Consider the following 72,089-nt stretch of genomic DNA (forward strand, 5'->3'; position numbering starts at 1 on the left):
TTGAATTAATTCTATTTAAAATTGAAATTCATTTTTGAGTTTTAGAAATTCATGATTTTAAATAAATTTAAGAAAGTGGGATTTTTTCACTTTTCCCATTATCTTAAACACCTTATTTTCTCACTCATTTGAGTTTGTTTTGATGTCATTCGGTGCTTAATCTTATACATGATTTCTTCTATAAATGGAAAAAATTTTAAATTGAAAAGGGTTCATGCAATTTGGATTTTGAAGAGAAGAGTTCTCTTTAAAATCCCTCACACCAAAAGTCACATTTCCTCAAATTTCCCTTCAATTCTTTACAATTTGGATCCTACAATTCATTTTAAGACTAGAGAATAGCGGGGAAGACTCTAGCGGTAATCCACGAAGTGTATGTGATCAAAATTCCTCAAGGAAATGATCAATTTGAAATTCTATAAAGGTTGTACATTCTAAAACCCTAATATTTATGGTATGAATATGCATGCTAATTCCTCAAAATTAATGAAATTAGTGTTGGATTTTATGTCTTAAAACTCGTAGTTTGTAAATTAATAAACATATTCTGTTTTTTTTTTTCGATAAAATTGTTATTGAAATTGTAATCTTGAATCCAATAAACTAAAGTCCTAAGGCTATTTAATGTAGTTTGAACTTTATGTAGTGACATAAATGTGGATCAAGTTCAATATATAACCAAAATAGTCTATAGTATATGAATGAGGTTGGGCACCTTACTCTGGGGACACTATGGATGCGGCCCATTTTGTAGTTAGTACAAACGATGTGATCCTAAATCGTTCATGTGGAGACATGAAAGTGGGGGCATCCTATGTAAAGAGTTTACATAAGACTGAACCATGAAATAGTCACTTTTTACATTCTAAATACCATTTTACCCCCAAGACTACATCTTATTCCTTAAGTTCTACTGATCCTCTAATGAACAATTGGGTTAAGGTCCAACCTATAAACCGAACCCCTCGGGCCAAGGAGAGGGTGGGGCACCTTGTTCAAGATTGGATTCAATACTAAAGGGAACAACCTATCTACTATCCCTATAACGGGTAGGAGTGAATTCCGTCTTGCACCCTATGTTCCCAGCTATCCACCTGATCTTACCCTGAAATGGGAGGCTTATTGGGTCAGCGATAATGAGTTGCCCTCACTTATGCAGATCTAAGGATAATTCCGAGTGAACAGAAGTTCATAGTTAGCTCAGGATTAAGATTAAGTTACCTAGGTCATCAATTAACGAAATAGTCAGTTTTATACATAAAATAGTATTTAGAACGTAAAAAGTGACTATTTCATGGTTTAGTCTTATGTAAACTCTTTACATAGGATGCCCCCACTTTCATGTCTCCACATGAACAATTTAGGATCACATCGTTTGTACTAACTACAAAATGGGCCGCATCCATAGTGTCCCCAGAATAAGGCGTCCAACCTCATTCATATACTATAGACCATTTTGGCTATATATTTGAACTTGATTCACATTTATGTCACTACATAAAGTTCAAACTACATTAAATAGCCTTAGGATCTTAGTTTATTAGATTCAAGATTACAACTTCAATAACAAATTTATCGAAAAAACAAAACAGAATATGTTTATTAATTTACAAACTACGAGTTTTAGGACATAAAATCCAAGAAACTCCCACTTTGACTAAAACTTCTAGTGGAGTATCACAATATTGAATTTAAGTGAGAAACATATGAGTACAATAAACATATGAATAAAATAAACTAGGGCATATACCAAAAAATTCTCCCACTTGTCCTAGTTTACAAACTTCGTAGACCTAGACTCTGTAGGTGACCTTCAAACACTTTAGCCGTGAAGGCCTTTGTAAAAGGATCAACAATGTTTTGCTCATAAGATATCTAGGTTACTGCAACGTCTCCACGATGTACAATCTCCCGGATTAGATGGTATTTGCGCTCAATATGCTTGCCGCGCTTGTGGCTTCTTGGTTTTCTTGAATTTGCAACTGCACCACTTTTATCACAATATAGGGTGATAGGCAGATTCATATTTGGAACGACTTCCAAATCTGTCAATAATTTCCTCAACCATACTACTTCCTTTGCTACTTCACATGCAGCTACGTATTCAGCTTCCATTGTGGAGTCCGCAATACAGTTTTGCTTAATACTTCTCTACACTACTGCTCCTTCATTCAGAATAAACACTGATCCCAATGTAGATTTTATTGGATCTTTATCGGTTTGAAAATCAGAGTCAGTGTATCCAGTAAGGATCAAATCCTTAGTACCATACACAAGCATGTAGTTCCTCATTCTCCTAAGATACTTGAGGATATTCTTAACGTCAGTCTAATGATCATATCCAGGATTGGAATAATACCTACTGACTATCCCTACTACGTAGCATATGTCAGGTTTTGTACATAACATTGCATACATCAGGCTCCCTACTGCGGAAGCATAAGGAATGCGTCTCATATCCTCAACCTCTTGAGGTGTCTTAGGACATTGATCCTTTGACACATGAATTCCATATCTATAAGGTAATAGACCTCTTTTGGAATTCTGCATCTTATACCTAGACAACATTTTGTCTATATAAGTTGCTTGAGACATGGCTAGTGTTCTGTTCTTATGGTTCCGAATAATCTGAATCCCGAGAACATACTGCGCATTTCCCAAATCTTTCATTTGGATCTACGTTGCTAGCCATTTCTTGATGTCAGTTAGGTAACCTACTTTATTCCCAATGAGTAGAATATCATCAACATATAAAACTAAGAACGTTATAGTAGAATTAATGATCTTCTTGTAAACACAAGGCTTGTCAACATTCTATTCAAAGCCATAAGATTTGATCGCAGTATTAAATATTATATTCCAAGATCTAGAAGCTTGTTTCAACCCATAAATGGATTAGTTGAGGCATATAGATACTCTCTTCAAGATCGTCGTTTAGAAAGGCTATCTTGACATCCATCGGCCAAATTTCATAGTCATAAAAGGTAGCAATGGATAAGAGTATTCTAATTGACTTAAACATTGCAACGGGAGAGGAAGTTTCTTCATAGTCCACTCCTTCTCTCTGAGTAACCCTTTGCCACAAGTCGAACCTTAAAAGTCTGTACTTTACCGGCTTAGTCTCGTTTTTTCTTGTAGATCCACTTATAACCAATTGGTTTTACATCATTTGATTGATATACAAGTTTCCAGATAGAATTGAAGTACATAGACTCTATTTCAAGGTCCATGGCTTTGACCCACTAATCACAGTCCATATCTTTTATTGCCTGTTTATAAGTCGATGGATTCTCTATGTCGTCATCAGTATGACGACTTGTGTTTCTGTTAAACCTAAGTAACGATCAGGCTGATTAACAGCCCTCCCACTACGTCGAGGAATTCTCAACTCTTGAGAAGGATGTGACTGACCAGATATACTAGTTTTATCTACTACTTTGGTAGATAAACTAGCTCGATCTGTAGAGTCTTTGGACATTTCATTCAATACTAGTCTACTACATGGTTAATGACTTCTTATGTGGTCTTCCTTTAAGAATGTGGCATTTGTCGATACAAATACCTTATTCTCTTGAGGATCGTAAAATAGACCACCTTTTGTTTCTTTTGGATAACCTACAAATTGGCATAGTTTTGAACGACGTTCCAATTTTTTAAGATTTTGCACCAACACGTATGTCGGGCATCCCCAAATCCTAATGTGACGTAAACTGCCTTTACGCCCTTTCCATAGCTCATAAGATGTTTTAGAAACACTTTTAAAGGGAACGTTATTCAAAATATAGACAGTAGTCTCTAATGCATGTCCCCAAAAGGAATCAGGTAACTTAGCAAAGCTCATCATTGAGCGAACCATGTACAACAAGGTTTTATTTCTTCTTTCAGATACACCGTTTTGCTGATGCATACTAGGTGTAGAGAATTGTGACTTGATTTCGTGTTCTATCATATAGTCTTGGAATCTTAAGTCCATGTACTTCCCACCTCGATCTGATCGTAATGTCTTAATTGTTTTACCTAACTGGTTCTCAACCTCAGCCTTATATTCTTTGAACTTTTCAAAAGAATCAGCTTGTGATGCATTAGGTAAATATGACCATACCTTGAATAATCATCAATAAAACTGATGAAATATTCATACCCACCTCGAGCTTTGGCATTCATCGGTCCACAGAGGTCCGAATGTACGAGCTCTAAGGGTATTGTGGCTCTGAGACATTTTCCAGTAAAAGATCTCTTAGTCATTTTTCCCTCAAGACAAGACTCACATGGAAGTAAAGAATTGTCTTCTAACTGATTTAGGAGTCCATTCTTAATCAATCTCTCAATCCTTTTAAGATTTATGTAGTCAAGTCTTAAGTGCCATAGATAGGCATTGAAAGAAACTTTTTGTCTTTTATTCTGAGTTTCGGCTGTTCTAAACATCTCAGTATTTAAGACAAATTTTGCTTTAGTTGGTCTTAACTTATATAAGTTGTTTTCAAGTATAGCAGAAAAAATTTGAATACCTTTTCTGAAAATGAACGTTTCATTAACTTCAAAAGATATTTTATATATTTGTCCACTATACATGTGATAGATATTAAATTCTGTCTCATTTTAGGAGCATACAAAAAATCTTTAAGTATGATATATCTATTGTTGAAAAACAACTTCAAGTCTCCCACTGCTTCGGCCGAGAGGGTGATCTCGCCTTCTTCAAGCTTTTTCCAGGAACTAGTTTCCTGAAAAAAAAAAAAAAAAGCAAATATGATTAGTGGCTCCTAAATCCAATATCCAAGTTGAGGTATCATACTCCACTAAACATGTTTCAGTAACTAGTAAATCATATTTACCTTGTGTTTCTTTCGAGGCAGGGGCCTGAGGACATTCCTCAGTTAAGACAAATCCTAGGTCATCTATTACTAGTGTTGAATTCAGATTTGTTTTCCATGTTGAGTAGTTGTCGCCGTTAAGTTTTTCAGAGGCTAATAGTTAAACTAAAGAGCTAGTCATGCTGAAAGGAAAAACATATCCCAACATTAATCTTTTAAATCCAATCAAGTTTAGCAAAAAAACTAATAATGTACCCTTCATTATTATATTTTAAAACGATATTTCAATGGTTTAGAATAACCTTCACCGAAGGGTGATCGACTATTTCTCCATTGAACCAAGACTATCTTGACTAGATACTATCACCAGAATAACTCTTATTCCTATAGCAGCTCAGTTATCGCTACTTTGGTCAATAATTTACTAACACTTAGTAATTCTCGTAAGTGTGACCCTCCATTTTCAGACTTCAAAGATCGGAATCATTATGCTCCCGAAGTTGGAAAGACAAGAATGAAAACTAACCTGAGAAACCTTATCAATTTCTAGAGTTCACAGAGTTCCGAATCCTATAATAAAACCCTCCGATTGGTAAGGTCACTCCAGGCAGACATGTAGGCACATTATAGAAATCTCACGGTGCGACCTAATGGAAGAGACCATAGGATGTGTTGACACACTTCCTTCTCCCACCTATATGAACAACTTTCCTTATTCACCTTGGTATTGACTCATGCAAATACTCTTCGAATGGAGTCCGCTCCCAGGGCGACCCAAAACCAAGCATGAATCTCACGGTGTGAACTCTTAGGGACGCTAGAGCTAAAAGTACATTACTTCTCTCCAGCTGAAGTGTTCTAGACGGTTAGGGTATAAAATACTTAGCGATACATTTCGGCTAACTAAACATATCCTAAGTCTAGGTGATTCATCCGAGTATAACTTGTATATTGGATTTTTAACCTACGATGTCTAGGTGATAAACAAATTTTATTACCTCACACCACTCACGCATGCTCATAAAATCGGTTTAACCTAACTCAGACACCGGCTCGATCTCCAGGTAGTAGGTATTCCGTGAACCGTCAACTTAAAAACCTTCAACCTTAGTCATCTTATATGACTTTTTGCCAAGATCTGCCAGGTGAGTTTTCTTGTAACTTCAGTTTTACAAGATATCGACCTATTTTCTATGAAAATTGGGATTGCTCGATGGTTAACCCTAAATAAGCATGCATCTTATCTTTGTTATAGATTTTAGAAGTCTAGGTTATTTTATAACAATTATAAAATAAATTATAACAATTATATCCCTAGAGCATTCATATATAACATTCTTCCTTCAAATAAATATGCTTTAATATAACACTTATATTAAAACAAAGCATGCATAGTATATATTTTATAACACTTATAAGATATAACAAATGCATGTCACATGCTTTTCCTATGGTGGGGTTTTAAAACTATATGGCATACTATATGCACACATAATCAAACAACATTATACATCACATGCATAATAGGTAAGAACACTAAAGTTGACCGATTTTGGCATTAAAAACAAATAAATAACTATTTATTACAAAAAATAGCAACCAGCTTCTTGGAACCGGCTTCAAACACTTTGAACCATCTGGAACTGCTCAAAAACCACTCGAACCGGCCCAAAAACACCAAAAACTAAGTTGAACCTATCAAATCGACCGGTCCAGACCGACTGGTCAACGTGCACTGGCACAGTCAACGGAAGCGCGGGTGGGTCAAGCGAACGAAAATCATGGGTCGTGGAGCACAGAAGCGCGAGCAGGTGAGCAATTACACATTAATGACTCAAAAAATTTATAGACCCTTTTTTCACACATTAATGCTCATAAACATGTGAGCAATTACAAATTTCCACAAGAAATTTAAAGAAAAACAGTGCCAAAATCATAATAAATCCACTTTAGTCCATATTTCATTCAACCTTTGAATAGAAAGGAAAAAAACACCCACCAAAGGCAATTGAGCGTAATTAAAGCATGCTCTAATACCACATAATGGAACACGAGACATATGTAGCAGAAAAAGGACATAATTACACTCTAATTGCTTTTAATTAAAAGGAAAATAGCGTGCACATTAAAACTAGGGTTATTTTAAACCTTACCTTTGAAGCTCCCGAAACTCATTTTTCCTCGTTGAATCTCGATCCGAACTCTTCTGGACCACCACTGGAGCTGACCTACTATCCTCTGGACTCAGAACCGGGTCCCATGACCCGATGGATGAAGAAACCCGAGAGAGAGAATGAGATGGAAAAGAAATGGAATTTCTTTTGGTTTAGGCTTTCTTTTTTTTAACAGCCCAATTTTGAAAACTAATTTGGCAAAAAAGGGCAAAAGTTTTTAATCCAAACAAAAGCTCATATTTATAGAAAAGGGCTATGCAAAATTGCATGAAACAATTTCATAAAAACCCAACACCTAGAATCCACTAAGTGGGCTGAATGTCTCCACTATAAGCCAACATCTAGCCCACTATTTTGTTAGTAGAATTATCCAACAAAAGTTTGAATTTTCCCACTAACTTTAATCAAAGGGCAAAAGAGTCATTTTGTCAAAGTCAAACTTTGACCAAAAAGTCAACATTTTGACTTTTTATGATTTTTTCGGTGTTGTCTAATTTTGACTTCCCGAGCATGAATCCGAATTCATTTTCTCGAAATTCAAATCACATTTGAATATAAGGTCGGTCAAAGTTTGACTTTTCAAAGTCAAAAGTCAACTCTTTGACTTTTTACATCTTTGACCATGTCCATTATTTCTGAGCTTCCGAATATGAACATATTCATATTCTTGATATTTAAATCACATTTAAATATTAAAGCTGTATCTCTAAACTGAAAAACCTACCATTATATCACATATACTTGTCGATTTCTCTCTCTTCACCTAATTTGAACAATTCAAATAATTCTATCATACTGTTCTAAGTTTATTCCATATGAGCTAGTAAGGGAACCTAATTGACTTATAGATCATGGGCTCCAACAATCTAAGATTAGCTGGCTAAAACTCTTTTAGACGGAGCTAATCAATATTCGTTAACTAACGGGTCATTTCACTATAGTCCCGTAGTTGCACTCCCCTCACTTAGATATATTTGTGTCCATATGATATAACCATGATTAGTAAAATCCTTCACAGGTTGTTCGTAATCTCGGCTGGGTCATGATACCAAACTTTTGGGTATATGCCCTAGTTTATTGTATTCATATGTTTATTGTACTCATATGTTTCTCACTTAAATTTAACATTGTGATACTCCACTAGGAGTTTTAGTCCAAGTGGGAATTTGTTGGATTTTATGTCCTAAAACTCGTAGTTTGTAAATTAATAAACATATTCTGTTTTGTTTTTTCGATAAAATTGTTATTGAAATTGTAATCTTGAATCCAATAAACTAAGGTCCTAAGGCTATTTAATGTAGTTTGAACTTTATGTAGTGATATAAATGTAGATCAAGTTCAAATATATAGTCAAAATGGTCTATAGTATATGAATAAGGTTAGGCGCCTTATTCTGGGGACACTATGGATGCGGCCCATTTTGTAGTTAGTACAAACGATGTGATCCTAAATCGTTCATGTGGAGACAGGAAATTGGAGGCATCCTATGTAAAGAGTTTACATAAGACTGAACACGAGACATACGCAGCGGAAAAATGACCTAATTACACTCTAATTGCTTTTAATTAAAAGGAAATTAGCATGCAATTGAAGGAAAAACAGTAAATTAAAAATTATCTTTGAAGCTCCCAAAACGCTTTTATTCGTTGAATCTCGACCCGAACTCTTTTGGACCACCACTAGAGCTGACCTACTATCCTCTGGACTCAGAACTGGGTTGTGGGACCCGATGGATGAAGAATCCGAGAGAGATAAAGAGATGGAAAAGCAGATGGAAATTTGGGTTAGGTTTGGGTTTTGAATTTTTCTCAAAATAATGTTTTTTTTTTCAGCCCAAATTTGAAAACAATTTTGGCAAAAAATGGCAAAAGTTTTTAAATCCAAATTCAAAAGCCCATATTTATAGAAAAGGGCCATGTAAAATTGCATGAAACTACTTCATCAAAACCCAACACCTAGAATCCACTATCTAAGTGGGCTTAATGTCTCCACTATAAGTCAACACCTAGCTCACTATTTTGTTAGTGGAATTATCCAACAAAATTTTGGATTTTCCCACTAACTTTAGTCAAAAGGCAAAATAGTCATTTTGTCAAAGTCAAAATGTTGACCAAGTCAACATTTTTATTTTGTATCATTTTTTTCGTGTTGATTAATTTTGACCTCCCGAGCATGAATCCACATTCATCTCGAAATTCAAATCACATTTGAATGTAAGTTCGGTTAGAGTTTGACTTTTCAAAGTCAAAAGTCAACTCTTTGACTTTTTACATCTTTGACCATTTCCATTATTTCCGAGCTTTCGAATATGAACATATTCATATTCTTGATATTTAAATCACATTTAAATATCAAAGTTGTATCTCTAAACTAAAAAACTGACCATTATATCACATATACTTGTCGGTTTTTCTCTCTTCACCTAATTTGAACAATTCGAATAATTCTATCAAACTGTTCTAAGTTTATTCCATTTCTTTTCCATCTCATTCTCTCTCTCAGGTTTCTTCATCCATCGGGTTCCACAACCCGGTTCTGAGTTTAGAGGATAGTAGGTTAGCTTTAGTGGTGGTCCGGAAGAGTTCGAGTCGAGATTCAGCGAGGAAAAGCGAGTTTCAGGAGCTTCAAAGGTAAGGTTTCAAATAACCCTAGTTTTAATGTGCATGTTATTTCCCTTTTAATTAAAAGCAATTAGAGTGTAATTAGATCATTTTTTCACTGCGTATGTCTCGTGTTCCATCAATTAGAGTGTTTAAAATCCAAATTGCTTCTGCTTATATGTAGTTAATTCTTACAAATACCAATTGTGGGAACTAAAATCTTATATATTTAAAATTACCCATGTATTTAAAAAAAAATCTTTAAAAACTCAAGAGTTGATGTGATAGATTAATTAGTTCACAATTGTATAAGTCTTATAAACTAATCCAATTAATTGAACTAATCCAGTTAATTGAACTAATAAATTGAACACAACAGTATGTATGACAACAACGGAAGAGGATTAACATAAGAGATTTTATACATGGAAAAACTCCACAATCTAAAGAAAAAACCACGAGGCTACGCCCAGAGAAAAAAATAATTCACTTGAAAATCAGTCACAAAGTTACAAACTTATGAAATCAAATACCAAACGAAAAAAAAAAAGAAAGAAAGAAAAACTCCCTTTTATTGATTTATAGTTATTTGTTGATGATGTTGATCTTCAAGATGAATCAACTACAAGCTCCTCTTGTAGACTTAGGTTCAAGAAACTCCCTTTCTTGGTTGAGATATCAACCAGTGTTTACTTATTACGAATAGGTTGATACACAAATCAAATGGAATAAGAAACCAAACTCACACACATAAAAATGATCAAATACTTGATAGACGATAGAGGGAATAAAATCTCAAATAAGACTTGCTCTAAGGAAGGTGTGTATGACCTAACTAACTTCTCACTCTTAAATAGACGAACCTTATGCCAAAACAAAACTCCACACAAGGTAAGCTCATCCTAGAATATAAATCTCACACAAAGAGCAACGAAAAAGGAAGCTAAAAAATTATTCCAACATAAAAAAGAACAGCCAACCCTTTCTAAGAGAAATAAGATTGATTTACCAAAAATAAGAAGAAAAAAATTATCAACTTACCTTTTTTTTTTTGGAGGAGAGAAGAGAGAAATGTATTTTAGGAAGAAAGGATTCTTTTTTCATTAATGAAAAAAAAAAACCCCACCATTTCTTTGAAGGATAGAGAGAGAGAAATCTTGAAAAACAATATTTCTAAAAAAAAATAAACAACTTTTTACATCAGAAAAGTAATGAAGGCAAGAATATAAATTTTGAAATTTGTCTTAATATATATTAAAGGTCTGAGCCTAATGAATTCACATTGTCTCCTTAAGACAAATTTACTTACCCTAGTGCCTGAGTTTAGAGAATAATTGCTCCACAGGATAGAACAAATCACATTTCTTATGGAAGTAGCATCCCAACCACAAAATCAACGAACTAAACTTTTGTGGATATACCGAACTTGCAAAAATTTATAAAAAGGGAGGAAAGTTTTATGAGAGGAAAAATGCTTATGGAAAAAGTTAAGAAAACAAATTGAAGAAATGATATACTTATAGACTAATTTGTGGCCATTCGAATAGTTGTGTCCTTTATTCAAATTGGTTTTTTTATGAAAGAATGCTACCATTTATCAAAGAATACAACTCATGGAATTGAAAAGATGTAACCCTACATGAAGAGTTACAAACCATTTATTCTAACAATCCCCCTATAAATGGTAAGTTGATAATTTAGGATAGAAGGTACAACAAAATGTTTGGTATTTTCCAACGAAGAACCTACATTGAGATAAGTAGTAAACACTTTGAACTTTCACTAGTGAACATCAATCGAGTTTACTTAGCTAATCAGTGGACTTGATACCTTGAACTGTCAGCTGTTCTAGAGTAAGCTAAGATAATTGAAGTCTCACAGTTTCTCACTATAACAAAGTTTGTTCTCATCCTTTTATTCATTTTGGCCTTGAACATCGCTTGGTCTCATGAGTGTTTTAGAGAATTCACCTTAAAATTCTCATAGAAGTGGCCCCTTCACACTCACATAGGTGATTCCTATAAAAAAAACACCGTATATGCTCTTTTTATAAATAATTATTCAACAACTTATAGAAATCATTAAAAGCACAATGCTTACCCTAAAACCACGATTGCACTGTCTCATTATCCTTAGAATAGGTAAGAAAAAAATCAACATAGTGCTCACTAAGTTATCCAGAAGTCGGTTTGTCCGTTGAACCTAGATCTTGGGATCTCCAATCAACTAGGTCGGGTTGCCTCTCTAGTTAAACTTTTAAAATTAAAGGCTTTAATCTCATTCTCCTTGCAAACTCTTTAGTTAGGCCTTTTACAAGTGGATCCACAATATTACCTTTTTTCCTTACAAAAGTCAATTGTGATAATTTCACTAGAAAGTAATTTTCTAATTGTATTATAGCTTCGTCACATCTGTCGAGACATATTATTATTTACTAAAGAGGTTTAGGTTGTATTCACACTTTACGAATACCAAACAAAAATTTTGTAGCCAACTCAAACATATCCGAACCTCTTTTTAAATTGTTATAGGATATTCTTAACCTTCGATTATCAATTGGAAAATAGTCACTTTTCCCAAATACCCCACAATAACATAAGACTTTAAGAAGGCTATGCATTGGTAAAACACAAACATTATATTTGTATAGTATTCCTACAATGAATACAACATGTACCTCTTTAGTAAATAATAATAAGTCTTTACATATATGATGAAGCCTTAATGCAAGTAGACAACTACTTTCTAGTGCAATTATCACACTTCACTTTGTAAGGTCAAAAAATAATGTTACGGATCCACTTGTAAAATACTTAACTAGAGAGTTAGTTGAAAGTTCATCAAGGAGAATGAGAATTAAAGCCTTTAATTTTAATAAGTTAACCAGAGAGGCAACTCGACCTAGTTGATTGGAGATCCCAAGATCTAGGTTCAACGGGAAAACCGACCTCTAGATAACTTAGAGAGTACTGTGTTAAATTTCTTTTTCTTACCTATTCTAAGGATGATGAGACAGTGCAAGTTTGGTTTTAGGGTAAGCATTGTGTTTTTAATGATTTCTATAAGTTGTTGAATAAATATTTATGAAAAGAGCATATCAATGTTCTTTATAGGAATCACCCATGTGAATGTGAAGGGGTCGCTTTTATGATAATTTTAAAGCGAATTCTCTAAAATGCTCATGAGACCAGGTGGTGTTCAAGGCCAAAATTGTCACACCCCACCCCGAGCCTGCACTCCTGAGTCCGAGGAGAGGCATGAGGGATCACAGATACCACCCTTTTGTGATACCTAAAATCCATCTGAACCTCTTTACTCTCGGTAAACTTTAAGTCAAGGAGATAAACAACAACTAAATAAGTAGGCCAATTTTAATTCACAACAATGTAACGTTTATACAACTCCAAGACTTAACTACAAAATTTACAACAACAACTGTAAAACCCCCCAGAAGTGAACTGTGGCTTGTGCCAGACCTTGACCTTAGCAGTACCCTAGAACTTCTCACCTTTTGCTACTTGGGAAGAAAAACATGAAAGAAAAAAATGAGCTTCACAAAGCTCAGTGAGTGGTAAGCAACTTCTAAAGTTTATTTCAACTCATAAATAACAAGCATATCATAAATACGAGGTTACATTCAAACCTCAGCTTCGAATGGGTATGTTCTCAACTCTATCTATACGCACGGTAGATAGCTAAACTGATAACTACTTAGAATGAGTTTGTTACCTACCTACACACACACGGTAGATAGTTAACTGTTACTAAACATAAACGCTTACTCTTTTGCGTTCCCTTTTATTCCCAATGTCTCCTATGTGCATATAGCTCCCCGCTCATGAGCTCAAAAGCTAGGCCTATTGGCCCTCTGACCATCTCATACGAGGATCCTCCCACAGGCACAGGAACTAGACCTCTCGGTCCCCTGACCATCCCGTGAGGTTTTTCTTTCGGGCTCAGGAACTAGGTCTATTGACCCCCTGACCATCCCGATCACATAATCTCATTCTCATGCTAGGTACTCATTCATAACATAAACATAAAAAATTTACTTTAAAACATATGCTTAAGACTTAAAGGAAAGTACTATTCACCTTGGTAAGGATATGAATCTTTCTCTTAGAAGTTTTTGATCTTCCCGGGCTCCTCTTTTGAACCCTAATTTCAAGATTCAATTTAAAGCTCAGATTACTCATCGTTATAGGCTTTATCTAGAGTTACTTCCTTCTACAAATATGCTTTAATATGTCCCAGGAAGCTTACTCCAAAATCTTAACTCAGAATTCCTCGTGGTTTGGCCGAAATCTTCAAAGCATCAAGACTGGCCCAGCTTACCCGACAGCTCGACCCTTTTATTTATTCCTCATTCTCCGCTCGATTCCTTGAAGCTTCTTCTCCAGTAGCCCTACCCGAAAAACTAGACTCTTTTAGCTTTCAGATGACTTTAAAATCACTCCAAACACACGAGTATTTTGGGAGAACTCCTCGTCCCAAATTGATGCTACTTCCAGACCTTCCTATCCAACAGCATCTCCTCCTCTTGGAACTTCATGACCGACGCATGGTGTTTGCTACCAACGCATGCGTTCTTCCATAATTGCATAGTCTCCTCCCAATTAGTCCTCATACGCTATTTCTAATGTCCTTTGAAGGGAATTTGACTTCTCATCTGAAGTCCATATCCCTATTTATAGGCGTGTCGAATCTCTCCAAGGCCGACATCTCCTACTTGGCCGCATGTCCAAGTGTCTTTTCCTCACACTATTTCCGCAATCTTTACTTCATCGCAACTCAAGGTGTCTTCCTCTTCCTTTAGCCAACACATAGCCCTCACAATATAAATGAGAATGAAAAATTCGAATGACTGAGTAAATATGATTTACTAGTCATTGAAACATCCTTAGTGGAAAGTGATAAAAAGATCTGGATAATAGATTCAGGTGCTACTAATCATATCTGTATTTTCTCTCAAGAAACTAGTACTTGGAGACAACTTACAGAAGGCGAAGCGACCTTTAAGGTAGGGACCGGGGAGGTTGTTTCAGCTAAAGCAGTGGGAGATATGAAGTTATTTATAGAAGATAGGTACATTTTACTTGAAAATGTTTATTATATTCCTTCTATGAAAATGAATTTAATATCCGTCTTATGTTTGTTAGAATGATATTACAAAGTTTATTTTGAAGATAATGAAGTGTTCATTACTTCAAAAGATATTAATATTTATTTTTCAAAATTAGAAAATAACTTGTACATGTTAAAACTGACTGAGGTAAAAGACGTTTTGAACATAGAAATGTTTAAAACAACTAAGACTCAAAATAAGAAAAGGAAAGTTTCTCTAAATGCATATCTTTAACACTTGAGACTTGGTTACATAAATCTCAACAGGATTGAGAGATTGGTGAAGTACGTTCATCTAAATCAGTTAGAAGACAGTTCACTACTGTCATGTGAATCTTGCCTTGCGGGTAAAATGAATAAAAGATCTTTTTCTGGAAAAGGTCTTAAAGCCAAAGAACCCTTGAAGCTAGTACATTCAGACCTTTGTGGTCCAATGAATGTTGAAGTTAGAGGAGGGTATAAATATTTCATCGATCATTATTCAAGGTATGGCTACATTTACCTAATGCATCATAAGTCCAAAACACTTGAAAAGTTCAAGGAATATAAGGCTGGGGTTGAGAACCAATTAGGTAAAAGGCTTAAAACACTTAGATTAGATTGAAATGCTGAGTATATAGACTTGAAATTTCAGGACTATTTGATAGAATACGGAATCTAGTCACAACTCACAATACCTAGCATACCACAACAAAATGGTGTGGTAGAAAGGTGAAATAGAACCTTGTTAGACATGGTTCATTCTATGATAAGTTATACCCAGTTATCAAGTTCTTTTTGGGGTTATGCAGTTCAGACTATAGTATTTTGAACATGGTTCCCTCGAAAAGTGTTTCTAAACCACCTTGCGAGCTATGGAGAGGATGTAAAGGTGGTTTACGTCACATCAGAATCTGGGGATGCCCAACACATATGTTGGTGCAAAATCCTAAAAAGTTGGAACATCGTTCAAAGGTATGTCTATTTTTAGGTCACCCTAAAGAGACAAAAGGTGGTTTCTTTTATGATCCTTAGGAAGATAAAGTATTTGTAATGACAAATGCAACTTTCCTAGAGGAAGACCACATCAAGAATCACTAACCTCGCATTAGGCTAGTAATAGATGAAATAACTAGAGAAACGACAAGGGCATCAACAAGAGTTGTAGATCGCGAAAATCCATCAACAAGAGTTGTTGATGAAACTGGTACTCCATGTCATTCTCAAGAGTTGAGAGTGCCTCGACGTAGTAGGAGGGTTGTGCAACAACCTGATCGATACATGGGTTTAATTAAAACTCAAGTCATTATACCCGATGATGGTTTAGAGGATCAATTAACTTTCAAACAAGCAATAGAAGATGTGGATAAAGAACAGTGGGTTAAAGCCATGGATCTTAAAATGGAGTTTATGTACTTCAATTCAGTCTGGGATCTTGTAGATCCACTAGAATGGGTAAAACCCATCGGTTGTAAGTGGATTTACAAAAGAAAATGAGACCAAGCTGGAAAGGTATAAACCTACAAATTTAGGCTTGTGGTAAAATGGTTTATCCAAAGAGAGGGGGTGGACTATGAAGAAACCTTGTGGACTATGAAGAAACCTTCTCTCCAGTTGCCATGATAAATATATTAGAATACTCATGTCCATATCTACATTTTATGATTATGAAATCTAGCAAATGGATGTCAAGACAGCCTTCCTAAATGGCTATCTTGAGGAGAGTATCTATATGTCTCAACTAGAAGGATTTATTAAACGGGGTCAAGAGCAAAAGGTTTGCATACTTAATCGGTCCATTTATGGATTGAAATAAGCGTTTCGATCCTGGAATATAAGATTTTACACTGCGATCATATCTTATGGCTTTAACCAAAATGTTGACTAGCCTTGTGTTTACAAGAAAATCTTAACAAAACTGTTGCTTTTCTGGTTCTGTATGTTGATGATATTCTACTCGTAGAAATGAAGTAGAATTTCTAGCTGACGTCAAGAGATGGCTTGCTACGCAATTCCAAATGAGAGATTTGGGTGAAGTGCAATATGTTCTTAGGATCCAAATAATTTGAAACCGAAAAAACAGAACTTTAGCATTATCTTAGGCATCTTATATAGACAAGATATTGTCTAGATATAAAATGAAAAATTCCAAGAAAAGAATGTTGCCTTTCACACATGGAATTCATCTGTCTAAGGAACAAAGTCCTAAGACACCTCAAGATGTTGAGGTTATGAAACGAATTCCATGTGCATGAGCAGTAGGGAGCTTATTGTATGCCATGTTGTGTACTCATCCTGACATATGCTATGCAGTCAAAATAGTCAGCAGATTTCAATCCAATCCAGGATATGATCTTAAACTGCCATTAAGAACATCCTCAAGTATCTTCGGAGAACGAGAAATTATATGCTCGTGTATGGTGCTAAGGATTTAATCCTTACTAGATACACTGATTCTGACTTCAAAGCCGATATTGATTCAAGGAATTCAACTTCCGGGTTAGTATTCACTTTAAATGGAGGAGCAATAGTATGAAAGAGTACCAAGCAAAGTTGTATTGTTGACTCCATAATGGAAGCTGAGTATGTAGCTGCAAGTGAAGCAGCAAAAGAAGCAGTATCGCTCAGAAAGTTCCTAACTAACTTGGAATTGGTTCCAAATATGCACCTACCTGTCACTTTATATTGTGATAACAGTGGAGCAGTTGCAAACTCAAAGGAACCTAGAAGCTATAAACGTGGAAAGCACATCGAACGAAAGTACCATCTTATTAGGGAGATTATATATAGAGGAAACGTGATTGTCACGCAAATAGCCTCACAAAGATAAATTAGCTGATCCATTTACAAAGGCCCTCTTGGCTAAATTGTTCGAGGGTCACCAAGTGAGACTAGGACTACGAGATACTTTCTACTAAGGTAACTGGAAGAAATAATGGGTATCTGATGCCCTAGTTTATTGTATTTATTCTTTTTGTTTTCTCTAATTGAACTCAACATTGTATATATTAATGAAGGAACTCTAGTGAGGAGATCGTTGAGCGGAAGCGGATCGTCCAAATTTCATTAATTATTGAAAACTAAAACTTATAGTAAACATACAAGAAGATATGCATTTACATTTAACTACAACATGCTTTTTACACAAAAAGGGTTCCAAGATACATTACCTTTAAATACCTTTCTTCTTCACATAACCTCTCTCGAACATTCACGAACCAATAACTTCTTAAAGACCTTCTTCAAGATTTTCTTGAACAGTAACCCAGACACTACCACAAAGAGACCTTGATATTCTCAGGATGAGAACCCAGGAGTGGTGGACTCTGACTATTTTGGTTAGGAGGAATAGTTTGGGTGGAGGAAGAAGAAGATTGAGAAAGCTCTCAAGAAATCGAGAACACAGAAGCTTTCTCAATCGTTCAATAATTGCAAATCGTTTAAGGAAGAAGAAAAACAAAAATTTTCTTTTGTTCCTTTTACTATAAAATAATAACTATCCACGAAGGTGGTCGGAGAGAAAAGATGGGAAGCTATTATTCAAATAATAATAAAATAATATAAATAAATATGATAACTAACTTATCATATTATATTTATATTAAGTTATATATTATATCAAATATAACGTATAACCTATAATTTTAATATTGTATCACATACAATATAAACTATATTTTCTTTTCTCTATTTTATGGAATTTAATATAAATCATATTTATATTAAATTTAGCAACTATGAGTCACATTCATAGAAATATATTTGAATCTCATTCAAATATTTTTCTCCTTTTAAACCATAATGTATCAAATACATTATGATAATTATATCATATATAATTGAAACAATTTAATTATATCATATATAATTAAATTCCTCTTATTAATTTAAATTAATTTAAAAATTGATTCTCTATTAAATTCTTTTAAGCTACCAAGGGGACTTTATGGACCTATAGCTTAAAGCTCCAACAATACATGAATAATTTAATTAAACTCTTTAATTACATTAATCACCATTCGTTAACTATCGGGCACTCTACTAAAAATCAACAACTACACTTTTCGCACTACAGATATATTTCTGTGTCCATTGGATATAATCAATCAACAGTACGATGGCCCTTCACAAATTGCTCGTAAGTACAGCTGGGCCAAATTACCGTTTTACCCTTGTAGTTATATCTAACTTCTTAAATACCATTGATTTCTCTAATGAACAATATATCATAGTCCTACTCTGACTAAACCCCTCTCGGGCCAGGAGAGGATGTGGCACCACATTGTTCAAGACCCGGAATCAACCTTTAAGGGAGCAATTTAACTACTTACCCCTACTTCAAAGAAAAGGTGAATTCCATCTTGTGTAGCCGTGTTCCCAAAATGGTAGGCTTGTTGAGTCAACGATCTGACCACTCTCACCCATACAAATCAAAGAATCGCCCTCACAGGCGGAAGTTCATAACTCACTCAGGATTCAGGTCATGTTACCTATGGTCATCTTAGTGAAATGAAAATCTCTATTATGAAAGGTGTTATAAAACATTTCATGGTCTGGTCTTATACAAACTTCTTTGTATAAAATATCCCCGCTTGCATGTCTAATACATAAATGATTAGGATCAGATCATTTGTAGCACTTTACAACAATTGTAACACCTACAAAGCGGGCCATACTTGTAGTGTCACCAGGATAAGATACCCAACCTTATCCATCTATACAAACCATTTAGGTTATCACTTAAACATGATTCACCTGTATGCCTCCACATACATTTTCAAGTTACAATCATAGCCTTGGATGTTAGTTTATTGGTTTATGGTTAATGCAACTAAAATATCACATATTTTATAGACAAAGTGAATAAAATATCATATATTTTATTAATCAAATAGGAGTTTGTTCATACAATGTTTACAAACTATAGAACCCTACGAGATTGAAGGCATCAACCCCAACAATTTATCCACTGGAATTTTAGTCCACGTGGGAGTTTGTTAGGTTGTATGTCCTAAAACTCGCTATTTGTAGAGTAAACATTTTCTATTATCAATAAAGATGTTATTTCAATAAAGTTGTTATTGAATTTGTAAATTGCACTTGTAAGGATTAAATCCAATAAGCTAAGATCCATGACTATTATTTGAATACTTGAACTTTATGTGGAGACATAAAAGTAGATCAGGTTCAAATAAATAGTCAAAATGATATATAGTGTACGAATAAGGTATAGTGCCTTATTCTAGTAACATTATCAGATGCAACTCACTATGTAGTTGTTACAATGTATTGTAAGGTACTACAAACGAAGTGATCCTGATTCGTTCATGTATTGACATGAGGAGTGGGGGCATCCTATGCAATAAGTTTTCATAATATTGGACCAAGAAATAAGTCACTCTTACTTTATCACGTTGTTTACTATTTAAGCCTAACTAGTTCGCTTAGATGACCTAGGTAACTCGATCTTAATCCTGAGCTAACTATGTATTGGATCAACACCATCATGCAGCTAAAGGGAACATGATCCATAAGCATTCTAATTCATTAATTTTGGTTGAAAAGAAACATGCTAAAAACAGAGTTTAATGGGTTTCAAGAACATACCTTGGCTGAACAAACAAAATCTCTATTTCCAACTGCAAAATTCTCTCAATCCTTGTGTAGACCACCACAAGATCTTTCCTACTATCCTCTTGGTGCTCTAGATTGAGTTGTGGGACTCAAAATAAACTAGAATCAAAGGGAATATGGAGAAAACTCATTGAACCAACCCATTGAAGAATACCTTCTTCATCCAAATTTTTCAGTAAAAATTCAGTCGGTTCATCCTCTTTTCTTCACTCCAATCTCTTCAATATATTACAGATTATCATGCAAAGTGATGTGCTGCATGGGATGCAACTCATGCTTGGAGTAAACCAAAGAAGAGGTGGTGGGTTCCTTGTGAGCAAGTTTGAAGATGAACTTGAAAACCCCATTTTTCAAGTTTTGTGTAATTTTTCAATTTTCAAAAATCCAAAATTGATTTTAAAATCATATTTTATTTCTAAAATCAAAACTTATTAATTTTACAAATTAATTTTCTAATAAAATTAATAAATAGTTATTTAAACAATTTAAATAATTTTAATTAATTAAATATCCAATATTAACTTAATTTTTACACAAATTCATCTTCATATATTTAAATCATATTTAAATATATTTTCTCCATTTCCGTTTGATTCTAATTTGAACGTTTCAAATTAACTTATCACACTACTTTAGAGCTAATCCATTTCCGAACTAGTAGGGGGACCTCATGGACCTACAGATCATGAACTCCAACGATCCGAGATTAATCGGCTAAACTCATTAGACCGATCTAACCTCCATTCGTTAACTAATGGGTCACTCCACTAAAGCCCATAGTTGAACTCCCCTCACTGTAGATATATTATGTCCACTCAATATAACCATGATTAGTAAGTCAGTCTTTCACAGGTTGTTTGTAATAACGGGTGGGTCAAATCTCTGTTTTGACCCCAAAATTACCTCTTGTTCCTTAAGTCCCCATTGATCCCCTAATGAACAATTGTTTGTGATCCAATCACAAAACCGAGTCCTTCTCATACCAAATGAGAGGGTGGGATCCCTTGGTCAAGCCCCAGAATCAACACTTAAGGGAACAACCTCTCTACTATCCCAAAATCGGGTAGGAGTGAATTCCCTCTTGCACCCTATGTTCCCAGCTATCTATCCGGTCTTACCCTTAAAATGGAGTCATATTGAGTCGGCGCTGTTGAGCCAACCCTCACCTATGCAAATCTAAGGGCAATCCCGAATAAACGGGTTCATAGTTAGCTCAGGATTAAGGTCAAGTTACCTAGGCCATCGCTTTGAAATAGTCAGTCTTAAACAGTAAATAACATTATGAATGACTCATTTCGTGGTCCGATCTTGTACAAACTCTTTTGCACAAGGACACCCCCACTCCTCATGTCTAATATGAACGAATTAGGATCACTTCGTTTGTAGTACTTTACAACTACTTATAACAACTACAAAGCAGACCGTATCCAATAGTGTTACCAGAATAAGGTACCCAACCTTATCCATGTACTATAGATCATTTTGACTATTTACTCGAACCACCTTTATGTCTCCACATAAGTTTAAGTACTCATCCAATAGTCAAGGGACTTTTAGGTTTATTGGATTTCTATTCAAGCAATAGATCTATTCAATAACACCTTTATTGAATTTTCAGAATAAGCTCCATTGTTTACATGCCACGAGTTTAGGACATAAAACCCAACACTATGTACTCCTATTTATTCGGGATTATCCTTAGATTTACATAGGTGAGGGTTGGCTCAACAACGTCGACTCAATAAGCCTCCCATTTTAGGAGTAAGACCGGGTAGATAGCTGAAGACATAGGGTGCAAGATGAAATTCACGCCTATCTAATTGATGGATAGGAGAATAGTTGTTCTCTTAAGTGCTGAATTTGGGTCTTGAATAAGGGCCCCACCCTCTCATTGGCCTGAGAGGAATCCGGTTTAATGATTGGATCACAAACCAATTGTTCATTAGAGGATCAGTGGAACTTAAAGAGCAAAACGTAATTTCGAGGGTAAAGCAACATTTTACCCAACCATTATTACGAACAACCTGTGAAGGGTTGATTTATTGATTATGGTTAAATCAAGTGGACACAAATATATCTACAATGAGGAGAGTGCAACTATCGAGCTATAATGATGACTTGATAGTTAACAAATATTGATTAATTTGGTCTAAAAAGTAGTCAATTAATCTCAAATCGTTGGAGCTCATGATCTGTAGGTCCTCCTTCTACTAGCTCATAAAACATGAACACCTTGAATTTTTAAATTGAATGAATTTCGAATGATATCAATTTGAAGTGTTTAAATTGAATTTCAATTTGAAATGTTCAAATTGAATTTAGGGTTTTGAACAATTATATTGGATATAATTAAACGTTTAATTTATCGAAATTAAACAAAATTGAATAGATTAAATATATTTAATTATGAAATTAAATATGATTTATATGAATTAGATTCATATTAAACTTAGGTGCTTTATTAATTTATTAATTAAATATATTAAATTAATTACATTAGTTTTAATTTTCAAACTTTATAATAAATTTCAAAAATTAGTTTTTTAATTAATTTTGAATTAATTAAAACCAGTTGCAAATTAATGGTTGTAATGGAAATGTCACACCCCCTCCCAGATTACCCTCTTAACCTAGAAAACGATGTGACGATAGCAGTTACTAGCCCTATTGCCAGCACTTACCATCTTTATCTTCTTACTTCACTCCTGAAGTGCCAACATGATAAATTAACTTATACAATTAGATCACATCCGAAAGGCTCAATATATTTTTATATGATCACACGCTTAATAACCATGACATAATATCTATGGATAAAATATTTATAGGTTGGCCAAACTTTACTAATAAAATCCTCAAAACATGTGTACATCGATATGGATCATTAACCTAAATTCTTTTAGCTAATCGGGTTTTCAGTGGCAAGCAGCAGCAGGATCAACCTTGAGGAATCTGACTGCTATCTAGGAAAGGAAAACATTGGAAAACTATGAGCTAGTTGCCCAATGAGTGACTATAGAAATCATATTATGTCATGCTTCACATTAATATAAAACATGTAAACATACATGAAAACATAAATTGAAGAAAGGATACGACTATTCGAATGGCCATGAATTAGTCTATAAATGGGTTATTTTTTCAATTTGTTTTCTTAACTTTTTCCATAAGCATTTTTTCTCTCATAAAACTTTCCTCCCTTTTTATAAATTTGTGGAAGTTCCGTATATCCACAAAGTTTAGTTCGTTGATCTTGTGGACGGGGTGCTACATCCATAAGAAAGGTGATCTGTTCTATCTGAGGAGGCAATTACTCTCTAAACTCAGGTACTAGGGTGAGTAAATTTGTCTTAAAGGAGATAACGTAAATTCGTTGGACTCAGATCTTTAATATATATGTTTGGTTTTAATTTCATGTGTTTTTGCCTTCGGAACACTCTTAAGACAAATTTAGTGCATCCAGCTCTTATGTGTGATAAAATTCATTCATCGTGCATCTGCAATTCTTATTGACTCTCTTTTAAAACTAAAACCTTTGTCGTCATGTAATAATAAATAAAACTTCATTTTTAATCTGTTTGTTTAGTTTGATTTTATCCACTAACAGAATATAATAATAATAATTTGAAGAAAATGTTTTCATATAGCACCGCGTGCATCAAGATCTTAATAAAAAAATTAGTTAATAGTCTGGTTTTTATTACTTGTCTGATTTTCAATTGAGTGAAGTTCCAATGTGCAATTTGTGAATATTGGTGATTTCTTTGGGTGCAATTTTCATTTTTCTGACATTTGCAGTATGAGATTTTTTTATTTTCAAATATTTTTAAATATTTTCTTTCGCTTCTTAATGGATTCTGCTGTGTATTTCAAAATTTCAGATTCATTTTGAATTTATATTTTAATTTCAAAATTTTGATTGTTGGTTCTGTAATTTTACTTTTCATCACATCAGAAGAAGAATTTTGTGGATTTTTCCCACCCTGTAACATTCACTCAGATAATTTTTACTATATATACACATTCTTTATTGATTCTCACACAATTTTTGGTGTTTTCCGTTTTAGAAGAGACAGTCCTCTTTATATCATTTTTTCATGGATTGAAAATGTCTTCATCATTCATATAATTTTATGTACATGTGTTTTACATATTATGTTTAGAAATTAATTTTGTTCATATATTTTTTATATATGTTGTTTTAGATATCTTTAATAGATATATATTGATTCTATTGCACAATTGTTTTGTGGTTTGATAGGATATTGAAATTGTTGAACTATAAATATACACGATTATGGTGCAGTTTTATCAACATTTTAGTACCTATAACCATTTTGTTATGAATGTCTTATTTGATGGTTATGTTGGATTTGAATGACTGGTAAAAAAAATGAATTTTATTGGATATAAGCACTTTATTATGTAAATTTTGTTGCGTATAAAACATATTTGATGAAGAATAATATGTATATTAGTTATATGTATAGCCAAAGTTGTACCTGGAAAATTTTAATATAGTATGGTAAGTTGGTTATCATGCATATGTATAACCAAAGTTATTATGTGGTTTGATATATATATTTTGGAGGAGGTGAAAGTTGTACCTGGGAAACCCACCTCTACCGTAGTAAAACCTAACCAAAAATCAAATGGGACAAAGAGTAAAGGTCAGAATAGTGGCTCCAGCAACCAATACCAATAGAAAAAACAGCAGCCCTCTTCAGGAGACATGGTACAGTTCCTTTTCTTTAATTGTAATAAACCTGGACATAGCTAGAAATTGTAGGAACAGACGTCGTCCTGCTGGTCAGGCGAACCTGACAGAAGAACCGTTAGTCGACATGATTACAGAAGTAAATGTGATCGGTAGTTGTGAACGGTGGTAGATAGACACTAGCGCTACACACCATGTCTGTCATGACCTTATTCTTTTTAAAACTTATACTGAAACTAAGGATAAGGATATTCTGTTGGGGGATCACCACTCCATGAAAGTTGTTGGAACCGACAAGGTGGAACTGAAGTTTATCTCTGGGAAGACCCTTACAATGAAGGACGTCCTACACACTCCGGAGATAAGAAAGAATTTGGTCCTGGGTTATCTCCTCAACAAAACCGAGTTTACTCAAACTATAGGGGCAGACCTATATACCCTTACCAAAAATAATGATTCGTAGGAAAAAGGTGTGCAACTGAGGGAATGTTCAAATTAAATTTAGACCTTAATAAAATGAAATCTTTTGTGTATATGTTGTGTTCTATGAATGTTTGGCATGTTAGACTCTGTTATGTGAATAAAAATTTAATTAGTAACATGATTAGCCTGGAAATGATACCTAAGTTATCCCCGAATAAATTTGATAAATGTGAGTACTATAGTCAAGCTAAAATTACTAAAAGTCTGCATAAATCTGTAGTTAGGGTTTCTGAGCCTCTAGATTTAATTCATTCTGATTTATGTGAATTTGATGGCATCTTGACTAGGAACAGTAAAAGATATTTCATTACTTTTATTGACGACAACTCTGATTTTACTTTTGTATATTTGCTGAAAAACAAAAGTGATGTTTTTGATACCTTCAAACTATTTGTTTTTGAAGTAGAAAATCGGTTTAATAGAATAGTTAAAAGACTTCATAGTGATAAGGAAACTAAGTACGACTCAGACAGTTTTAGTGAGTTCTTTAACTCACATGGAATAATACACGGAAAGACCACACCTTATTCTCCTGAAATGAACGAAAAAGCCGAAAGAAAAAATAGAACTTTAGCTAAGCAAGTAGTTGCTATTTTACTTAGTTTAGGAGCCGCATCTTATTGGTGGGGATGAAATCATCCTTACCGTGTGTTATGTCCTAAATAGAATCTCAAAGTCTAAAAACAAAACTTCACCTTACGAAATTCTCAAGAATAAGAAACCAAACTTGTCTTACTTTAGAATATAGGGTTGTCTAGCCTTTGTAAGGATTCCATACCCAAAAAGGAGAAAGTTGGCTAGTAGAGCTTACGAGTGTGTCTTTATAAGTTACGCCTTAGATAGTAAAGCCTATAGGTTATATGATCTAGTGAACCAAGTGATCATTGAGTCAAATGATGCCAACAAGATAGAGTTCATTTTAAATCAAGGATAGTAGGGGGCTCGTGATCAAGTGGTCTAACCCCAGTTAGAAATCCTAACCCTAGAGAGGAAACCAACCCAGAACCTAGAAGAAGCAAAAGAGTAAGAACCACCAAAGATTTCGAGAATAACTTCCTGTTCTATAATGTAGAAGAAGATCCTAAAGATCTGATAGCTGCCCTATCCTCAATAGATGCCAACCTATGGCAAGAAGCCATAAATGATGAGATGGACTCACTTGAGTCAAATAGGAATTGGCATTTAGTAGATCTACCCCCAGGTTGCAAGGCAATAGGGTACAAATGGATCTTAAGGAGGAAACTTAGATCCGACGAAATTGTTGACAAATTTAAAACTAGGTTAATGACAAAGGGTTTTAGACAAAGAGAAAACGTAGATTTCTTTGATACCTTCTCTCCTGTCACTAGAATTACCTCAATCTGTGTCCTATTTTCTCTCGCTGCGCTTTATAACCTCGTAGTATATCAGATAGATGTAAAGACCACTTTCCTAGGTGAACTTGAAGAAGAGATTTACATGAAACAACCTGAGGGTTTTGTAGTCCACGGCCAAGAAAATAAGGTGTGTAAATTAGACAAATCTCTCTATGGACTAAAACAAGCTTCTAAGCAATGACATGAAAAATTTGACGACCTTATCCTATCTAAAGGTTTCAAGATTAATGAAAGTGATAAATGCATCTACTATAAGTTTGAAAATAATCTCTGCACTATATTGTGTCTATATATAGATGATTTGTTAATCTTTGGGTCAAACTTGCATGTCATAAATGATGTGAAATCAATATTGAGTGCAAACTTCGACATGAAAGACTTAGGAGATGCTAGTGTAATCTTAGGTATAAAAGTGAATAAGTTCGAAAAGGGAATTTCTTTGGATCAATCTCACTATATAGAGAAGATTCTAAAGAAATATAATTAGGTTTGTTCAAGAATACTGGTGATAGTGTTAATCAAGCTGAGTATGTGAGCATCATAGACGGTCTTAGATACGCTATTGACTGCACTAGGCCTGACATAGCTTATGTTGTAGGATTACTTTTCAGGTTTACAAGCAAACCTAGTAAAGAGCATTGGAATGCTATAGAAAGGGTAATGAGGTACTTGAAGAAAACCCAAAACCTAGGATTACATTATCAAAAGTTTCCCACTATCCTATAAGGGTTCAGCGATATTGATTGGAACTCTTTTTCGGATGATTCAAAGGCTACAACTGGCTATATCTTTAATATAGCAGGCAAAGCTATCTCTTGGAAGTCCAAGAAATAGACTATTTTAGTCCAATCTACGATGGAGTCAGAAATGATAGCACTAGCGACAACTAGTGAAGAAGTCGACTGGTTTAAAAGCCTGCTATCAAAGATTCTCTTATGGGAAAAGTCGATACCAGCCATATTGATCCATAGCGATAGTACTAGAGCAATCGCAAAAGTTCAGAACCGTTACTACAACGGAAAAGAGACGGCAAATACATCATAAGCACAATACCATTAGAGAGTTTCTCACTACTGGTAAAGTTAGAGTGGATCATAAACAGACTGATGAAAATTTGGCAGATTCTTTGACGAAAGAACTGGCCAGAGAGAAGGTTTTCAAAACCTTAGAAAGGATGAGACTCATGCCTATAAAATGATGAATCATAGTGAGAAAATAGACTGGAGATCCCAAGAAACAGGTTCAACGGGTAATAAATATATAGTGAATCATGCTAAACCAAACACAGAGTTTCATTCGTATGACTTAGAGTCTGAGCATGATATCCTGAAGCGTAAAAAATGTTGAACTCAGTTCTTAATGAAATCTCGATGACAAATAGGATACCTAGCTACAGGAGTACTCTTGATAGACTCACCTATGTGAATGTGGAAGTGAGAGCTGCTTCCTATGGAGTTTTTAGGAAAACTCTCTAGAGCGTTCACTAAACCGGGATACACGTGTTAGGCCTTAAAGCACGAGCTTTAAAACTACACCCTAATGACACTCTGTGTCAGATGCAGTTAGAGATAGAGTTCAAAACCAAAGGTTAGTCTAGTATATTCTAAATCATCTACGTAAAGGTTCAAGTCGTATAGACTGAAACTGCTCGATGAAAAACTTTTTTTTCTCTTCTTTTTTGTTTAAATTTTCAAGTGAGAGATTGTTGGGTGAAATTTTAATTTTAAAAAGTAAGAGGAAACCAACCTTTGGTTGGAGAATCTCACATTGAAATTTTTTTATTTCGAAGCCTCCCTTTTGTACTCCAACCATGGGCTTTGGGTTTAGGCCCCAAGGTACCCATATTTTAGAGGGAGTGAGGAGATAGACCAATATGGGTTCGGTGGACGTCCCACACGCGCGCCGCCATCCGGTCGGATGAGCAGGGTGTGGCAAGGCGAGGCAAGGCACGTGTGTGATTATTTTTCTTTAATAAAAATATTTTTATTTTTATTTTTATTTTTTTCTCTTTTAATAATTAAAACCAGAAAATCTTGGTCCTTCAGCAGTTCAGAACATCCATCATTTTTCACTTTCTTCCATTCCTCTATCGAAAGCTCTCCTCTCCTACTTTCTCTTCCACTTTCCGTTTCCTAGGCAGTCAGTCAAAAAGGGTGTATATTTCGATCAGTAACGGTGCATTTTCAATCGGGTTTTCTTTTCGGGCTATTTTATCCTGGGGACGACATGGCAGTATTCCTAACCTACTTGCATACTTAGGAAGAGTCATGAAACGTCTTAAAGAGAGCGAGCCCCACGATTCAGTGTATAACGAGTTTCTATTTTGTAGATTTTATCTTTGCTCAATCGCCATAACTAGACCGTTTGCTGTTGTCCTGTTCGTTGTCTGAGGGTCTTGCTGTTTTTAACAGATATAAATATGAAAACGTGTGTAAAATAAATGTGTTTAATTGGGTTGCAATTGTTCAAATTTTGTTTAATTTTTTAGTTCAATATATTATTTAATTTATTAAATGAAAACATGTTTGTATTATTTTATTGTTTTATTAATTACAATTTGAAAAGAAAGACGATCATAAAAAAACATAGAAGATATTAACCACGATATACTAATAAAAAATCCTCAAAAGAAGGGGAAAAAAAACAAGGGAAATAATTGAAACAAAGGAAAAATTGGAAGACATGCCACGTATGGATTTGGAAAACAAAAAACAAAGCTTAAGAAGAAAGAAAACAGAAATGTGCATGGTTGGTGTTTTCAATGAATTTTTTATTAAAAAGGGCAAAAAAAGATGGTTTAAATTAAATACATGAAAATTTGAAGGAGATTAGTTGTAAGAAAATTTAAATAAGAGTTAAAAAAAATGAAAAAAAATATCATCATCATCGATCATATAAAATTAATGATGAGAAATAAAGGGTCACAAGTTTCTAAAGTTCACACACATTATAATTTTTTATAAAAAGTAATATCAAGTAAGGCGAAACATAAAGGTCGATGGTTCAATTTCTAATGTCTAAAATTATTGCACTTGAAAAAAGGGGAAAAAAAAATACTGTCAAAGAATGGTCGCAGGCATCCCAAACCAAAGCACTGAATACTCTTTCTACTACAAACTTGAGTTCACAATACATAATGGATTAAACCAAATTAACTAAACCAATAGTAATACAAAAACTTGGTAGAGCTTTATTTATTTTTATTTTTTCTTTCATCTCATTCCGAATCATGAAAAACAGGCCATAAAGTGTGTCTCTGACCGCCGTTTATTGTTTGATTCCTTAACGAAAATGTCATTTGAGGGCTCTAATACCACTTGTTACAAATTATACTGAATTATATTGGGTTCTTTATGTGATGGCCAAAATATATATATATTTGGGTGATTTTCACTTGGAAAAAGTGCATATGAATTTAAGTGATTCGTAGAAAAAAAAATAAAAGGTTAAAAATTGTTCCTCAACAAAAAGGTGTCAAAATAAAAATTACCTGAAGATGAGAATTAAAGCTTGGCAGAACGTGGCTTTTGTTCAATGTGAGGTAGTGTTTATACTAATAATAAACCTGCAAAGACAAGATCTAAAGTTTCAATACATATAAAGGTTCTCAAGTACATGATTATAAACTCTTTCTAATGAAATTTATTATGAATTAATGAAAGGGAAGAAGTCAAAGAAATGGGTATATGTTTCTTAGAGATAATGCTAGCAATTTCAATAAGTTTAGATTTATAGATGAAGAAAAGATAATCAAATACTTCAAATCACTTTAATTGGTTGGCGTGTAATAAATAAGCTTAAAAGTTAGGAATTGAATTTTTTTTTTCTTTTAAAAAAATTTTTTAGATATCAAGGCTAAACAAAACTAAGAGCCAAAAGATGGCTTACAAAAGATCCTGCAAGCATTCTTACAAGTAGAAACTAACGAATCAGAAAAATTAGATGACAGACAAAATTTAACACCATAAGCATCCCGTTTGGCTAACTCATGAGCAGTTGAATACCACTTCCTTCGGATAAAGTGAAACGGACAATCTCTACAAGAAGAAACTTTCAGCCAAATATCCTCAATCATATAACGCACCTCCATAAACGGATCCATAGTTCTATTCAACATATCCATCAATAATTTACAATCAGAGAAAATTGTGATAAGACTCCGTACCATGCTGGATAAAGAGCTCCAAACCTTCCGAGACTGTTGAGCCTCTGCACAAATAGAGGGAAGACCAATATCTTTAATATCATACGACGCAACCAGCTTCAAATTGAAATTCTCTACCATAACTTGATAATCTTCTGCTGAAAATTAATGACTCAAACTTTGAATTAGTTATTGAAAAAGCAAAATAATATAACAATAAATGCTAAAACCTTACATGAACACAATTGTTTGGAAGATGGGAAAGTTTGGCCCTCTCTGGATCGCCTTGGCCAAATGGTAGCAGTGGACATTTAACAACTTTCAAACTATTCAATTTAGTGAGGGATAGCATGACTTGTTTTGAAGGCAACCACTTTAGATTCTTGCAATAAGAAAGCGTCAATTCTTCTAAACTGCAAGGTTTCCGGACCAATCTGGTAAAGCTTCAATACCATTAAAATTAGAAATTTCTGACTTCTTCAAAGTTGTGAGATACCCAATTTGTTGAGGAAGCTGAGTCTGTTGCATTCTCTTCCGAGGTAACACTCAATGAAAGAAGTGTAAATTAAGATTGGTGTATGACCGTATTAAAGTCGTTCATACTTCCACGCATGTGTCTTCCACATTATATTGATTAGACATATTCGGATGCAAATTAGGACAACCAGAAATGTCCAGAGATTCGATATGATTGTAACCTTCTAGCAGCTGATTTGGAAGTTTCGTCAATACTCTACAGTTGTAAATTTGTAGAGTCTGACTCTACAGTTGTAAATTTGTAGAGTCTGAAGAGATACAAAGTGATCTGGAACACTCATTAATTTAGGACACACAATAATCTCTAAGACTGTGAGATGTGGAAAAGCCATACCATTTGGTACGTCTTCCCAATTCTCTAGGCCAAACATTTCAACGAGGGAAAATTTCTTCAACTTGGGAAAAAATACCCTATGGTTAGAGTTATTTGTCCCATAGAACTCCCTCCCTATGCTTCTCACATCATACAATTGATCAATGAAAAGTTCCTCCAGGTTAGGTAATTGTCCTAGCATTGGAAGCATTTCACATTTTTGACATCTGCGAAGAAATATTGAAACCAAACATTCAACAAAAATACCATTAGGAAAAGCTTGCGCAGTATAGTCATCAATAGATAATGATTGAAGATTGTGATGTGGTTGAAGCCCTTCCAACACTCCAAAATCATTTATGTTGTAATCTTCCCTAGAGAGAGAATCCCACTGAAAGTGTAGGTGTGTTAAATTCTTCTTTTCCATCAACCTTGCACCCATAGCTTCCTCTTTACTTTTCACTTTCTTAAGATCTCCAAGAATTAATGCCCCTTTCAAATTCTTCAAAGGTCCAATTTCTTCAATTTTACGACCCTCCTCATAACCTACTCGAAATCCAGATAATGTTTGCAGATGAACCAATTGACTCATATGTAAAGGCATTTTCTGATTAGGAATGACCATGAATTGAATATGTCTTAGCTTCACCAATTTTCTTAAATCTTTGGGAAGCTGATATAATAGTTGTACTTGAAGCTTTAGCGTTTGCAAGTTATAAAGCATGCTAATAGATTCTAAATCGAACTTCCATAGTCCAAAAAAGGCACTACAGCTTGTAATGTGAAGATACCTCATATGCTTGAACATACCAAATGAAGTGAATAATCTTCTAGATCCGTCGTGCACTACCAAAATACGCAAGGAAACAAAGTCCTCGAACTTACCATCGGCATCTTGGTCAACGTCCTCAATGAATCTGCGCAAATTTCTCACTATTTTGTCACTTGAATTAGTGAGGTTTGATTCCACCTTTTGATGCTTCATGTATTAGATCATGCATCATGAACCAGTATGGTCCATCCACTAATTGTCCCAGGAGGCGGACAGATGTTTTTTGAGTAATTATCTCACCTCTATCTTCATTGGCAACTTCAAATAAGGAGCGAGATAATAGGAAGTTAAAGTTTCTTTCTCCTATATCCTCCATCAATTCATCATTTCCTTCTTCTGGTTGGATCAGTCCTTGTGCTATCCACATTTGAATTAAGGTCTCTTTATGAAATATATAATTTTTGGGAAAATTTGAAGAATAGGCAAAACATTGTTTTAATGAAAGGAGTGGTAGACAATCCACACTTAATTTTAGTATGGATGAAACAAAATCTTTGTCATCTTTTGATATATTTTTCACCACGCTTCTGAATTTTGTCATCCATCTCTCGTAGTGTCCTTCAAACTTTACTGCCCCTCCTAAAACCTTTGCAACTAGTGGTACTCCGCCAATTTTTGCAACCACCTCTTCTCTGATAATTTCCAACTCTAGGCCATCTGCATTTACACCCTTTTTGAACAAGGACCAACATAGATCATCGGACAATTTTTTAAGATGAATGCTCGAAGTTGTCCCCATGATAGTGGCAACGTCTGGACTCCTCGTGGTCACGATAATAGTATTTCCAGATTTTCCAGCAATCTCGTTTAGACAGTCCTTTAAGTCATCCCACAATGTAGCTTCTTCATTCCAAACATCATCAAGAACAAGAAAATAATTTTTACCTTGCATCTCCTCTTGGAGCCTTTGAAGTAAGTTCTCCTTGTTCAAGCCAGTAGACCAAGTTTTTGTGAGACTTTGAAAGATCCCTTCCAAAATATTTATGACAATAAATGGTTCAGACACACATATCCATATAGTTTTATCAAAATGACCTTGAACCAACTCATGATTGAAGACCATCTTTGCCAAAGTCGTTTTCCCTAGTCCACCCATACCGACAATGGGTATGATGGACATTGGGTGTTCATTGCTAGAGTCAACCACCAGCTTCACTATGTTCGAAACTTCAACTTCCCTTCCTATTATAATATAACTTCTCTAGACTTAAACTTTGATGTTGTCTCTCGAATCTGCTTGAGATCAATATTCTTATGTGTTTCGGTAGATTCCTCCCCAGCTTGAGCAATCAGCCCTAAAGGACCAGCCTTAGTGTAATGTTTATGTAAAGCTTCAATAATGTACTTCATTCTTTTGGCCATCTTCAAACGAAACAGAAAGGGATTATTGGATGATGAAAAGAAATTACGCACTTTCTTTCTCTTTTCTGTTTCCACTTTCCGGCGAAGATCTTCGTAAACAAGCTCGTCCAATAGATCGTCGGCTTCATAAACAATGCGTTGAAGATCCCCCACCCACATCCCCACAGATTCATGGTGTGGTTTTTTAGTGTTGATACCTCTTAAAATTGCTTCGGCATTGCATAACCACTCCCTTAATTCGGACAACTCCTTGTGGAAGCCCAAAGCCACACCAATTTCCTCAGCTGCAACTTTGAGTACCTTCTTCAGAACTTCTTGCACAGCAAAAGTCCACAGGAATTCAGCCATGTTCTCTATAAGAACTGCCAAGTAATCCGATGAAGAATATTCAAACTCCACAACCTGGAGAATTATTTGAGGAAGAAGAGAACGATAATTGAACTAAATTAAGTAGATAACTCTTTAACTTTTGTGAGTATTTAAAATATTGGAAAATATTGTATTTAACTTTGTTAATGAGGTGTCAATTGGTTACTGGTTTAACCACATGCATATAGACTTTAGATAGGACAGATATTAGTTACTTCATAAAAATGAAGTAGGTACGTGAAATAAAGTATGGATGACTATTGACCGTTGGTGCAAGCCCAAGAAGAGAGCCAAACAAGTGTTATTTGAATAGTTTCATTAAAAATATATATATATATAAGAAAATACCTAATCCAGTAAACGTGAGAGAATTTGAGTTCGATGAATTTACGTTGTTTCCTTAAGAAAATTTTACTCACTTAATGCATGAGTTTCTTGAGTAATCATCTTCCAAGATATAATAGAAACAATACCTCGTCTAGAATATCTAACGAACTATACTTTATGGAAATAAACTGATCTTCGATGACTTTATAAAAAATGAGAAAGTTTTAACTAGAGATAAATGCTTATGAAAAAGTTCTTAAAAACAATTTGAAGGAGATATATATTTATAAATTATTCGTGGTCATTGGAATAGTCCTGTCTCTTATTCAAGTTGGTTATTTTCAAAAGTCACTACCATTTATTCCAACAATAAGTAGGGGTGTATAGATTCGGTTTGGTCTGGTTTTGGATCGAAACATGGACCAAACCAAAAAGTTCGGTTCTTGATATTGTTGAACCGCAAAAATCAAAATTATTTCGGTTTTAAATTTTGAACCGAACTGTCCATCTTTATACCAACAGTCTGCCTTCGCACGTCCAAATCAAACTTTTATAATGAGAATACGAAGAAAATAGGACAATGCATGTGGGCAGGTCAGATTCATGGTTAGTGAATGTGAGATTTCAAATGAATTATTTTTTCTTTTTTCTTTTCTTTTCTTTTCTTTTTTTTTTTTATAACAAGAAAGATCATGAGTATTCACATCTTAATTTTATTTTTTAAGAAAATAACAAAAATTGTTGTTACAGATAATTTTGGACTTAGAGTAAAATTGTAAAGAGTAAAGTTTAAATCAAAGAAGGGGCAAAACACCAAAATCCAGAACAAGACAAAGCTAGGAGAGAGAAAGTAGCATGGGCCGAGGCCGTTCTTAGAGGTTTGCCTCTGGTTGTTCGAGAAGACAGGCCCAAAAAAGGAATTTAGGGTTGAGAGAGCAATTCGAAATACCAATGTAAGTAAGTCCATTCAAATACTAATTTCCTTGTTGACTTAAAGCATTTGAGTCTCTATTTTGTAGATTGAGTTCTTTTCTAAATTATAAATTTATTGTTGTTGTCATGTGAAAGTCAGGTGTGTATATCCTACCTAAAATTTAACTTCAACAATGATTATGTTTCATAGGATCTTATAAAATTGTGAAGTAAAGACTTATTTAATCTTGTCATATTTTAATTTTCAACAAAAAAAATCATAAAATCATATATATGTAAACTTTTAACTTCATCTTTCAAGATTCATGACCATATAATCCAACCGTCCATGCATTAACTCTGTATCTTAGTCATATCTCCTTTAGTGATAAGTTTGTTTTAGTTAAATGATCTTTCATTATCATAGGTCGTCCTTTCATGTTATTTCTAATCATAATTACAATCTGAGTAAAATATTAAAGTATTCTTATTTTCAATACCTTCGAATGTCAGCATGAACTAAGTTTAACTTCGAAAGGTTATAACTTTAAGCTCAATTGACTAATTTGGATTAAAAAAAATTTCATGTAATTATTTTTGCGATCAACATGCTAAAAGATAGCTTATTCAACCATTCAACCCATAAGGGAACGAGGGGGGAAATTTTGTCCTCCTCGATCTTCATGCAGATGGCTTGGAGCTTAATGTTTTAAAAAATCTGATGATTATTATATTTTTAATCTAACTACTCAAGTCAAACCCTAATTTAATTGAACTTTTGACCAACTCAGAAATCCAAAATTTTCAACCTCATTAGCCTATAATAGTTCTTCTAGATATAGTAGCTTTCAGAAATTTAGAATTTGAACAACTAGATGTAACCATGACTTTTCTTCATGGAAACTTAGAGGAAACAATTTACATGTCTTAGCTTAAAGGTTATAAGAAGAAGAGTAAGAGAACTTAGTTTCTTCGCTGAAAAAGTCTCTCTATGGACTTAAACAGTCACCAAGATGTTACTGAAGAAACTCGTATGAAAAGAACCTTGAGCAGAAGTGGATCGACCAAATTTCATTAATTATTGAATACAAAGTTTACAATAAACAGGCAATAAGATATGCATTTAAAGTCTAAATTACAGCATGCTTTACAAGAAAAGGTTTCAAGAAATATCACCTTTGTAGAACCTTTTCTTCACGATTCTCCCTCGAACAAAATCATGAACGTCTTGAAGACTTTCTTCAAGATAACCTCGAACCAAAAACTCAGACACTACCACAATGAAACCTTGGTATTCTCAAGGTGAGAACCAAGGAGTGGTGGGCTCTGACTATTTTGGTTAGGAGGGAAAAGTTTAAGTGGAGGAAGAAGAAGATTGAGAACTTTCACAAGAACACTCAAAGATACAGAACATTCTGTCTTTTCTCCATCGTTCAGTAGCATCAACATTCAGAACAAGAAGAAATTTTTTTTATTTTTATTCTCTTTTTGCCAAAAAAGAATAATCACCCCACTAATGTTGATGGAGAGAAAATATGGGGAATGGAGTTGTAACTCTCTTCCTTATTATCAAAATAATAATATAATATAACTATAAATATGATAACTAATATATCATATATATATATATTAAATTATATGTTATATCAAATATAACATATATAACCTATAGTTTTAACATTGTATCACATACAATATAAACTATAGTTTCTTTTCTCTATTTTATGGCATTTAATATTAATCTCATTTATATTAAATTTAACAACTATGAATCTACTCATTGAAAATATATTTGAATCTCATTCAAATATTTATTTCCTCCCATCAAGCTATAATGTATCAATACATTATGACAATTATATCACATATAATTGCAACAATTTAATTATATCATAGATAATTAAATCCATCTATTAATTTGAACAATTCAAATTAATCCAAAAACTGATTCTCAACTAAATCCTATTGAGCTACTAAGGGGACCTCATGGACCTGTAGCTTGAAGCTCCAATGATACATGGATAATTAATTAAACTCTTTAGTTACATTATTCACCATTCGTTAACTGTTGGGCACTCCACTAAAGACCGACAGCTGTACTCTTCGCAGTACAGATATATTTCTATGACCATTGGATATAACCAATCAATAGTACGATGACCATTCACAAATTGCTTGTAAGTATAGCTAGGCCAAATTACCGTTTTGCCCATGTAGTTACATCTAACTCTTTAAGTACCACTGATCCCTCTAATGAACAATAATCATAGTCCTACTATGACTAAACCCCTCTCGAGCTAGGAGAGGGTGTGGCACCACATTGTTCAAGACTTGGAATCAGCCTTTAAGGGAGCAATTTATCTACTTACCTCTGCTTCGGAGAAGGATTGAATTCCAACTTGTGTAGTTGTATTCCCAACTCCCCAATCAGATAAATCCCTAAAGTGGTAGGCTTGTTGAGTCGACGATCTGGCCACTCTTACCCATACAAATCAAAGGATTGCCCTCATAGGCAGGAGTTCACAACTCACTTAGGACTCAGGTCATGTTACCTATGGTCATCTTGGTGAAATGTAAGTCTCTATTATGAACGACGTTATATAATGGAACTAAACATTTCATGGTCTGGTCTTATACAAACTTCTTTGTATAGAATATCCCCGCTCGCATGTCTAATACATGAATGATCTGGATCAGATCATTTGTAGCACTTTACAACAATTGTAACACCTACAAAACGAGCCATACTCGTAATGTCATTAGGATAAGGTACCCAGCTTTATCCATCTACAATAGACCATTTAGGTTATCACTTAAACATGATTCACTCGTATATCTCCACATACATGTTTAAGTTACAAAGATAACCTCGGATGTTAGTTTATTAATTTGTGGTTAATGCAACTAAAATATCACATATTTTCTATACAATGAATAAAATATCAAATATTTTATTAATAACATAATGAGTTTGTTCAACAATGTTTACAAACTTAGAATCCTACGAGATTTAGGGCATCAACCCTAACAATCTTCCACTTGACCTAAAGCTAGTGGGATGTACAATATAATCAAAATACAAAGTACACAAATAATAAACTAGGGCATGACACGCGCTCAGTACAATATCTCCCACTTGCCCTAGTCCAAATATGGCCTGTCCCATAGACCCATACTCTACAGGTGACCCTCAAACACTGTAGCGTGAGAGCCTTTGTAAACAGATCAGCAGCGTTGTGCTTCGAAGCTATTTGTGTGACAATCACATCCCCTCGATACACAATTTCTTAGATGAGATGATACTTCTGCTCTATATGCTTGCCCCACTTATGACTCCTAGGCTCTCGGGAATTAGCCACAATACCACTATTATCACAATAAAGTGTGATGGGCTTTGACATGTCTGGAACAACTTCCAGAGTAGTCAAGAATTTCCTGAGCTAAACGACTTCCTTAGCAGCTTCACAAGTCGCTGCATACTCAGCCTCTATGGTGAAATCAGTGATGCACCCTTGCTTGGTGCTTCACCATACTACTGCCCCTTTATTAAGAGTGAACATTGATCCTGATGTGGATTTCCTAAAATCCTTATCAGTCTGAAAATCAGAGTTTGTGTATCTTGTAAGGATCAAATCCTTAGAACCATACACAAGCATGTAGTCCCTCGTTCTCTGTAGATACTTGAGGATGTTTTTAATGGCTGTTCAGTGATTTAATCTTGGATTAGATTGATATCTACTGACTATCCCCATTGCATAGTAGATGTCATGTCTAGTACATAACATCACATACATCAAGCTGCCCACAACAGATGTATAGGGATCCGTCTCATCTTCTCAACCTCTTGAGGTGTCTTAGGATACTGTTCCTTAGACAATGTAACTTCATGCCTGAAAGGCAATAAGCTCCTCTTGGAGCTATGCATCGAATATTTGACAAGCATCTTGTCAATATACGACGCCTGAGACAGTGCTAGCATTTTGTTCTTTCGATCTCGAAAGATATGAATACCTAGAACAAGCTGAGCCTCTCTCAAATCTTTCATCTTGAATTGGGTCGCTAGCCAGTTCTTAACTGTAATCAGTAAACCTACATCATTCCCAATGAGTAGGATATCATCTACATACAACACTAGAAAAACTACTAAATTGTTGATGATCTTCTTGTATTCACAAGGCTAATCAACGTTTTGATCAAAGCCAAAAGATTTGATCACAATATCAAACCTTATGTTCCAAGATCGAGATGCTTGTTTCAGTCCATAAATGGACCGATTAAGCTTGCAAATCTTTTGTTCTTGACCTTGGGTTATGAATCCCTCGGGCTGCATCATGTAAATGGTCTCCTCAAGATTGTCATTCAGAAAACCAGTTTTGATATCCATTTGCCAAATCTCATAGTCATAATATAAGAAAATGAATAGGAGGATCCAGACAGACTTCAACATGGCAACAGGCGAGAAAGTCTCCTTATAGTCGACTCCCTCTACCTGAGTATAACCCTTTGCCATCAGTCTAGCCTTGAGGTTTGCACCTTCCCATCTGCACCAAGTTTCCTCTTCTAGATCCATTTACAACCTATAGGTTTAACCCCTTCAGATTGATCTACAAAATCCCAAACAAAATTGAAGTATTTAGACTCCATTTCGAGATCCATGGCTTTGATCCATTCATCTCTATCAATATCCTCCATTGCCTTCTTGTAAGACAATGGATCCTCAACTTTTCCATCAACTACCATAGCTAGGATTTCAATTAAACCCATATAGTGAGTAGGTGGGTTCGCAACCCTCCCACTATGTCGAGGTTCCCTCAACACTTGAGGTGGATTTGACCTACTAGATGAACCTACTTCAACAACTCCTGTTGAAGATTCAGTAGTTTCTTTGGAAATCTCATTCAACACAATCTTACTTTTGGCCTTGTGCTCCCTGATGTGGTCTTCCTCAAGAAAAGTAGCATTGGTCGATACAAATAATTTGTTCTCTTTAAGATCAAAGAAGTAACCAACTCTCGTTCCCTTGGGGTAGCCTACAAATAGGCATAATCTTGAACGTGGTTCTAGTTTCTTAGGATTAGCCTCAAGCACATGTGCTGGGCAACCACATATTCTGAAATGACATAAACTAGTTTTACGACCATTCCATAACTCCAAAGGTGCTCTAGCAACACTCTTGAAGGTAACACAGTTTAGGATGTATGTTGTAGTCTCCACTACATAACCCCAAAACGAGTTAGGTAAGGAAGTGTAACTCATCATAGACTAAACCATGTCTAACAGGGTTCGATTTCTCTTTTCTGATACACCATTTTGCTGAGAGTTGTGATACAATTCCATGATCTATCATATAGTTCTGGAATGTTAAATCCATAAACTCTCCACCTCGATTAGATCGAAATATTTTAATCATTCTATTTAATGCATTTTCAACTTCAACCTTGAATTTTTTGAACTTTTCAAAAGATTTAGACTTATGTTGCATTAAATAAACATACCCATACCTTGAATAAGCATTAGTAAAAGTGATGAAATATTCATAACCTTCCCTTGCTTTTACATTCATCAACACCATTCTTTGTAATAAACATTTTATTAAAAGAAAAGTTAATTTGATAATATTGTTCTAACAAGCACTTTACAGAAACTAAGTTCCTTTTCAAATCAGGAACTAGAAATACATCTTTTAAATCAAGAAATTTATTCTGTAAAGTCAATCAGAGACCTCCTACTACCACAACTGAGACGTCGTGCCCGATTCCAATTCGCATCGTCATCTCACCAACATCTAGTTGCCACCAGGAATTAATTCCCTGAAATGAAGAACAAACATGGTTAGTGGCCCCAGAGTCAATAATTCAGGCAGAATTATCATTTTCCACTAAACAAGTTTCCAAAATAAGAAAGTCATATTTACCTTGTTTGGCCTTCTTCTTTTTTGCCAAATATCTGGGGCAGTTTCTCTTCCAGTGCCCATCTTGATTGCAATGGAAACATTTTCCTTTGTCAACCCTAACGGATTGTCTACCCCTTGGTGCAGCAACTACTAGGTTAACGACCTTCCCCTTTCCACCTTCTTCTTCTTCCATTTTTTGGTGCCGGAGGAAGAAGGTATAGACTTAGTTCCAGAAGTCGAACCTTTGTGGAACTTTTTAGAAGATGAAGCAACATTTGCTTCATCCTTCTTCTCCTTGCTTTTCAAAAGGGATTGGAAAGTATGTAGCTCGTTGAGTAGGGTAGTCAGGTTATAGTCAATCCTGTTCAAAACAATGTTGCTATGGAAGTGTAGGAAACTTTCAGGGAAAGATTCCAGTATAATGCTAACCTGTCTGGCCTGATAGATGCTTGACCCGTTCATCTTCGCCACGTTGAAATGGATCATCATGTTGCGAACGTGTTCTCGAACAGATGCCTCCTCTTGCATACGGGCATTGAAGATGTACTTTGAGAGCATCGTGCTTGAGCTATACAGATGGTTGTCCAAACATTCCCCTCAGAAACTCCATGATTTCACAGGTTGTGAGCATGGGCTCATGCTTCTTCGCCAAGACTTCATTAAGACTTGCCAAGATATACGTTCGGGTCTTTTTGTTTGCCCTTGTTCGACGCTCATATGCTTTCCGAACATTTCGAGGAGCACTGGGAGGTAGAATGGGAGGACACTCCTTCATTAGGACAAAGCGAAGGTCATCGATGATTATAATAGTATTAATTGTGTTTTTCTAGCTAGCATAGTTTTCTCTCGTTAATTTATCAGCGGCTAGTAAACTAAGAGTAGCAGTAGCCATATTAATGAAATGCTGGAAAAAAAATACTTTAGTCTACTTGCATTAAAACCACTTTTAAGAAAACCAATCAATTTTTTAGCAAAATAGTCTAGTGTACCCTAAGTGACATCTATTTTGCAATGATGCTTCAATGAGGTAGGACAAAAGTCACCGTAGGGTGATCCAGTGCCCCTTCACTAAAATGAGACATTCTCAACCATTAAACATAAACAGCTCCTTGTCACTTTAACTAATAATCACCATTGTTCGGTCCAAAATTTGTTAACATCTTTAACAATTCTGTGTAAGTGTAATCCCTCATTTTAGGTTCTAGAGTCCCGCCCCAATGAGCCAACCGTAGGGAAAAGCCGATTGGAACATGAGACTAAAGCAACCATATCCATTTCTGGAGATCAAATAAAGCGTCATGCAACCATCCTTTAAGGGGACACCCACGATGCCACGAGGCGATGCATAAAATTTTATTTAACCTAATGAGAGAGACCGAGGGATATGTCGTCACACGTCTTGCTCCCACTTACTATAAACACTCTCTCCATGCACCTTGATATTGACCTACCTAAATGCCACCCGTAGGGGGACACCCATGGTGCCTTGAGGCTGAGAGTAGATCTCACGGTGTGAACTTTTAGGGAGAAATGTGTAGAGGCAAAAAAGAAGTATCATATACCCCATTTTCCTCCCACTGAGTGTTCTACCTAGGGTTAATTAACTTGGGAATATCTGGCTACTGATTTTATCTAAGTGTTTGTTTAATTTGCTAAAAAAGAACTCTTGTCTTTGATGATTAAACAATTTTGATTTAAATCTCATTAAACTCTTTAATAGACTTTCATCAAATTTGTATGCATGTAACAAATCTATCTAATTCACCTTTCCAGGTAGGTTTCTAGGTAGGGGTGCGGCATTTCCATCGACTTAAGTACCTCAGCCTAGCCAGAACCGCCTTAGATAAAATGTCCCTTATAGATACATTTGTTACATATTTAATCTTTTATTAGGAATCAATTTAATCCTAATAAACAGATTAAAAGATTAAACTTATATTTCTAATCTCAGTTTTAAAAAATGATTATAGCCTAAGGTTTGCATGTCTCTTTATTATTGATTTTAATTCTAATTTCATTTAATTATAACAATTATAAAGAAATGAAACAATTAAAAACCAACCATTGCATGCTAGATATACTTTAGTTAATTATAACATTTATAAATTAACCTAATGTAATGTCATGCTTCATGCAATATTCATTCATTACTAATATATAACATTTATATAACTAAGTAATGAATCATGCTATAGCATACATTCCATACATCCATTCAACCATATATTATAACACTTATAATATAAATGATGCATGTAACATGCTATAATGCATGCATACATATATTATAACATTTATACTATATGATGCATGAACATGCTTTATGTAATTTAAATCATGCATATTCATATATTATAACATTTATAATATAAAATTATGCATGAAAATAAATGCATAACCTATGGTGGGTTTTAAAACTATATGACATACATTATGACATATAATATAAAACAGACATCACATATATATTTATACTAAAAGTTGATGGACCGAGATAGAACCTCTCAAAAGAAAATAAAAAGGCTAACTATTACAAAATTTGAGTCAACCGGTTCGAAACAGGTGAACCGGGTCTTGAACTGCTTGAACCGAACCGCTCTTCAAAGAACCACCTTGCAGCTGATCGTGTAGCAAACGCACCATGCGTCGAGCATGAAAGACTATGCGATCGCGTAGCTAATGACTATACGATGAGCATGAAAGTCTACGCGATCGTGAAGCAAGCAAGCATGCGTTAAGCATCTTAAGAAACACGCGATCGTTCAGCGAGCACCTATGTAATATTGTAGCAAATGGCACATGATCGTGTAGCAAACTCTACACAATCGCGTAGCATTAGCTATGCGATCGTTTAGCAAATGCTACACGATCGTGTAGCAAATTCTACATAATCGCATAACAAAAGCTACCCGATCATTTAGCTGTAGCTACACGATCTGAAATCTCTGTTTCGTCTTCTCCATCGACACAATGCTCTGAAATCCTTCTTTGAAGCCTTAGGAACATCACGAGCGACTTAAACTAACAAATTTACAAACTCGATTGCAATAAATAATGCCTAAAAATGCAGGGGCCCTTACAAACCAAAATTTTTAAATTACAAAAAGCTTTAAACAGAGAGTTCTATCCCGAAAACATCCATCAACAAATCCATCCACAACCATTCATCACATAAATAGAATTCAGATTATAGAACCCACCATTACTGAAAAAAAATTCAATACACGAATGGAATTTGGAATCAGAAACCTACAACCTGGCTCTGATACCAATTGAAGGAACTTGTATGAGGAGAACCTTGAGCGGAAGCGGATCGACCAAATTCCATTAATTATTGAATACAAAGTTTACAGTAAACAAACAATAAGATATGCATTTAAGTCTAAATTACAGCATGCTTTACAAGAAAAGATTTCAAGAAATATCACCTTTATAGAACCTTTTCTTTATGATTCTCCCTCGAACAAAATCACGAACTTTTTTAAGACCTTCAAGATAACCTCGAACTAAAAACCCGGACACTACCACAATGAAACCTTGGTATTCTCAAGGTGAGAACCCAGGAGTTGTGGGCTCTAACTATTTTGGTTAAGAGGGAAGAGTTTAAGTGGAGGAAGAAGAAGATTAATAACTTTCACAAGAACACTCAAAGATACAGAACACTTATGTCTTTTCTCAATCGTTCAGCAACATCAACATTCAGAAAGAGAAGAATTTTTTTTTTTTTATTCTCTTTTTGCCAAAAAAGAATAACCACCCCACTAATGTGGGTGGAGAGAAAAGATGGAGAAGGGAGTTGTAACTCCTTTCCAACTCCCTTCCTTATTATCAAAATAATAATATAATATAAATATAAATATGATAACTAATTTATCATAATATATATATATATATATATATAATTATATGTTATATCAAATATAACATATAACCTATAGTTTTAATATTGTATCACATACAATCTAAACTATAGTTTCTTTTCTCTATTTTATGGCATTTAATATAGATCTCATTTATATTAAATTTAACAACTATGAATCTACTCATAGAAAATATATTTGAATCTCATTCAAATATTTATTTCCTCCCATTAAGCTATAATGTATCAAGTACATTATGACAATTATATCACATATAACTGAAACAATTGAATTATATCATATATAATTAAATTGTCACACCCTGTCCCGAGCCCGTCTCTTGAGCCTGAAGAGAGGCGTGAGGGACTACAGATATCACCCTTTTGTGATACCTACTGCCCATCTAAACTTACTACACTCAGTAAACATTAAATCAAGGAGATAAACAACAACTTATTGAATAGGCCCATTTTATTACAACAATGTAACGTTTATACAACTCCAAGACTTAACTACAAAGTTTACAATAGTAACTCTTAAAACTCTAGAAGTGTGACTGTGGCTTGTGGCAGATCTTGATCTTAGCAGCACCCTGGAACTCCTCACCTTTCGCTACCTAGGAAGAAAACATGAAAGAAGAGGATGAGCTTCACAAAGCTCAGTGAATGGTAAGTAACTTTTAGAGTCTATTTCAACTCATAAATAACAAGCATATCATATATACAAGGTTAATACTCAAACCTCAGCCTTGAATGAATCTGATCTCTACTCTATCTACACGCATGGTAGATAGTTAAACTGATACTAAACATAAATGCCTACTCTTTTGCGTTTCCTTTTGTTCCCTATGTGCACATAGCTCCATGCTCATGATCTCAAAAGCTAGGCCCATCGGCCCTCTGACCATCCCATACGAGGTTCCTCCCACAGGCTTAGGAACTAGACCTCTCGATCCCCTGACCATCCCGTGAGGTTCGATTTAGGCTCAGGAACTATGTCTATTGACCCCCTGACCATCCCGATCACATATTCTCATTTTCATGTTATTTACTCATTCATAATATAAGCATATACAATTTACTCTAAAAGATATGCTTAAGACTTAAAGGAAAGCACCACTCACCTTGGTTAGGTAGGAGTCTTCATTTCTAGAAGTTCCTTGATCACCTCGGCTCCCTTTTGAACCCTAAGATCTAGATTCAACTTAAAGCTCATATTACTCATAGTTATAAGCCTTATTTAGGGATAATTCCTTTTACAAACATGTTCTAAAATGTCTCAACAAGCTTACCTTAAAATCCTAGCTCAAAGCGCCTCGTGATTTGGCCGAAATCCTCATAACATCAAGACTGGCTTAAGCTTACCCGACAGCATGATCCTTCTGTCTTTTCTTCACTCTTCAGCCCAATTCCTTGGACCTTCTTCTCCAGTAGACCTACTTTGAAAACTAGACTATCAGAGATTTCAGGTGGCTTTGGAATCACTTCAAACTCACGAGTATTCTGGGAGAAATCCTCGTCCCAAACTTATGTTACTTCTAGATTTTCTTGTCCGACAACAACTCCTTCTCTTGGAACTTCATGACTGACACATTCCCTTCATGATCAACGCATGGTATCCTTCAAATACATTTTCTAACACTCTTCCTTATGCTCTTTGAAGAGGATTTTGCTTATGAATTGAAGAGACATCTTGTGGTGGTATTTATAGGCTAAAGGAAACGATCCTTATCATCTTTTAAGGCCTCCAACGTATGCCACTACCTACTTTGGAGTGTTTGCACCATGTTTTTCCACCACCTACTTCCTTTTCCATTCACCTACTTCCTTTGCCATTCACCTACTTCCATGCCACTCATCTACTTGAGTTGTCTTCCTCATGCATAAGACTTCCTTTGCATGGAACTTAATTCGTCCAACTCCTAATAACTCAAGTCTAACCGTCTCTCGGTATAGCTATTTGTCCAGATGAGCTCTTTTGCCTTGCGTAAAGCAAGCCTCAGCACCGCTCCATCGTTTAGTCCATAGTGTAGCTTTTGCACATCATCACTTAGCTCCATCGTTTAGTAAACATCTCGCCGACGCTTGACATTCAACCCTCTCACTGTCTCTCGTTGTAATTGTTTAGTGCCTATGTCCATCGCATAGCACTAACGCATCATCATGTAGCTCAATCATTTAGCTCTCGCTCTCAACAATCTGCGCATAGCCTATCGCATAGCTGCTGCGCCTATCGTTCGGGTCCATCGTGTAACACTGACGTCTGATTATCTAATGCATCCGCTCAGTGCGTCTACTTATCGTATAGTGCCCATCGCCCAACGTCTGCATATATCTCGCAATACCCATCGTTTAGCATTCTGCCTATCGTGTAGCGTTTTACGCTCATCGTGTAGCACCATCGTGTAGTCTATTGCTCAATGCTCGTGCATCATCTAGCGCTCAACTTATCATCTAGTGCCCGCTCATCGCTTAGCACTATCATCTAGTGCTATCGTCTAGTGCTATTGTCCAGCTTCCACGCTTATCGTCTAGCGCTTAAACTGGTCACGTAGTGTCGTCTTCTATCGTGTAGTTTCATCGCTTAGTGCATCACTTCCCATCGTTTAGCACCGCCTGCAACTACACGATCGTCTAGCGTATTACTCAGCTCTGCGTATTTGCTACATGATCGCCTACCTCATCGCGTAGCGCCGCTCATTTGCTACACGATCGCCTACCTCATCGTGTAGCGCTGCTCACTGCTATATGATCATCCGCCTAGTGCCTTGTGCTCAAGCTTCTCTCGCTCTCCTCGCTCTCACTCACGCAGCCTCAACGCATGAGCAACTCTTGGCAATGCCTCTTGCCAATGCTTTGACCAACATCTGTCCTACCTCACAAACACATGGTTGCCGTTGGTTTAATCTCTTTCAAACCTCTACTAACTCATGCATTAACACCAAACACATGGTTCCTTTTGACTTGAAACTAAGCTAAATTCCACTGGTAAAGGCTTATCTCCAAACTACTTAAGGAAAATCTATTCAACACTTAGAAATTTCCTTCTCTTCAAAATAGGATTTAACTTTCACTTAATTAATTCCCTTATTTACCTGCTTAAGTAGGGAAAATGGAAATTTGGGTTTCACATTTAGTTCCCCCTTAAGAAATTTTGTCCTCGAAATTTACTCGGACTTACTCTGGTTTAAGGTTTCACAATAACCACTATTGTAAACTCTTATAACCTTGTCTATTATCACGCTTCTGTTGCGCTACTCTGATATTAACTCATTAGTTTGTCAATGATACCTCTCCTAGCCATCTTTTAGCCAGTCGTTGAACCAAACTATCTAAAATAACTTTTCATTCTCAAACTCTAAATGAAAAACTTAAATTAACTTACCTTCCTCAATAGATCTTTAGATAGCGTTGTGAGTTCTAGCTCCGGTTGTCTACTAGGTCCTACCACTTCTGCTATTCCTCTTAGTCTCACTTTGACTAATTCTTAGGTTTTTCTTTAAACCTTTACTCTACCACACTTCCCTCTTGTTTTACTGAACTCAAACCTCAGGTTTTCTAAACTCAACCCTCCAGTTTCCAAGAAAACTTATGCTTTGATACCAAACTGGTATAAACTCAATCTAACCCTTCCCAAGTTTTACATAAACCTTTTCTTGTATACTTACCCCTGCTTCGGGGAAGGAGTAAATTCCATCTTGTGTAGTTGTATTCCCAGCTCCACAATCAGACAAATCCCCAAAATGGTAGGCTTTTTGAGTCGGCGATCTGGCGACTCTCACCCATAAAAATAAAAAGACCACCCTCATAAGCAGAAGTTTACAACTCACTTAGGATTTATGTTACCGATGGTCATTCTGGTGAAATATAAGTCTCTATTATGAATGACATTATATAATGAGACTAAACATTTCGTGGTTCGATCTTATACAAACTTCTTTGTATAGAATATTCCCGCTCACACGTCTAATACATGAATGATCAGGATCAAATCATTTGTAGCACTTTACAACAATTGTAACACCTACAAAATTGGCAAAGTGTCACTAGGATAAGGTACCCAGCCTTATCCATCTACAATAGACTATTTAGATTATCACTTAAACATGATCCACCCGTATGTCTCCACATACATGTTTAAGTTACAAAGTTAACCTCGGATGTTAGTTTATTGGGTTTTGGTTAATACAACTAAAATGTCACAGGCCCTGAGAAGGTGTATGGCACCACCTATAATTACATCTTACACCTTAAGTACCACTGATCCCTCTAATGAACAATATAACATAGTCCTACTATGTGAACACCTCTCGAGCCATGAGAAGGTGTGTGGTGCCACATTGTTCAAACCCTGAGATCAACCCTTAAGGGAGCAATCTATCGACTTACGCCTGCTTCGGAGAAAGAGTGAATTTCATTTTGTGTAGCTGAGTGAAGTGAAGTTTCTGTCATGAACGATGTTATATAATGAGACACTAACACTTCGTGGTCAGGCCTTATACAAACTCTTTGTAAATGACGCCCCCGCTCGCATGTCCCCACATGAATGATCAGGATCAGACCATCTGTGGCAAGTCACAACACTTATAACCATTCCACAAAACGGGTTGCATCCATAGCGTCACCAAGAGAAAGTTTCCCTCCTATATCCATATACTACAGACTATTTTGGTTATCAATTAAGACATGATCCACTTGTATGTCACCACATACATGCTTAAGTTACATAATGACAACCAGGGATTTTAGTTTATTGGTTTGTGGTAAAGCAAATAAAACATCCAATATGCAAAGTCAAGAAGTGAAGTAAATATCATATAATATACATCACAAGCGTTCGTGCAAACTATGTTTACAAACTACAGGACACGAGACTTTAGGGCATCATCCCCAACAATCTCCTACTTGTCCTTAAGAGAATGGGGTGTACAAAAACTAGTACAAAATAATAAACTAGGGCATTAAGGCCCAGTACAATAAAATCTCCCACTTGCCCTAGTCTAGCCACAAGCGGTCCCATAGACCCATACTCTTAAGGTGACCCTCAAACACTGTAGCCGTGAGAGCTTTCATAAACGGGTCAGCAATGTTGTGCTACAAAGTGATCTTTGTGATGATCACGTCCCCTCGATGCACTATCTCATAGATCAGGTATTACTTTCACTCTATGTGTTTGTCGTGCCTATGACTCCTCGGCTCCTAAGAGTTCACCACAGCACCACTATTGTCACAATAGAGGGTGATAGGCCTAGACATATCTGGAACAACTTCCAGTTCTGTCAGGAACTTCCTGAGCCAGACGGCCTCCTTAGCAGCTTCACAAGTCGCTACGTACTCGGCCTCCATAGTGGAGTCGGCGATGCACCCCTATTTAGTGCTTCGCTACACTACAGCTCCTCTATTAAAAATAAAAACTGATCCTGAAGTGGACTTGCGAAAGTCCCTACTAGTCTAAAAGTCAGAATCCATGTATCCAATAAGGATCAAATCCCTAGATCCATACACAAGCACGTAGTCCCTCGTTCTTCGAAGACACTTGAGGATATTCTTCACTGTGGTTCAGTGACCCTGGCCTGGGTTAGACAACTTATTGACTATTCCCACAGCGTAGCAGATGTTTGGCCTAGTGCAAAGCATCACGTACATCAAACTGCCAATGACAGATGCATATAGGACCCGTCTCATCTCCTCAACCTCTTGAGGCGTCTTAGGACACATGTCCTTAGACAAAGTGACTTCATGCCTGAACGGCAGTAGACCCCTTTTAGAGTCCTGCATCGAGTACTTGAGCAACATCTTGTCAATGTATGATGCCTGAGACAGTGCTAGCACTTTGTTCTTATTATCCTGAAAGATCTGTATACCCAAAACAAACTGAGCCTCTCCCAAATCTTTCATTTGGAATTGGGTTGCTAGCCAATTCTTAACTACAGTTAGTAGATGATGACATGCAGAAGTGTATCTCATCTTAAGCCTTTTACTTAGAATTATGAGGGCTGTTAAGCAGAATATGCGGCAATTATGTTAGAAATTCATGAGAAAATGAGCTTGCATCGTTCAACATGAAGAATCTCGGCTAACCCAATATTATGCGTTATTATGCATTCAATGTTCAATTTTTGTAGCTAACGCAGGAAGTGGACGCAAATGCGGAAACCAGACCACCGCATAGATGACTGCATGCAGAGAAACTCTTCATCACAAAGGCGAACGCGTTCGATCAACACATGGATGTTGCGGTAATTAGCCGCATACGTCTATCGCATGGGAGTTGCACTCATCAAGCGATTGCGGTCATCGTGTAGAGTTGCGGTATTAAGTAAAGGCGATCACTGAATGATTGTGGCTACACGATAATGCATGATAAAGTGATCAATGCAAGGTTGGTGGAATGAATGCATCAATGCATCTACCTTGGGAAAAGCAAAAGATGATGTTGACATTTCACCTACCACGCCGTTAGCAGCAGAGATTCAGAAAGGACTAAACACGCTGAATGTCAGAATCAGAATAGTCCATTAATGCTATCAGCGATCTAGGCTCTATATAAAGAAGCCGATGAGCAGAATTTCTACTTATTCAAGGTTTTTGCCCAAGGTTGAATCCAAGGTTTTCACCTGAGGTTCGCCTAGGGCGGATCCTTGTGATCCAGACAAATACATGAGAAGAAGCTTGAGAGTTCTTCACCTCCTCCATCCATTCCGAGTGACGACCGGAGACTTCGACCGAAACTAGATCTCGAAAGAGTCAGCTCCTCCGCCCATCCATGGCACCACCAGAACCCTTTATGCACATCCGCTGGAAGCAAGTCATTGATTCTAGCCGGTCATTTTACTTAGCATAAAGATGTAGCAACACCTTTTACTTAGCATATATGATGTGTTCAATGCATTTCTATGTTTCCTTCAACTCCATCTCCATCTTCTTTACTTAGCATCTTTAACTTTCATTGTATCACTTAGTGAGATTCCTAGAGTATTGCATACTTAGTCATGTGGATTAGGGATATGAAGCATGTAGCAAACCAACGAGAGGTTTGCGTTGCGTGGGTGTGTGAGAAAACCTTATTTGCTTAGTGTGAAGCTGTAGCAACACCTGTCTATAGGCGAACACAACGCTTGTCTATGAGTAACGTTAGCAACAACTAACTGCCCGAGAGGGTAAGTAGTTGGTCGCTTTAAGCAATGTAAGATATTGTTCACTAGAGATATGAATAATCTTATGTCAGCAAAGTTCATGCGGTTACATTGTCTTATGAGCGCGTCATTCATCATTTAGGCTTACTTGAGAGAGTAGTCTAAAACCCAAATCTAAAACTCGAGAGAGCAGATTGGAACACATAAGCAAGAATGGAGAACTTAGAGATAAGCTCTGTTTGCTTTCATACAGCGTATGTACCCTACGAATAGGATATTGCATGCGTCCAGGAAGTAGGATATGGTGGATGTATGCGGTCATCTCGACACTTATGCATACCCACCGGATAAGTCCTAGATTTAGGCTTTTAGTGTGTGTAGTCTGATCGCATGGCTTGCGTTGACTAAGGTTTTCCTTGCGGTCACTCTTAAGGGTTGCAATGAAATCATCTCCACATTTGATCTATTTTCCCATTCATTTATTTCATGTCATGAGTGGTCGTGTATCTACCTCTCTTTCATATTCTCATTGCATTGTCTGTTAGCTCGGAGTAGGAGTAAGGTTAGCTTAGCTACCTCCCATCCATTCTTTTATTCAACTGTCGCATGCACATTACTACATTCATCCAGCTACAAGTCTCTGAGTTCGACCTCGGATCACCTGAGTAACTTGCGTTCGCGTTATACTTGGCGTGAGCGCAAGAAAACTTGTGACAAGATGCATGGTCATCGCATATATTCATTAACGCATAGTCATTCCAACACATGACCATCGACGCATGACAATCAACACATACATTAAGAACATGCATCGCATATTGCGTCCATGGAATTTTAGTTGTTGAGTAATTGACATCTAATTTCCCGTCATCAGTAGACCCACATCATTCTCAATGAATAGGATTTTGTCTACATACAACACTAAGAAAACTAATGAACCGTTGACAATCTTCTTATAGACACAAAGTTCATCAACGTTTTGGTCAAAGCCATACGATTTGATCGCAGTACAAACCGAGTGTTCCAAGATCGAGATGCCTATTTCCACCCATAAATAGACCGATTCAGTTTGCAAACTTTTTGCTCTTGACATTGGGCAATGAATCCCTCGGGCTGCACCATGTAAATGGTCTCCTCAAGATTGCCATTCAGAAAGGTCGTCTTGACATACATTTGCCAGATCTCATAATTATAATAAGCAGCAATGGACAGGAGCATGCGAATCAACTTAACATGGCAACAGGCGAGAAAGTCTCTTCATAGTTGACTCCCTCCCCCTGGGTATAACCCTTTGCCATAAGTCGAGCCTTGAAGGTTTGCACCTTCCCATCAGCACCCTGTTTTCTCTTATAGATCCATTTACACCCTATAGGTCTCACCCCATCAGGCTAATTTACAAAATCCCAAACTGAGTTGTAGTACATCGACTCCATCTCGAGATCCATGTCTTTGACCCATTCATCCCGGTCTATATCCTCCATTGTCTTCTGATAAGACAATGAATCCTCAACGTCGACATCTGCTACTATAGTAAGGATTTCTGTGAAACCCAGATAGTGAATGGGTGGGTTTGCAACCCTCCCACTGCATTGAGGTTCCCTCAACTCTTGAGGTGGAACTGACCTACTAGATGAACTATCATCAACAACTCTTGCTGATGAAGCAGGCCTTTCAACAACTCTTGTTGAAGTTTCAGTAGTTTTGTTGGAAAGTTCACATAACACGACTTTACTACATGGACTGTACTCCTTTATATGATCCTCCTCCAGGAAAGTAGCGTTCGTGGAAAAACACCCTATTTTCCAATGGATCATAAAAATAACCTTTTCGTGTACCTTTGGGGTAGCCTACAAAGAGGCATAACCTCGACCATGGTTCCATCTTCTTGGGATTTGCCTTAAGTACAAGTGTAGGGAAACCCCATATGCGGAAGTGACGTAAACTAGCTTTCCTGCCATTCCACAACTCCAGAGGTATTCTCACAACACTCTTAGAAGGAACACAATTGAGTATGTAAATTGCAATCTCCACTATGAAACCCCAAAACGAGTCTGGTAAGGAAGTGTAACTCATCATCGAACGAACCATGTCCAACAAGGTTCTGTTTCTTCTTTCCGCTACACCATTTTACTGAGATGTACCCGGCGCTGAGAGTTGGAAAACGATTCCATGTTCTATCAAATAGTCCTGGAACCCATAATAAAAAAACTCTCCACCTCGATCTAATCAAAGTGTTTTAATCCGTCTATCCAATGCGTTTTCAACTTCAGCCTTGAACTTTTTGAACCTTTCAAAGGATTCAAACTTTCGTTACATCAGATAAACATACCCATACCTAGAGTAATCATCAGTAAAACTGATAAAATACTCATAGCCACTTCGAGCTCGCACATTTAGAGGACCACAGAGATCATAATGTACTACTCACCTTTTCTAGTAAAAGCTCTTTTAGTCATCTGACCCTCAAGGCAAGATTCGTACACTGGTAAAGAATTTTGTTCTAACTCACTTAGAAGGAGATTCTTCACCAATCTCTCAATCCTATTGAGATTGATGTGCCCTAATCGAAGGTGCCAAAGTTGGGCATTTTCTTTTGAAGAAATTCGTTGACATTTAGATTGAGTTACGACAGATTTAAATATCTCTATGTTATGGAGGGAACTTAAGGCTAATGGTCTTAACACATACAAGTTGTTTTCCAGTTTAGCTTTACAAATCTCAACACCATTTTTAAGAATAAACACTTTATCCACATTAAAAGAAAGCATATTTTACATTGTAACAGGCACTTTACAGAAATAAGATTCCTTTTTAATTCAGGAACAACAAAAACATCTTTTAAAATAAGAAACCTATTTTGTAAAGTTAACTGGATGCCTTCCACTGCCACAGCTGAGACGATGTGCTCAGTGCCTATTCGCATCGTCATCTCACTAGCCTTCAGTTGTCGCTAGGTCTAATCCCCTGAAAAGAAGAACAAACGTGATTAGTAGCGCCCGAATCAATTATCCAAGCAAAATCATCATTCTCCACTAAACATGTTTCTAGCACAAGTAAATCATATTTACCTTTGTCTACCTTGGCCTTAGCCTTGGCAGCCTTCCTCTCTTTCAGATAGCGAGGACTATTCCTCTTCAAGTATCTGTTCTGGTTGCAGTGGAAAGATTTTCCTTTTTTAACCGACGGCAGATGCCTCCTTGGGGCGATAGGTAGCGGGTTAGCAAGCACTTTCCCTTTCCTTTTACCACTCTTATTCTTCTTCCCCTTTCTAGAGTTAGAAGTAGAAGGTGCAGACTTTGTTCCTGAGGTCGAACCTCGATGGAATGTCCTAGAAGATGAAGTAACATTGGCCTCACCCCTTTTCCTCTCTTTACTTTTCAGTAAAGATTGGTATGTCTGCAACTCGTTGAGGAGAGTTGTAAGGGTATATTCCACTTTGTTAAGAATCGCATTGCTAACAAAGTGGAGGAAACTCTCTGGCAATGAATGCAGGATGATGCTAACCTGCCTGCCCTCATTGATTCTAGACCCATTCATCTCTGCCACATTGAAGTGGACCATCATATTAAGCACATGTTCATGAACAGAGGTGCCTTCCTCTATTTTGGAGTTGAAGATGTATTTCAGCGCCTTGTGTTTGAGTTGTCCAGACGGTTGTCCGAACATCCTCCATAGGGACTCCATGATCTCACGCGCTAAGACCATGGGCTCATGCTTCTTGGCCAACACGTCACTCAGACTGGCCAAGATATAGGCTCGGGCCTTCTCATTTGCCCGTGTCCATCGCTTGTACGCCTCCCAAACATTTCGAGCAGCGTTTGGAGCTGGAATAGGAGGACAGACCTCCGTAAGGGCAAACATTAGATCCTCGATGATGAGTATCATCATGATCATATGTTTCCAACTCGAATAGTTGTCGCTAGTAAGTTTTTTGGCGCTAAGCAAAGCGATTGTGGCTGTAGCCATTTTAAAAAACCGTTGCTGAAAAACAAACAAACTTTATAAGACTTTGCTAAACCACATTTTAACCAATTAGTTTTAGCAAAACAGTTTCCAAGTACCCTAAGTGAAAAGACTTCTATTTTGTAATGATGTCCTAGCGAGGCAGGACAAACGTCACCAGTGGGGTGATCAGATGCCCCTCCACTAGGATGAGACATTCTCAACCATTAGGCAGAACCAACTCTTGGAACTGAACCTAATAACCACCATTTATTTGGTCCAAAACTGTTAACCCTTAACAATTCTGCGTAAGTGTGACCCCTTGTTTTCGACGCCAAAGTCCTGCCTTAATGAGCCCACCATAGGGAAGAAGCAGATTAGGACAAGAGACTAAGTAACCTTATCCTCTTACAGGAGATCAAATAAAGAAATGTGCAAAACTTCCATCCTATAGGGGGACACTCCCAGAGTGCCTTGAGGCGATGCGCATAATCTTTATTCAATCCAACGAGAGAGACCGTGGGATATGCTGTCGCACTTCCCGCTCCTACTTACTATGAACATTCTCTCCATCCACCTTGATATTGACCTACCCAAACACCATCCTTTAGAGGGACACTCCCAGGGTGCCACGAGGCCGATGGTAGATCTCACGGTGTGGACTATAAGGGAGAATCACAAAAGGTTTAAATGAAGCATCAAATGCCCTAAGTACCTCCCACTGAATATTCTACCTAGGGGTTCTTTAACCTAGACAATCCGGCTACTGATTTTAGTCTAAGTCATCTTTTAAGTCCGCTAAAAAACAACTTTTGTCTTTGAAATAAAAACAAGTTCAAGTAGTCACATTAAACTCTTTAATAGACTGTCCTTAACTTGCATGCATGCATCAAATCTATCTAATTCATCTTTCCAGGTAAGTTCCCAGGTAGGGGTGTTATGTTTCCGTCAACTTAAACACCCTAGCCAAGCTAGAACCCGCCTTAGACAAAAGGTCCCTTATAGATAGATTTGCTACACTTTAACCATTTATTAGTCAATTAGAACCGTGATCTTATGTCTATCTTATCCAAGTTTTGAACATTTTAAAACCATGAATTAAACCTAAGTGAGCATGCATGTCTTTCTTATGGATTTTAGTTCTAATTTCTTTTTATAATTCTTATAAATGAAACAACTAAAACATACATTGCTACACAACTAGGTATTTATAACGCTTATAAATTTAACCTATGTGTCATGCTTTATGCAATGTCCGGTCATTACTATACATAACTTTTATATACAAGCAACAACAAGCACACATGCTTTCCATACACCCTTATACTATAACAATTATAATATAAAGATGATGCATGTCAATTCTTTATGCATGCATAAATACAACTCTTATATTATATGATGCATGAGCATGCTCTTACGTAATTTAAATCATGCTTCTCTAAATCATAACATTCATAATAAAGATATGATGTATGACCAATGCATAACCTGAGGTGTAATTTTTCTATATGTGCATACCATATGAATATAAAATAAACCATACATCTTATGTATAAAAAACAAAGATTAATGGACCGGGATGAACCACGTCTTAAACCGGAATGAAAAATTCTATCTATTACATTTTTCCATCGAGCAAACCGATACATAGGCAAATCGGGTCTTGAACCACCGGGCGAAGCTCCCCATCGTTTAGTAAACGCCTCCAAGTAAACTATTGTGTAGCGCCCACTAGACGATAACGCGAATGCTAAACGATCGTTTAGACGACAATGAAGCTGTGAAGCCTGATCTTCTAGATGATCGCTTAAGACGCGAAAGGTAAATGATTTACCACTCATTTACTCTACGATCGTATAGTCAGTAACTAAGTGATGAGGCTTCCTGAGCTATACGATCATCAAGTGCACGCGCGTTAAATGACACACGAGTATCCGATACTCGGCGATTGTTTACCCCATCGTCTACACGACCCGACCAATGCTTGATCGTCTTCTTCCTCGAAGAACAACAACCCTTGCTTCGAAGCTTCTTAATGAACGACTCACAGACTCAAACTAACTTTAAATACAGACTAGATAGAAATTAATAATGCCCAAAAATGTAAGGGTCTTTACAATTAACTTAAAATGTAATAAAATTTAACAAACCGAGGTTTCATCCCAGAAAACTCCATTAATCCACACATCCACAAACAAATTAACACTTAAAATAGAGAGTAGACATGCTCTTACCCACCAAGAATGTAAATGTAATTCTTTGCAGCAATGAATTTGGAATATCAGAAACCTGGCTCTGATACCAATTGAAAGAACTCTTATACAAGAGTACCTCTGAGCAGAAGCGGATCTTTCCATTTCATTATGACAGAATTTCCACATATACATTCACACATACAGATATGCATTAACACTAATAAATTATCGGCATGCTTAAAGAATAAACAACACAGAGAACAAGACACTTACCAGTTGAAGACTCTCTTCTCGGCAAAACTCATTCTCACACGAACAGACTTATTGCGCTCTCGCTAGAACAGCAAGCTATCGCTCAGCAACACCCCGGTCGTCTACCATGAATGGCTTCACACGAACAACAGAAAATGGGGATAACACCACCACTCGGAGCCTTTAGTATTTTCAGAGTGAGAATCCAAAGTGTAGGCTTTGTTCGGATTTGGTAGAGGTGAGGAGGAAAAGAAATCGTGTACAACGATCAAGCAAGTGGGAAAAGAAAACGACTATCGTATAGTTAAGGTGTTTGATCGTTTAGGCAAGGTACACGATCGAGTAGGAAAAGCTAGGTGATCGTCTATACGATCGCTTAGTAAAGCTCGGGTGTTAAGCGATCGTTTAGTAAAATGTAAGCGATCGTTTAGAAAAGCGCGTGCACGGGTGAGCGATTGTTTAGCAGACGTGAGCTTATCGTATAGGCTCTGATTTACTAAGTGATTGAATGCAAAACTCACCGTGAGCTATTATGCATGTCTTTTCGATATCTTTGCAAAACGAAAACAATTTTTATTTTATTCTTCAGGTACGAAAACCGAATTGAACTCCCAGTAACGAATGGCTACGGAGAAAATGTCGGGCAATTATCCCATAACTGTCCAATTAATAAATTAATAAATAAATAACCTATAGTTTGATATCATATATCAACCATAGTGTTTTCTCCTCTACTTGATATAAATCATATTTATATTCAATTTCTTGCAAATTAATATATCTTATACATTTAGTCAATCATATCATATATAATTAACGAGTTCGATTATATCATATATAATCGAACTCCCTCTTGTCAATTTAAATATTTCAAACTGACCCAAAAACTGATTCCCAAATGAATCCAAGCTACCAAGGGGACCTTATAGACCTATGACTCGAAGCTCCAACGGTACATGAATAACTGACTAAACTCTTTAGCCACGAGATCCACCATCCGTTAACTGCTAGACATTCCACTAAAGACCGACAACTGAACTCTCCTTACCACAGATATATTTCTGTGTCCATCGGATATAATCAATCATCAATGCGATAACCTTCACAAATGCTCGTAAGTATAGCTGGACCAATTTACCGTTTTACCCCTGTAGTTACATCTTACACGTTAAGTACCAATGATCCCTCTAATGAACAATACACTATAGTCCCACTATGTATGAACACCTCTCGAGCTATGAGAAGGTGTGTGGCGCCATATCGTTCAAGCCCCAGGATCAGTCCTTAAGGGAGCAATCTATCTACTTACCCCTACTTTGGGGAAAGAGTGAATTTCATCTTGTGTAGCTGAGTTCCCAGCTCTCAAATTACACAAATCCCCAAAGTGGTAAGCTTGAGTCAGCGAACTGGCCACTCGCACCCATGAAAATCAAAGGACCGCCCTCAATGGAATGAGTTCCCAACTTACTCAGGATTGAGGTCATGTTACCTATGGTGATCCTAGTGAAGTGAAGTCTCTGTCATGAACGACGTTATATAATGAGACATTAACACTTCGTGGTCAAGCCTTATACAAACTCTTTGTTGTATAATATATGATATTTTGAAAACAGTTTGTACGAACGCTTATGATGTATTGGGGTTGATGCCCTAAAGTCTAGTGTCCTGTAGTTTGTAAATAGTCTGTACGAACGCTTATGATGTATAATATATGATATTTTACTTCACTTCTTGATTTTGCTCAGTTGTTTGTTTTATTTGCTTTACCACAAACCAATAAACCTAAAATCCCTGGTTATCTGTATGTAACTTAAGCATGTATGTGGTGACATACAAGTGGATCATGTCTTAAGTGATAACCAAAATGGTCTGTAGTATATGGATATAGGAGGGAAACCTTATTCTGGTAATGCTACGGATGCGGCCCGCTTTGTAGAATGGTCACAAGTGTTGTAACTTGTCATAGATGGTCTAATTCTGATTATTCGTGTAGGAAACATGCGAGCGGAGGCGTCCTATACAAAGAGTTTGTATAAGACCTGACTATGAAGTGTTAACGTCTTGTTATATAACACCGTTCATGACAGAGACTTCACTTCACTAGGATGACCATAAGTAACATGACCTTAATCCTGAGTGAGTTAGAAACTCTTGCCATTGAGGGCGGTTCTTTGATTTATATGGATACGAGTGACCAGGTCGCCGACTCAAACCTACCATTTTGAGGATTTGTCTGATTTGGGAGCTGGGAACACATCTACATAAGAGGAAATTCACTCCTTCCCTGAAGTAGGGGCAAATAGATAGACAGCTCTCTTAAGGGTTGATTCCAGGGCTTGAACGATGTGGTGCCACACACATTCTCTTGGCCCGAGAGGTGTTCACACATAGTTGGCCTATGTTGTATTGTTCATTAGAGGAATCAGTGGTACTTTAGAAGTGAGATGTAACTACAGGGGCAAAACGGTAAATTGGTCCAACTGTACTTACGGGCATCTATGAAAGGTCATCGTACTCATGATTGGTTATATCCGATGGACACATAAATATATCTGTGGTAAGAAGAGTTCAATTGTTGGTCTTTAGTGGAATGCCTGGCAGTTAACCAATGGTGGATCTCGTGGCTAAAGAGTTTAGTCAGCTATTCACGTACGGTTGGAGCTTCGAGCCACAGGTCCATAAGGTCCCCTAGGTAGCTTAGCTAAAGTCGAGAATCAGTTTTTCGCTCAGTTTGAAATGTTCAAGTTGACAAGAGGAAGTTTGATTATATATGATATAATTGAACTGGTTAATTATATATGATATAATTAACTAAATGTATGAGATACATTATTTTGGAGGAAATCAGATATAAATATGATTTATATCAAGTAGAGGAGAAATTACTATAGTAGATATATGATATCAAACTATAGGTTAAGAATATAATATGGTCATATTCATTTATAATTAATTGGCCAGTTATGTGATAATTGACCAGAAATTTTTCCTAAATCGTGCGATAGTGGGAATATCAATTTTGGTTATTGTAACTGAAGAATAAAATGAAAATTGGTTTCATTTTGCAAATAGTTCGAAAAAATCGCTGAAGGTGTGGAAACGTCATGATTGCTTAGTTGAGGGTCTATACGATAGCACCCATCGCCTAAACGATCGCACACCAACGTACTAAATGATCACACGCGTTCTCTAAACGATCGCTCACCTTCAATAAACGATCGCTTAGCGCACCGAGTTTTCTAAACAATCGCTTACTAATTACTAGACGATCACTTAGTAAAACCTACACGATCGTGTACCTTTCTCTAAGCGACGAGCACCCGACTATACGATAGTCACCTACTATTTCCCACTTGCTTGTTGTTCTACACAATCGCCCTTTCCTCCTTCCTGTACCAAATCCATCAAAGTCCACTCTTTGAATTCTCACTCTGAGAATACCAAGGGCTTCAAGTGGTGGTGTCGTCCCCGGTTGCTACTTGTTTGTGTGCTGCCCTTCGTGTAGACGATCGTGTTGTTAGGCGATTGATTGTTGCGTGATTTGGATCGTAGAGGAGTTGCTTCCACTTGATTGAGTTCATGTGAAGATAGTCTTCAATTGGTACGTATACTCAATCTGTTGTATTTTATTTGTCAAAGCATGCCTATAATTAGCATTAAAATGCATACCTGTTTGTTAGAATGTGTGTGTGGTATTTCGGTCACAATGAAATAGGAAAGATCCAAATGTGCTCATGGATACTCTTGTTTAAGAGTTCCTTCAGGACACCCCTGCTCGCATGTCCCCACACGAATGATCAGTATTAGACCTTTTGTGGCAAGTCACAATACTTGTAACCATTCCACAAAGTGGGCCACATCCGTAGTATTACTAGGATAAGGTTTCCCTCCTATATCCATATACTACAGACCATTTTCTTTATCACTTAAGACATGATTCACTTGTATGTCACCACATACATGCTTAAGTTACATAATGACAACCAAGGATTTTAGTTTATTGATTTGTGGTAAAACAAATAAAACATCGAATGTGCAAAGTCAAGAAGTGAAGTAAATATCATATATTATACATCACAAGCGTTCGTACAAACTATGTTTACAAGCTACAAGTCATGAGACTTTAGGCCATCATCTCCAACAAAACCAACAAAAGAAAACAACAAATTCGACAATTTTTCTTTTTTTTTTCTTTTTTTTTTTTGATAGGTTTGAGCATAAAATAACAAGATGAATAATGCGATAATGGAAATTGAAAAAAATGAAAAATAATAAAAGACAAACAATAACAAATATATATATATATATGATCTAGAGCCTAAGCTATGTTACCAAAATGATAAAAAAAAAAAAAAAAAAAAAAAAACCCTCGAATGTTGAATCTAAGAACCATGTTTAACAACAAGGAGTCAAAGATTTCAACCTAAGCTACCCCAAATTGAGCTTGATCTCAACTCCTAAGAAAGGGAAGATGACAAATTACTTAATTAGATGATCTAATGAACCAAGGATCGGAAAAAGCTTGACATACTCATCAACCCTTGATCTTCAAAGCACTCCATAAGCGAGATAGATTAGTTTTCACTTGAATGCTCGAAATATGCATGCATTCTATTACAAGAACACTCAAGAAACAAAGCTTAAAAACTTTCAAGGTTTAAAACCAAGTTTCTACATTTGCAAATATTTTCAATTATAATTGAAAGATACAAGACTTTATATAGTCTTTAAGATATTGAAAACTATTTGATCTAAATAAACAAAAGTGAAAATTAAACATTAAAGAAGTCATCTTCTTAACGTTTCTTTCAACCACCATATTTAATGTATCTCTATTAATGGTAACCTCCATCTTTTCAACCACCATCTTTGATGCATCTCCATTAATGGTAGCCTCCATCTTTTTGAAGAGATTGAATCTCCAGTAGAAGTCATTGATCGACTATTGCTTTGATATTTTTTTAGAATTAAGTACAAAAAAAAAAAAAAAAGAAATTCACATTCATAATGCAATAACCGGTTAAGTATCAAAATAAATTATAGAGAAGAAGGAACTTTACATTTGAATTCAATTTCTACAATTTCATATTCTTCCTCAACAAACAGATCTCCATGTAATACATCAGGATCTCCTCTTCTCTGTAATAGCCTCCATAGAGTCTTCCCTACTATTCTTTGTCAAGGAGCCAGTTTATGGAAACCTCATTTTGAAAGCAATAGGTAATTTTTGTATTAGAGAGCTTTTCCACATAAAACTTTTCTCCGAGAAAAAACTTGAGAGAAAAGAGAGGGAGAAAGATAGTGGTTTTCGTGACAAAATCCACTCACATTTATAGAGAACTTTCTTTATCTATTTAATCGTGATTCCACCACTCACCTCCACTACCTTCATTAAGGGGAGCTATTAATTTTAATTAAAATAAAATTAAAATAAGGATTGCTTTCAAATAAAAGAAAATAAAGCAAAATATTTACAAACATAAGAAAATTTCACTTTCTATCTGTAATAAATCACGATAGACTGCGATAGGCTACTATCTTTGTTTCTCTACGTCATGATAGACATAGATATGATAGACACAAATAGTAATCTATCGTGCTCTATCATAAATAGACTAAGATATGTTGCTATTAATTGTGAATATTTTTAGCAGTTTTGTCATTTAAAGTAGTTTCTCTTAAAATAAATAATTTAATTTTGTATTAATTAATTAAATAAATATCACATATTTAATTAAGTGAATATTTGAATCTCATTCAAATGTTTGTTTCTCTCATACCCTATACTTTTAATATGAATCTCATTCATATTAAATTTAACCAATAGTTTTAATATGAATCTTATTCATATTATTTTAATATGAATCTAATTTGTACTCATTATTATTTAAATCTTATTCAAATACATTATATCTCCTTTTTATTATATAGCTTAATTTTGAATCTCATTCAAAATTAATTTTATATTATAATATATGTATCTATATACATTATATTAATTATATCATATACAAATATTATTCCCTAAATTAATTTGAACAACTCAAATTCTTTCAAAATTATTAGTCCTTGTTACCCGTTGTGAGCTAGCAGGGGGTCCAATGGGCCTAAAGATTATAAGCTTCAATGATTCGAGGTTAATTAATTAAACACTTTAATTAAGTTAACCAACATTCAGTAACAATGGGTCACTTCACTAAAGACCCATAGCTACACTCTTACACCGTAGAACATGTTGCGTCCATGGATTTAACCATTATAAGTAAGTTGATCATTCACGAGTTGTTCATTATTACAGTTGGGTCAAATTATCGCTTTACTTCTATAATTATCTGGTATTTCTTAAGTACCATTAATCGCTTTAATGAACCATCTGTTTATGGTCCTACCATAAACCAAATCCCTTCGAGCCAATGAAAGGGTGGGTGCCCTTTGTTCAAGACCTGGAATCAATACTTAAGGGAACTACTCATCTACTTACTCTAAAGGCGGGAAGGAGTGAATAATTAGTTTTTTGACCCTTAACCTCAAATTAATTAATTAATTAATATTTTGATGATAACAAACCTGAATTATTTTATTAATAATTTGAGTATTTTTGAATTGTCAATTGCGTAGAGCTCACAACAATGGTTACAACGCAATTTGAATCACCTAAATCAGACCTCAAACGAAGAAGATATGGCCGAAAAAATCTTACCGAAAAAATTCCAAGTTGATGATGTGGCATAATTTTTTTCATCAAAGTAGACCAATTGAAAGATGTCACTTAGAGTAATGGAGGAGTGACACATGATGGGCTTTTGATTTTTGGATTAGTTTTAAAAGAAAATGAATTTAAAAGGAAAATAAATTTAATATTATTTTATATTTGTGTCTAATAATATTATATTTTGTTTGTGTCTAATGACTAATTTACTTTAAAATATCCACCATTGATTTTTCTTTTCCAAGATCCAATGGTCCAAATTAAATGTGGTTTTCAACAAATTTTTCTCTCTATTTAAACTCATCTTCTTCTCCAAATCACAACAACAATTTTTATTATTTTCAACCCTCCGTAACTTATTAAGCCACCATTGTTGCTCTCTCCCCAAGCTTCAATTTTCTTCTTTTCATCTTCTTTTTTAGAGAGATATTTTATGTTGTGAGGATTGGTGTATTGAGTGCTAAATTTGTAAATCTACTCTTCAAGAGGGTTTTTCTCATATTGTTTCTCATTTCAAAATTCATTGTAAGGGTTGCTCTTGATCCCTAAAAAGATTGGTTGTAACAGTTTGATCCTCAACCGTGGAAAGGATCGGTTCGTTCTTGCTCTAAAAAAAAGAGCATTGTAGCGGTTTAACTCTAAACCATGGAAAGCGTCAAGTTCAAGAAGCTGTAACAGTTTGATCCTCAACTGTGGAAAGGATCGGGTTCGTTCTTGCTTTAAAGAAAAAAAAATTGTAGCGGTTTGACTCTAAGCCGTGGAAAGAGTCAAGTTCGTAGTGACATACCCAAGAGGAGCTTGGGAAATAAATGTAAGCTGGTTGTGTCGAGCCACTATAAATTTTCCAGTGTCAATTTCTCTATCATTCCCCTATTTAACTTTGCAATTAATTTGTTCTTAAATTTTATTGCTTGAAATTATTTGCAATTTTTGTTCTTAAATTTAATTGCTCATATATGTTTATTTTGATTGATAGTTCTTAAATTTATATATCTTTACCAATCCTTTTATTATATTTAAAAATTGTGCTTTAAAGTGTGATGGTTGATTTCTTGTTTAATTCAAAGTGAAATTATTCATTTTTGTTTAAATTACTTATTACCTAAAATTGTATTAATTTGTTTAATTGGGCCCACATTAGTAAAAAGTTTTCATTAGTTTTAATAAACCATATTCACGACTCTAGGATTGCCATACCGATCCTATAATTGGTATTAGAGTCGGTTGCTCTCTTATTTATGATAAAAAATTTCATAAATCATTTTAGATTGATACCCATGGTTTGAGTTTCTCACTCCTACAATTTGGCAGGTAGCTCTTCTATATAAAATTATTTTGCAAATATTATTTTGGTATTAAAAGTATTATATTACTATTTTGAAAAATTATTTGAAAAGCTTAATTGCTAGAGCTATGACAACTTTAGAAGGTCAATGTGTTGATACATCCCCTTTCTTTAATGGTAAAAATTTTGATATTTGAAAAATGATAATGAAAACATTTTTGCTTGCTATTGATTTTAATATCTTGTATGTTTGTGAACATAACTTGTCAAAATTAAAATTTAATGATAAATTGTTCTCTTTTAATGTCCAAGCCATAAATATCATATGTAGTGCTTTGGATAGTAAAGTATGTGATAAAATTGCACAATTTGATTATGCATATGATATTTGGAATTTTCTTGACAATATGTATAGTGTAGAAAATTTTCCTTGTACTACTAATGATATATTTAATGTGAAGAAGAATTATAATTTGCAAAATGAAGGAAAAATCTATGTAGTGGGAAAAAAAAATGTGATGGATCCTCTTTGTGCTTAATGACTCATTCCGATAATGATTCCGGAGATGAAAGTGACGAAAATGAGGTAGTTCAAAAAACCCTTCCTATCATGAACTATATAATGCTTTTGAAGATATGCAATATGATCTTAAAAAAGTTAGCTCTAGATATTTAAAATTATCAAGAAGTATTAAAGCATTATCTATTGAAAATAGAAATTTGATGGATGAAAATGCTTGCTTGAAAAATGGAGCCAATAATATAATGTTGCGTGATTCTTGTTGTGATGAGAAATGTGCTTTGAATGATAAAATTAAGTTTCTTAAAGTTGAGAATGATGAATTTAGATCTTTAGCATATAATTTGAAGATTGAATTGAATGATATGATAGATGAAAATGAGAAAATTGAATCTTGTTCATTGAAATTGAAAGATGAAATTGCTAGTTTGAAAGACAAAATTCTTGATTTGGAAAATAGCAATTCATCTTTAGAAGATAAATTTTCTCTTGTTGACAAAATAAATTTCTTGAATATGATGTTGATGAGAAAAATAATCTTTTGCATATGCTTAAAGAGAAAGAATTGCTTGCACAAAGACAAGATAAAATTATTGGCATAAGTAAACCTTGTAGTGACAAAAGGGGATTAGGCTATTTGAAGCAAAATTGTTCATCTATTTCTAAGGGTATTTGTTAAAGTCGCCCCAGTATGTCTCAAGATGGTTTATTTAACATACCTAATGGTGAATCCAATTTTGTGCCAAAACGTGAAAAATTTTAGAATTCCCATGTAAAATCAAAATCCGTGCATAATAAATTCTATGCAGATGAAAATGTGCTAAAAATGTGAATTTTGTGAAAAAGTATGAAAAAGCTAGGCCATTGCATGAAAAATCAAAGTTTATGCCTAAAAATTGTCTTGCTAAAACTAATTGCATGAATAGAAATAAATTTCTGTCTAAACATGGAAATGCTAAAAATGTATTTGAAAAATCAAAGTTTATGTCTAAACATTCATATGCTAAAACTAATTACAAGAATAGTGCTAAATTTGTACCTAATCATAGAGATATTAGAGATATGCACGTGAAATCAAAGTTTGTGCCTACATGTCATTTTTGTGGAGTCAAAGGTCATATTAGATCAAACTGTTTTAAATTGAAAAATGCCCCTAACAAAAATTACTTGAACAGAAATAAGGTGCAAAATCAATTAGTTAAAAAGAAAATTTTGCCCAATGTTGTATGTTATTCATGTGACAAAATTGGACATAAATTTGATACTTGTTATTTGTCAAAAATGAATACTAGTAATGTTAGAACTAATCTTAAATGGGTTCCAAAATTTTTGTTAACTAACAATGAAGAACCCAAGAAATGGGTACCAAAATCTTTTGGTTGAGCTTTCTTTGTAGGTGTGATTTCAAGAAACAATTGGTTGCTTGGACTCTAATTGAGTAATTAATTCAAATTGGAGAAACTTTTATGACTTGTTTGAATCCAACAAAGGAAATGACATATTTGGTAACTTTATATGTTTTATTGAATTGTTGAGATAAGTATTTATATTAGTTTCTTTTGTGAAAATTTAATTTATTGAATGTTTGAAATTGACTTATTGGATTTCATCAATTAAGGGATTTAATGCCATGAAAAATGGTTATATATCTATCTATGTGGCACTTGTCTTAATTTCTTATATTTTGGCTTTTTGGCCAATTAAATGTTTGCTTTATGCTTGTGTTTTTTTTGAGAAGTTTTGATCAAAAGGATATTGAGTTTGAAATATGTTATCATTGAGTTGAAATTGATTAGATTTTCATTAGATGTTCTTTTGAGCATGAGTTGCATTTTACCACGACTTCCTTGTTGGATGAAAATTACTTTGAGTTATGTTGTCGGTCCTATGTTGAAAAAGTATGTGATGTTGCAATGTTGTTTGGAAGGATTGTTAAATTCCTTTTTATAAGGGGAGCATTTGAATTGATTTACTTTCTTGATCTCCATTAGCATTTTGTTCAAAATTAGTATAAATATATTTATTATGCTATACCATGCTTATATTTGATTTGTAATGCTCTAGTTGTTTGTTTTATAATATTTGACATTTTGGTATCTCAATTGCTTGAATTTTACTTGAATGATTTTATCTCCTTGGTTCTGTTATTAAAAGGAGAATCCTTGATTTTAGGGGAGTTATACATATTTATATCTTTTTATATATGAATTTCATGTATGAATGAAATTGATTCTCATATTACTTTATTGTTATATGACTCTCTTATTCTTATTGTTTATCTTTGTAGGGGGAGTTAATGTATTTCCAGTAAAATTATGTTTTAAAAATTTATTTGATATTTCTACCCTCAAATTGAATTATGTGCTAATGTCTTTTTGTCCCTTATTAAGGAGGAGTATTCTATTGATTTCAAAATGGGGAGAAATTTGTGAAATTAGTCTTAAATAGAATTAACCTAAACTTGGTTGATTCTTTATGATGCCTCTAAAATTTACAATGTTGTTGCTTATTATATTTCTTTTAGAAGGCATATAAACAGGAGAAGAAATCCAAATTATGTGTTCATGTTTTACCGAGAACTTTCATATTATTATTTATTTTTCTTAATTATCTTTTTTTTTATTTATTCCAAAGGGGGAGAGGTAATAAAAAAAAATGAAAACATGTTTTTATTGAATATGATTTGTTCAAGTGAATTGAAATTTTATGTGTGTTATTAATGCATCAAGAACATATTTCATATCACACACCTATTTGGATTTTTTTTTTTACTTGTTTGTCATCATAAAAAATGGAGAGATTTTTGGCCCTTAACCTCAAATTAATTAATCGTAATTGATTAATCAATTAATATTTTAATGATAAGAAACATGAATTATTGTATTAATAGCTTGAGTGTTTTACCTTGAGTGTTTTGAAGTATCCATTGCATAGAGCTCGGAACAACGGTTCCAACACAATTTGAATCACTTAAATCGGACCTCAAACGAAAGATATGGCTAAAATAATCTTAAACGAAAAATCCCAAGCTGATGAGGTGGCATAATTTTTCTCATCAAAGTGGACCAATTGAAAGGTACCACTTGGAGCAATGGAGGAGTGACACATGGTGGGTCTTTGATTTTTGGATTGATTTTAAAAGAAAATAAATTTAATATTATTATGTTTGTGTCTAATGGCTAGTTTTGGGGATTTTTGTTTTTTTTTTTTGTTAGATTTAAAAAAAATTAAAAATAAAAAGAATTTAATGTTATATTTTGTTTCTGCTAACAACTAATTTAGTTTAAAATATTCATCATTGATTTTTCTTTTCCAAGATCCAATGGTCCAAATTAAATGTGGTTTTTTAACAATTTTTCCTCTCTATTTAAACTCATCTTGTTCTCCAAATCACAACAATAATTTTTATTATTTTCAAGCCTCCATAACTGATTAATCCACCATTGTTGCTCTCTCTCCAAGCTTCAATTTTCTTCTTTTCATCTTCTTTTTTAGATAGATATTTTATGTTGTGAGGATTGATTCATTGAGTACTAAAATTTTAAATCTACTCTTCAGGAGAGTTTTTCTCATATTGTTCTCCATTTTCAAATTCATTGTAAGAGTTGCTCTTGATCCCTAAAAAGATTGGTTGGAATAGTTTGATCTTCAATCGTAGAAAGAATCGGGTTCGTTCTTGATCTCGAAAAAAGAATATCGTAACCGTTCGACTCAGAGAAGCTTGAGAAGTGGATGTAGGCCGGTTGTGCCAAACCACTATAAAATTTTCAGTTTCAATTTCTCATCTTTCCTCTATTTAATTTTGCAATTAATTTATTCTTAAATTTTATTGCTTGAAATTATTTGTAATTTTTGTTCTTAAATCTAATTGCTCATATATGTTTATTTTGATTGATAATTCTTAAATTTATATATCCTTTACCAATCCTTTTATTATATTTTAAAATTGTGCTTTAAAGTGTGATAGTTGATTTCTTGTTTAATTCAAAGTGAAATTATTAATTTTTGTTTAAATTACTTATTACCTGAAATTATATTAATTTGCTTAATTGGGCTTACATTAGTAAAAAGTTTTCATTAGTTCTAATAAATCATATTCACCCGCTCTAAGGTTTCCATACTGATCTACATGAATTCCATCGTGTGTGGTTATGTTCCTAGCTTTCCACTCGGCCTCGTCTCCAAAATGGTAGGCTTATTCAGTCGATGGCTCAAGTCACTCTCACCCATATAAATTAAAGGACAAGCCGTCACAGGTAAAAGTTCATAACTCACTCAGGATTGAGATCGAGTTACATATGGTTATCCTATGAAATATTATTCTCTTTAGTCAATGTCGTTACAGAGAGACAGACTAAATGATTTTACGGTAAGATCTTATACAAACTCATTGTATAGGATATCACTACTTGCATGTCTCCACATGAATGGTTTTGATCACATTGTTGGTAACTCTTACAAAATGGGTCGTATCCACAGTGTTACCAGGATAAGATACCCAACCTTATCCATAAACTATGGACCCTTTAGGTTATTACTTAAACATTATCCACCTATATGTCAACAACATACTATTCAAGTCTCATGATATAATCTTG

At 35.2% G+C, this 72,089-nt stretch overlaps 1 protein-coding gene and 1 long non-coding RNA gene across 2 annotated transcripts; both read right to left on the reverse strand.

Moving 5' to 3' along the window:
- Window positions 1-4,545: 4,545 nt before the first annotated feature.
- Window positions 4,546-18,005, reverse strand: LOC150038695 (uncharacterized). The gene is made up of 3 exons (XR_016528091.1): window positions 6,968-18,005; window positions 4,836-4,996; window positions 4,546-4,724 (listed from the first exon to the last, which is right to left on the reverse strand). It is a non-coding gene; the product is annotated as an uncharacterized LOC150038695 (long non-coding RNA).
- An 11,874-nt stretch (window positions 18,006-29,879) lies between these two features.
- Window positions 29,880-34,522, reverse strand: LOC120084181 (putative disease resistance protein RGA3). Its single transcript, XM_039040075.2, is given in 5 exon segments — window positions 29,880-30,466; window positions 31,067-31,110; window positions 31,281-32,877; window positions 32,879-33,913; window positions 33,916-34,522. Coding segments are annotated over 3 exon segments (2,664 nt in total). The 5' UTR covers window positions 34,438-34,522; the 3' UTR covers window positions 29,880-30,466; window positions 31,067-31,110; window positions 31,281-31,770.
- Between the last annotated feature and the right edge of the window lie 37,567 nt (window positions 34,523-72,089).

Source organism: Benincasa hispida, chromosome 1 (genome assembly GCF_027475165.1).
Source record: "Benincasa hispida cultivar pf3 chromosome 1, pf3_genome.v1.1, whole genome shotgun sequence".
In the NCBI taxonomy this organism is placed as follows: Eukaryota; Viridiplantae; Streptophyta; class Magnoliopsida; order Cucurbitales; family Cucurbitaceae; genus Benincasa; species Benincasa hispida.